Genomic DNA, 72,089 nt, shown 5'->3' with positions numbered 1-72,089 from the left:
CTAACAACTTAGATTGCGCATCGACTAATATAAGAAACATGATCCATGAACTGTCCAGCAAAGTCGATATGATTCTTACCCAGGGTCTACCTGGCCGCTCCCAAGGATGCATGCTCGCCGGTGGTGGCAAGGCCTGTTAAGCTTCACAATTGGGGCACTGACTGACCATTCTTTCAATTTCTTTCTCAATGCCCAGCCACCAAACGTGATTCACAGCTCGGGCCTTCATTCTGCTTTGCCTGGGATGGGAGTCATGCAATTCCTGTAATAAAAGTGGTCTCCCCCGGGATTATAACTCTAGCCCCCACACAATAACACCCCGTTTTCACAGGTTATCTCCGTCCTTCTGTGCTGGTAAGATTTCAGCAACTCTGACTTCTCACATCGCCACCCTTGCATTACCATCTTCTTAACTTTTGATAATACAGTTTCTCTTTCTGTCCACATCTTTATTTGTTTAGCTGAGACTGGCAAGGTCGCTGCCAGATTCAGTGTCAATACAACCTCTTGAGGCACCGATGATGATGGGTGGCAAAGGCAACCAGTTGAGTGCAACTGCATTTGATATCCATGTCCAGGGTGATGCTGAAACGTATAACTGTGATGCACCATCAATCGAGCAAAGACTAGTTTGAACGGAAGAACAAATAGGCTTTTATTAGCAAAAGACTTGGAGCACACCCATGCCGATGAACTGGTCCAGACTGAGGCGGGGGGGGGGGGGTGGGGGGGTGGGGGTGGGGAGCAATCACCTTTATATCTGGACCGGGGGGGGAGGAGTCTCGGGCAGGGCCGGCAGGGGATGTGTCCAGGCATGTCACATATACAGGTAATAAGCTAACAGTGGTTTACCACAAACTGTACACTGATAATGAAAGAGCCATCTCTGCACCCTTACAGAGGCGATTTGGCAGCATGGACTTATCTTTTCTCAATAGACCGAACAATGGCTTGTGGTCTGAAACTATTGTGAAGTGCCAACTGTAAATATATTGATGAATGAACGGATGAATGAACACCGCTCGACAATCACCAGGCAGGAGTGTTCTCTTCCTGTCGGGGAACACTTCAGCAGTCACGGGCATTCAGCCTCTGATCTTCGGGTAAGTGTTCTCCAAGGCGGCCTTCATGACACACGACAACGCAGAATCGCCGAGCAAAAACTGATAGCCAAGTTCCGCACACATGAGGACGGCCTCAACCGGGATATTGGGTTCATGTCACACTATCTGTAACCCCCATGACTTAGCTGGGCTTGCAAAATCTCACTAACTGTCCTGGCTTGACACAATTTACACCTCTTTAACCTGTGCTTAACCCTCTCTCCACTCGCATTGTCTGTATCTTTAAAGACTTACATTCCAACCATTATCTTGTAAATTGAGTCTGTATCTATGTGTGCCCTGTCTGTGAACACAACTCTTCACACACCTGATGAAGGAGCAACGCTCCGAAAGCTTGTGCTACCAAATAAACCTGGTGGACTTTAATCTGGTGTTGTGAGACTTCTTACATTGCCAGCGATAGCCGCACCTCATGAATGAATAAACAGAGGATTGTAATCCACCTGAAGTGGATTACAATCCTCTGTCCTTTTTGGGACTATTGTGGATCAGGGATACTCCTCAGATGATCAGTCTCACTCATGATTGAGAAAGATGGGCCCCACAGATACTTCAGTGGGTCTGAAGAACTGATCCAACTCTCCCTGAAGGAAAGGAACCAGCAGAAAATAGCAGTGTCCTCCAGATAGCCTTTCTAACACAAACACAAATGAAGAATTCTGGAAAGACTCTGCAGCTTTGGCCCACAGGTAGTGCCAGACCAACTGGGTTTTACCAGAATCCTCTGGTTTTGTTTCAGACGCCAACCCCCTTTGACAAGGTACCGCATGGTAGGTTGTTGCATAAGGTTAGATCTCACGGGATCCAGGGTGAGGTAGCCAATTGGAAACAAAATTGGCTTGATGACAGGAGACAGAGGGTGGTTGTTTTTCAAACTGGGGGCCTGTGATCAGCGGTGTGCCTCAGGGATCGGTGCTGGGTCCACCGTTATTTGTCATTTATATTAATGATTTGGATGAGAATTTAGGAGGCATGGTTGGTAAGTTTGCAGATGGCACCAAGATTGGTGGTATAATGGACAGTGAAGAAAGTTATCGAGGATTGCAGCAGGATCTTGATCAATTGGGCCAGTGGGCCGACGAATGGCAGATGGTGCTTAATTTAGATAAATGCGAGGTGATGCATTTTGGTAGGTTGAACCAGGGCAGGACTTACTCAGTTAATGGTAGGGCGTTGCGGAGAGTTGCAGAACAAAGAGATTTAGGGGTACTGATGCGCTATCAATAAGGCGAAAGACTACCGATATGCCAATATAAGTGTAGGCTTTTATTCACAACAGAATCAGGAGCAGATCCCAACAAATAACCGACCTGGACTGAACAAGGGGGAGGAGACAGCCACCTTTATACTAGGTGCCGAGGGGAGGAACCAAACTGGAAGGGGATGTGTCCAGGTAGGACAAACACACACAACGGTGGTCCATATAGGACAAAGGCACAACTGAGGTCCACCACATTCACCCCTTCCTTTTAAAAAAACAACACGGGGTGAAGCGGAAACAATATTACAAGTTCAGACGAACCGGTGGCTTGATCTGCCGTCGCGATCGTCGTAGTACAGGTCGCAGAGTCGTCGGAGCAGGGTGCGATGTCGGCCCAGGCTCCGTACAGTGAGCGCGAGAGAAGGCGCCAGGTGGTGTGAAGCGGACCGATCTGTCGTCCCGTCCAGTCGTCGGGTACTGCGTGGCGACGGCTCCGGCGACTCAAGCGAGCTGTACACAGGGGCGAGAGGAGTGAGCAGTGGCCCTGGTGGCGTATGGGGAACAGTGGGAACCGGAGCTGGGGGGTAGGGGGCCGCAACAGGCTCTGGGCGCACTACATTGGGAACAGGGACTGAGGGAGGAAGAGGCGTAGCAGTCTCCGAATGGACGACACCAGGGACCGTGGGGCGGAAGGACGTGGTGACCTCAGGGGCACCCGCGGGTGCCAAGTCACAGACAGAAACCGTGTCCTCCCGCCCATCAGGGTACGCTACGTAAGCATATTGAGGATTAGCGTGGAGCAGTTGGACCTCCTCGACCAAGGGATCTGCCTTATGGGTCCGGACATGCTTCCGAAGCAGGACGGGTCCCGGGGACATCAGCCAATCCGGGAGCGAAGTACCCGAGGAGGACTTCCTGGGAAACGAAAACATCCGCTCATGAGGGGTCGTATTGGTCGCTGTGCACAAGAGTGACCTAATGGAATGTAGTGCGTCCGGAAGGACGTCTTGCCAACGGCTGACTGGAAGGCCCCTAGACCGTAAAGCTAATAGAACGGCCTTCCAGATGGTTGCGTTCTCCCGCTCTACTTGACCATTGCCCCTGGGGTTATAGCTAGTGGTGCGGCTGGAGGCAACGCCTTTGGCAAGCAGGTACTGCCTCAGCTCGTCACTCATGAAAGAGGACCCACGATCGCTATGGACATAGGCTGGGAAGCCGAACAGGGTGAAGAGCTTGTTCAGGGTCCGAATCACTGTAGCCATGGTCATGTCCGAGCAGGGGAAGGCAAAAGGGAAACGTGAGTATTCGTCAATGATATTCAGGAAATAAACATTGCGGTTAGAGGAGGGGAGGGGGCCTTTAAAATCAATGCTAAGGCGCTCGAACGCGCGAGTGGCCTTTACAAGGTGCGCCCTACCTGGCCGGTAGAACTGCGGTTTGCACTCAGCGCAGACCCTGCATTGCCTGGTAATCGTCCGGACTTCCTCAAGGGAGAAGGGCAGGTTACGGGACTTGACAAAATGGAAAAATCTGGTGACACCCGGGTGACAGAGGTCGTTATGGAGGGACTGTAGCTGGTCTAGTTGGGCGCTGGCACATGATCCACGGGACAGGGCATCTGGGGGCTCATTGAGCTTTCCGGGCCGGTACATGATGTCATATCTGTAGGTGGAGAGCTCAATCCTCCACCGCAAGATCTTGTCATTCTTAATCTTGCCCTTTTGCCTGGTGTTAAACAGGAAGGCAACTGACCGCTGGTCTGTAATTAAGGTGAATCGTTGGCCCGCGAGATAATGGCGCCAGTGCCGGACGGCTTCCACGATGGCCTGGGCCTCCTTCTCGACCGAGGAGTGTCGAATCTCAGGGCCTTGTAAGGTCCGGGAAAAGAAGGCCACCGGACGGCCCCTCTGGTTAAGGGTGGCAGCTAGGGCAAAGTCAGACGCATCACTTTCCACTTGGAATGGGATGGATTCGTCCACAGCGTGCATCGCGGCCTTCGCGATGTCCGCTTTGATGTCGTCGAAGACCCGACGGGCCTCCTCCGCCAGGGGAAAAGAGGTCGATTTTAGGAGCGGACGGGCTTTATCTGCGTAACGGGGACCCACTGGGCATAATAGGAGAAGAAGCCCAGGCATCTCCTCAGTGCTTTGAGGGTAGTAGGGAGGGGAAGCTGCATAAGGGGACGCATACGGGCTGGGTCGGGGCCAAGGACACCATTTTCGATCACGTACCCAAGGATGGCGAGGCGGCGTGTCCGAAAAACACACTTCGCCTCATTATATGTGAGGTTCAGGAAAGTGGCCGTACGAAGGAATTTTTGTAGGTTGGCATCATGATCCTGCAGGTCATGGCCGCAGATGGTGACGTTATCCAGATACGGGAAAGTGGCCCGTAGCCCGTGCTGGTCTACCATTTGATCCATGGCCCGTTGGAAGACTGAGACCCCATTGGTGACACCAAAGGGGACTCGGAGGAACTGGTAGAGGCGGCCATCCGCCTCAAAGACAGTATATGGGCGATCCTCCGAGCGGATAGGGAGCTGGTGGTAAGCCAATTTCAAATCGATCGTCGGGAAAACCCTATAGTGCGCGATGCGGTTGACTATGTCCGCGATACGGGGAAGAGGATACGCATCCAGTTGAGTATACCTATTTATGGTCTGGCTGTAGTCAATCACCATGCGGTGTTTCTCCCCCGATTTAACTACGACCACTTGCGCCCTCCAGGGGCTGGTGCTGGCCTGGATAATCCCTTCCCGGAGCAGCCGTTGTACCTCGGACAGAATGAAGGCCTGGTCATCCGCACTATAGCGCCTACTCTTGGTGGCTATAGGCCTACAATCCGGGGTGAGGTTATCAAATAACGGGGGGGGGGCGGTGATCTTGAGGATCGAGAGACTGCAGGTGGTGCGCGAGGGGCGCTGCCGTGACGGCGCCTGGCAGACGGAGAGCGGGGGATAAGGGCCATCATACTGCAGGGTGACGCTCCTATGATGGCTGAGGAAATCTAACCCCAGCAGTACAGCTGCGCAGAGTCGCGGCAGCACGAGGAGCCGAAAACGCTCGTAGACTGTGCCCTGTACCGTCAGGGTCACCAAACAGCACCCGAGGACCTCCACTGAGTGGGAATTCGAGGCCATGGAGATGGTCTGGCTCCAGGGTCGCAAGGGAAGGGCATATTGACGCACTGTGCGAGGGTGTATAAAACTTTCTGTGCTCCCGCAGTCGAACAGGCAGTTTGCTGCATGGTCATTTACCTTGATCTCCATTATGGACTTGGAGAGTTGATGAGGCTGCGACTGGTCCAGGCAAATCGATGCCACTGTTGAATTAAAGAAGAATCGATCTTCGTCGCCGTCTGATGACGTCACGGATGAAGCTTCCTGCTCAGCTCGCCTTGATGCCAGTCTCAAAGATGGTGACTCCCGCACTTCCGGTGACCGCATCAAAGATGGCGATTCCCGCACTTCCGGTGACCGCATCAAAGATGGCGATTCGCGTGCAGCCGCCGCCTGCATCAAAGATGGCTGCACCCTCGGAGCACACATGGCTCCACGAGGCTTCGGAAGCGGCTTTGCTCGGCAGACTTTAACGAAGTGGCCTAGCTTACCGCATCCGGAGCAAATCGCGTCCTTTGCCGGGCAGCAACGCCCAGGGTGCTTAGGTAGGCCACAAAAGTAACATTTGGGCCCCGCCGGAACAGCCGTCGCGGTGGAGCCGTCGGTGGAACGGGATGCAAGGTAAGACCTGAGATTATGGGAGGCCGCTTCTAACGTTTCAGCCATTGTGGCTGTTCTTCGGAGATCTAGGTCATCTTGTTCCAGCAGACGCTGCTGGATGTATGTAGACTCAATGCCCGCAACGTAGGCGTCGCGGATCAGGTCCTCCATGTTCTGAGCTGCTGTAACAGCCTTACAGTCATAAGCTCGAGCTAGGACCCGCAGGGCGCGCAGAAATTGGGCGTACGATTCTCCTGGCTGCTGCTTGCGGGTAGTTAGGAGGTGTCTGGCGTAAACTACGTTAGGGTTCTTTCGGAACTGCCCTTTTAGGAGTTCGATAGCGTCCGCGTAAGTAGCAGCGTCCCGGAAGATTCCATAGACAGCTTCGCTTACCCGGGCGCGGAGCACGTGGAGTTTAGCGGCGTCGGTGTCGATAGAACATAGAACATAGAACATTACAGCGCAGAACAGGCCCTTCGGCCCACGATGTTGCACCGACCAGTTAAAAAAAAAAACTGTGACCCTCCAACCTAAACCAATTTCTTTTCGTCCATGAACCTATCTACGGATCTCTTAAACGCCCCCAAACTAGGCGCATTTACTACTGATGCTGGCAGGGCATTCCAATCCCTCACCACCCTCTGGGTAAAGAACCTACCCCTGACATCGGTTCTATAACTACCCCCCCTCAATTTAAAGCCATGCCCCCTCGTGCTGGATTTCTCCATCAGAGGAAAAAGGCTATCACTATCCACCCTATCTAAACCTCTAATCATCTTATATGTTTCAATAAGATCCCCTCTTAGCCGCCGCCTTTCCAGCGAAAACAATCCCAAATCCCTCAGCCTCTCCTCATAGGACCTCCCCTCCATACCAGGCAACATCCTGGTAAACCTCCTCTGCACCCTCTCCAAAGCCTCCACATCCTTCCTGTAATGTGGGGACCAGAACTGCACACAGTACTCCAAGTGCGGCCGCACCAGAGTTGTGTACAGTTGCAACATAACGCTACGACTCCTAAATTCAATCCCCCTACCAATAAACGCCAAGACACCATATGCCTTCTTAACAACCTTATCTACTTGATTCCCAACTTTCAGGGATCTATGCACACATACACCTAGATCCCTCTGCTCCTCCACACTATTCAAAGTCCTCCCGTTAGCCCTATACTCAACACATCTGTTATTCCTACCAAAGTGAATGGCCGTAGCGGTGTCGACGAATGCTTCGAAGCAGTCCAACCAATGATCAAATTTATCAGAGGTTCCAACCTCTTGAGGGTCTAATGCTAACTTGTCGGGTTTTAGAAACTGCTCCATACTGGTAACTGTTGTGAATAAAATTGATGCGCTATCAATAAGGCGAAAGACTACCGATATGCCAATATAAGTGTAGGCTTTTATTCACAACAGAATCAGGAGCAGATCCCAACAAATAACCAACCTGGACTGAACAAGGGGGAGGAGACAGCCACCTTTATACTAGGTGCCGAGGGGAGGAACCAAACTGGAAGGGGATGTGTCCAGGTATAACAAACACACACAACGGTGGTCCATATAGGACAAAGGCACAACTGAGGTCCACCACAGGTACAGGTTCATAGCTCCTTGAAAGTGGAGTCACAGGTGGACAGAGTGGTGAAGAAGATATTCGGCATGCTTGGTTTCATTGGTCAGAACATTGAATACAGGAGTTGGGACGTCTTGTTGAAGTTGTCCAAGACATTGGTAAGGTCACACTTGGAATACTCTGTACAGTTCTGGTCACCCTATTATAGAAAGGATATTATTAAACTAGACAAAAAAATTTACGAGGATGCTACCGGGACTTGATAGTTTGAGTTATAAGGAAAGGTTGGAGAGACTGGGACTTTTTTCCTGGAGCATAAGTGGCTTAGGGGTGATCTTATGGAGGTTTATAAAATAATGAGGGACATAGATAAGGTAGATAGTCAACATCTTTCCCAACAGTAGGGGAGTCTAAAACTACAGGGCATAGGTTTAAGGTGAGAGGGGAGAGATGCAAAAGGGTCCAGAGGGGCATTTTTTCCACACAGAGGGCGATTAGAGTCTGGAACAAGCTGCCAGAGGTAGTAGTAGAGGCGGGTACAATTTTGTCTTTTAATAAGCATTTAGACAGTTCATGGATAAGATGGGTATAGAGGGATACGGGCCAAAAGCTGGCAATTGGGACTAGCTTAATGGTAAAAGCTGGGCGGTATGGACAAGTTGGGCCAAAGGGCCTGTTTCCTTGCTGTAAACCTCTATGACTCTATCTATCCCCAGCGTTTTGCTTTTATTTTAGCCTTTTTAACATGTTTTTGCCAGATTTTAACAAGCCGGATGTTATGAGGGTCCGGGCACCTTTCCTCAACAATGCTCCTCTCCACTGAAGAGTGTACAGAGATGGGTTCATGAGATTGGGTATAACAGGTTATATGAGGCAATATACTTTCTAAATTATATAAAAGTTTATTCAAGAATCTAACGTGTAATTCACTTTTGATGATAAGTATAACATTGATGGATCTCGGAAGAATAAATTTAATTTTATTCCTATTGGAGAATCTCGTCCTATCAACGTTACAGACAATAGTTAAGATATCTATCAATATTTAAAGTAATATTCATCCTAAATCCCCAAGTAGAAAGCTATCGAGTCAGGCAAAGTGCCTCTATTCCAATTAAGGGAATAACTACCATCGCCACACTACAGTAGTTATGCCTTTACCTTTTGAGACATTGAAATGAATGTAATAAGTCCTACTGTGTGGTTCTGATATTCCTACTATAAAAGAACAGAACCAGCATGTTGGCCACATGTGCTGGAAAACAGTCTTTGCTTTTGTCAACATCTTTCAGTTTAGTCAACATCCTTGAAGCAAACGATACCGTGCAGATAGTGTTCAATACACGCAGTTTCGAGGATTCAATTGACAAGTTATTTAGGGTCATCCATTAGGTTATCCATTGGCAGATGAAGCTTAGTCTGGACAAATGTGAGGTAATGCATTTTGGAAGGTCTAATACAGATGGGAAATATACAGTGAATGGCAGAATCTTAAGAGTATTGGTAGACAGAGGGATCTGGGTGTACAGGTACACAAGTCACTGAAAGTGGCAACGCAGGTGGATAAGGTAGTCAAGAAGGCCTACTGCATGCTTGCCTTCATCGGCTGGGGTATTGAGTTTAAAAATTGGCAAGTCATGTTGCTGCTGTACAGAACCTTAGTTAGGCCACACTTGGAATATAGTGTTCAATTCTGGTCACCGCACTACCAGAAGGATGTAGAGGCTTTGGAGAAGGGACGGAAAAGATTTACCAGGATGTTGCCTGGTATGGAGGGCATTAGCTATGAGGAGAGGTTGGAGAAACTTGGTTTGTTCTCACTGGAACGATGGAGGTTGAGGGGGGTGACCTGATAGAAGTCTACAAGATTACGAGGGGCATGGGACAGAGTAAATAGTCAGAAGCTTTTTCCCAAGGTGGAAGAATCAATTACGAGGGGGCATAGGTTTAAGGTGCGAGAGACAAGGTTTAAAGGAGATAGATGAGGCAAGTTGTTACACAGAGGGTGGTGGGTTCCTGGAACTCGTTGCCAGGAGAGGTAGTGGAAGCAGATACAATAGTGACTTTTAAGGGGCGCCTTGACAAATACATGAATAGGATGGGAATAGAGGGATATGGTCCCCGGAAGGGGAGGGGGTTTTAGTTCAGTCGGGCAGCATGGTCGGTGCAGGCCTGGAGGGACGAAGGGCCTGTCCTTTTGCTGTAATTTTCTTTGTTCTTTGACTGCATAGACCACCTCCAAACTTCCCTTGCCTATCTGCGAATACTCGTTTTCTGCATCTGGCAGGGTTCTAGAAGCAAAGGCAAGGGGTCTCTCTGCCCCGTGGGATAAATCAGCTCCCACTCTGTATGGTGATGAGGCCTTGCATGGGATTGTTAGAGTCAAAGTATTGAAAAGAGTTAAAAAAATAATTTGCAAAGATGAGTCAGGAACATTTGACACGTTCAGCAATATTGATAATTGAAAGTGCGTTGTCACAAGATTTTACCTACGATGATGTAATTGATAATTATTTGAAGAAAGAGTGAAGAAAAGCTATCTAAATTGCCATGCCAACAAGGGATGAAGCAAGAAAATCTTAAAAATCAGTCCCGCTTCCATATTCTCCTGTTTAAATTCTGTTTTTCAAAGCGGGGAATATTGCTGCTCTGATACAGTGGCTGCAGCTGGTCACATGTTGATAGCTCTAACCATCATCACTCTCAAGACTTCCTCTTCAGAAAGTCTCTACAGGACAAGGAACGGAATCCTCCTGCAGACGGAGCCGCTGATATGGATTCACCAGACATTTCACTCACATGAATTTATGGCAATAACTTCTTTGATTTTGTAAGAGGAAGTGGGGAAGTTAACTTCTGAACCTGAATGATACTCTGGAATGTACGGAATGATGGCGTATTGGAGTATTTGCTCTGGATTGGCTCATGACCATCTGCACTGGCCTGTGCTGCAGTGATGTCATTGGTTGCAATTTACAGGGCCGTGGTGAGGCCACACCGAGAGTATTGTGCACAGTTTTGGTCTCCTTTTCTGAGGAAGGATGTTCTTGCTCTCCAGGGAGTGCAGCAAAAGTTTACCAGGCTGATTCCGGGGATAGCGGGACTGATGTGTGAGGAGAGATTGACTAGGTTAGGATTGTTTTCGCTGGAGTTCAGACGAATGAGGGGGGATCTCATAGAGACTTATAAAATTCTAACAGGACTCGACAGGGTAGATGCAGGGAGGATGTTCCCGATGGTGGGGGGAGTCCAGAACCAGGGGTCACAGTCTGAGGATTCTGGGTAGACCGTTTAGGACGGAGGTGAGGAGACATTTCCTCACCAAAAGAGTGGTGAGCCTGTGGAATTCATTACCACAGGAAGTAGTTGATCGCAAAACATTGAATGTATCCAAGAGGCGGCTGGATATAGCACTTGGGGTGAATGGGATCAAAGGTTATGGGGAGAAAGCAGCATTGGGCTATTGAGTTGGATGATCAGCCATGATCGTAATGAATGGCAGAGCAGGTTCGAAGGGCCGAATGGCCTCCTGACCTATTTCTAGATCTATGTTGATTTATCCATCTCGTTGCTCATCAGCAAGTTCCACATCTGCTCGTCTCAAAACTCACATCGCATTCTTGACCATCTTTACCGTCATCCTGACAAGACGGAAGCTTGGATTTCAGAGTCATCGGCTGGAATTCTCCAGACCTTCACGCCGGTGGGATTCTCCGGTCCTGCTGACAGCGCACCCCCTGCCCGTGGGATTGCCGCCGGTCTGGGGTGACGTCGATGGGAATTCCCATTGACAGCGGCAGGACCACGGAATCCCGCTGCTCGCAAGCAACACGCCGCCTCCTGCAGGCGGGAAGCATGCGGCTGGGAGGCCAAACAATCCTGTCCATAGAGCCAAACAGCACAGAAAAGGCCCTTCCGTCCATCGAGTCTGCACTGACAATTACTACCACTAAAGTTGCGCGAATCGCATTTTCCAGCATGTGTCCCATATCCTTGAATGTTCTGATATTTCAAGTGCTCATCCAAATATTTTTTAAAGGTTGTAAGGTTTCCGGTCTCCACTACCTTCCCAGGCAGCGCATCCCAGATTCCCATCACCCTCTGAGTGAGAAAAAGTTTTCGCAAATCCCCTCTGAATCTTCTGCACCTCACCCTAAAACTGTGCCCCCTTGTGACTGACCCCTCAACCAAGGGGAACATCTGCTCCCTATTCACCCTGTCCACACCCCTCATAATCGTAGACACCTCAATCATGTCCCCCCTCAGCCTTCTCTGCTCCAGAGAAAACAATCCAAGCCTATCCAGTCTCTCCTTATCGCTCAAACGCTCTGTCCCAGGCAGCATCCTGGTGAATCTCCTCTGTACCCCCTCGAGTGCTATCACATCCTTCCTATAGTGAGGTGACCAGAACTGCACACAGTGCTCCAGCTGTGGCCTCACCAACGCTCTGTACAGCTCCAACATCACCTCCTCGCTCTTATACTCTATACCACGATTGATAAAAGCAAAAGTACCATATTCAGCAATTATTCACATACACATGTTTTCACAAGTGAAAAAGCAGTGATCGATGTGTGTATTTATGTGGCTTCCTTTCAGTTCTGTGGGGCGAGGGTGGGTCGGGAGGGACACGAAGTTGTGCCCTGACTGTAAGTGCGGTGGAGGCAGGTTCAACTGAGGCATTCGGGGGGGCATTGAACAAACAAAGAACAAAGAACAATACAGCACAGGAACAGGCCCTTCGGCCCTCCAAGCCCACGCCGCTCCCTGGTCCAAACTAGACCATTCTTTTGTATCCCTCCATTCCCACTCCATTCATGTGGCTACCTAGATAAGTCTTAAACATTCCCAGTGTGCCCGCCTCCACCACCTTGCCTGGCAGCGCATTCCAGGCCCCCACCACCCTCTGTGTAAAATATGTCCTTCTGATATCCATGTTAAACCTCCCCCCCCTCACCTTGAACCTATGACCCCTCGTGAACGTCACCACTGACCTGGGAAAAAGCTTCCCACCGTTCACCCTATCTATGCCTTTCATAATTTTATACACCTCTATTAGGTCTCCACTCATCCTCCGTCTTTCCAGTGAGAACAACCCCAGTTTACCCAATCTCTCCTCATAACTAAGCCCCTCCATACCAGGCAACATCCTGGTAAACCTCTTCTGCACTCTCTCTAAAGCCTCCACGTCCTTCTGGTAGTGTGGCGACTAGAACTGGACGCAGTATTCCAAATGCAGCCGGGCCAACGTTCTATACATCAGACCCCAACTTTTATACTCTATGCCCCGTCCTATAAAGGCAAGCATGCCATATGCCTTCTTCACCACCTTCTCCACCTGTGACGTCACCCTCAAGGATCTGTGGACTTGCAAACCCAGGTCCCTCTGCGTATCTACACCCTTTATGGTTCTGCCATTTATCGTATAGCTCCCCCCTACATTAGCTCTACCAAAATGCATCACTTCGCATTTATCTGGATTGAATTCCATCTGCCATTTCTTTGCCCAAATTTCCAGCCTATCTATATCCATCTGTAGCCTCTGACAATGTTCCTCACTATCTGCAAGACCAGCCAATTTTGTGTCGTCCGCAAACTTGCTGATCACCCCAGTTACACCTTCTTCCAGATCGTTTATATAAATCACAAACAGCAGAGGTCCCAATACAGAGCCCTGCGGAACACCACTAGTCACAGGCCTCCAGCTGGAAAAAGACCCTTCCACTACCACCCTCTGTCTTCTGTGACCAAGCCAGTTCTCCACTCATCTAGCCACCTCCCCCTTTATCCCATGAAATCCAACCTTTTGCACCAACCTCCAACCTTTTGCACCAACCATGGATGATTATTTGAATAGAAACATTGTGTAAGGGTACGGGGAAAAGCCAGGGAAATGGCACAAAGTCATGAAGCAGACATGGTGGGCCAAATGGTCTCCTTCTGTGCTGTGATTGTGAACGTCACTCCGACTTCCCGCTCCCATCAATGGACTTTTGTCCAGAGTGGAAAATTCTGCTCAGATGTGGGCGTAACCGTACCCACACAGTGAATGGCCAATCAGGTGAGGTAGCTAGCTGCTGATCGGGGAGATATTTAGTACCACATGCGAGAGCCTTGAGGAGAGGAAGAGAGAAAAACGGGCTGGAGGGGAGGTGCTTCACTGCAACATATCACCATGGATGAAGCCTTCATGCTCCGCTTCAATGGAGCTGTTAACAGAGTCTTGGAGCAAAGTCAAACGACACTTTGAATCATCATTAATCAGCTGGAGGTCTCTCTATTCTCCTTTATGGTCTATTAATCACTGCAGAAAATTACACAAATGCACTTTGATCCTTCCTTCCCTTTCTGCTTCTGGATCTCAATGTTTTACAATCGCTTCATCAAAGGCCATGCTGTTTCAAAGAAACCTGGGCGTTCTCAGTGGCCCGTTCTCTGAGACTCCTGTTCCCAGTGTTCACCCTGCGGGCCTGTTCGATGAGGTTTGACCCCCATTAACCCCGACAGGAATGAAGATTGTGGGAGGGTAATCACCGCCTGCCCCCGCACTAACTCACCCGCAATACCACTCTTCCTTAAGGAGCAGGGCTACTTAGCTCCTGGAGGACCCAATTCCCTTCCTATCCACCATCCTCAGGGAAACACGGGCTGGCGATGTGGGGGGTGGGGAGAGGCAATGGGGGGAGGGGACGGTGGGGGGAGGGGGGACAGGGCTGGACCCAGACAGATTTTCCTTCTCTCAGTCAGGAACAGTAGTCTTGTTAGAATCATAGAATCCTACAGTGCAGAAGGAGCCATTGAGCCCATCGAATCTGCACCGACCACAATCCTAACGACGCCCTATCCCCATAACCCCCATTTATTTACCCAGCTAATCCACCTGACACTAGGGGGAAATTTAGCATGGCCAATCCACCGAACCCGCACATCTTTGGACTGTGGGAGGAAACCGGAGCACCCGGAGGAAACCCACGCAGACACGGGGAGAACGTGCAAACTCCACACAGGCAGTGACCCAAGCCGGGAATCGAACCCGGGTCCCTGGCGCTGTGTAGCAGCAGTGTTAACCACTGTGTCACCGTGCCACCTGCTGCTGATGTTGGCTGACTCCTGCAGAGCTGAAGGATTGGGCCTGGATCCCCTGGACTGTGTCAGCCGTGTCTCAGAGACTAAAACAATCGTCACAGGGCTGTGGAGAGAGAATAGAGCCAATGATTCGAGTCAGGAGAGGGTCATCCAGACACGAAACATTGGCTCTATCCTCTCTCCACAGATGCTGTCAGACCTGTTGAGATCTTCCAGCATTTTCTGTTTTTGTTTCAGATTCCAGCATCCGCAGTATATTGCGTTTGCCACAGGGCTCTGGTGGTCTAATCCAAGAAGAGAGTCTTGGTGCTGCCTTTTGGATGAAACATTAAACCGAGGCCCCGTTCGCCCTCAGATAATCGCTAAAGATCCCTTTTCAAGGAGGAACAGTCGAGCTGTCCTCATGTCTGGTTAATAGTTATCCCTCAATAAACATCTCTAAAACAGATGAACAAGTCACTGATGGTGGGAGCTTGCTGTGTACAAATTGGCTGCTGTGATTCCTACTTCACAACTCTTCGAAAGAGAATTGGATAATTATCTGAAGAGAAATAATTTTGCAGGACTACAGGGTCAAGGGGGAGGGGAAGGGGAGTAGAGAGTTTGCTCTTGCATATTTGACACCTCGACAATGATTGAGAGCTTCAAGTTTTTAGGTGTCCAGATCACCAACAACCTGTCCTGGTCCCTTCACACCGACGCTATAGTTAAGAAAGCCCACCAACGCCTCTACTTTCTCAGAAGACTAGGGAAATTTGGCATGTCCACTATTCATCAACTTCTATAGATGCACCATAGAAAGCACTCTTTCTGGTTGTATCACAGCTTGGTATGGCTCCTACTCTGTCCAAGACCGCAAGAAACTACAAATGGTCGTGAATGAAGCCCAGTCCATCACTCAAACCAGCCTCTCATCCACTGACTCTGTCTACACTTCTGGCTGCCTCGGAAATGCAGCCAGCATAATCAAGGACCCCACACACCCAGGACATTCTCTCTTCCACCTTCCTCCATCGGGAAAAAGATACAAACCAACTCAAGAACAGCTTCTTCCCTGCTGCCATCAGACTTTTGAATGGACCTACCTTATATTAAGTTAATCTTTCTCTACACCCCAGCTATGACTGTAACACTACATTCTGCACTCTCTCCTTTCCTTCTCTATGTACGGTATGCTTTGTCTGTATAGCACGAAGTGTAGACTGAGTCAGCAGGAAGTGTAGACAGAGTCAGCGGGAAGTGTAGACAGAGTCAATGGATGGGAGGCTGGTTTGCGTGATGGACTGGGCTACGTTCATGACCTTTTGGAGTTTCTTGTGGTCTTGGGCAGAGCAGGAGCCATACCAAGTTGTGATACAACCAGAAAGAATGCTTTCTATGGTGTATCTGTAAAAGTTGGTGAGAGTCGTAATCAAGCGGCACTTACTCAGCAGGAACCTGCTCAGTGACGCCCAGTTTGGGTTCCACTCAGCTCCTGACCTTATTACAGTCTTGGTTCAAACATGGACAAAAGAGCTGAATTCCAGAGGGTGAGGTGAGAGTTATTGCCCTTGGCATCAAGGGTGCACTTGACTGAGTGTGGCATCAAGGAGCCCCCGCAAAGCTGGAATCAATGGGAATCAGGAGGGAATTCTACGTTGGTTAGAGTCATAGCTGGCACAAAGGAAAATGGTGGTGGTGATTGAAGAGCAATCATTTCAATCCAGGGACATCTCTGCAGGAGTCCCTCAAGGTAGTGTCCTCGGCCCAACAATCTTCAGCTACTTCATCAATGACCTTCCCTCCATCATAAGGTCAGAAGTGGGGATGTTCGCCGATGATTGCACAATGTTCAGCACCATTCACAACTCCTCAGATACTGAAGCAGTCCATGTTCAAATGCAGCAAGATCTGGACAATATCCAGGCTTGGAATGACAAGTGGCAAGTAATATTCATATAATCATAGAATCCCTACAGTGCAGAAGGAGGCATTTCGGCCCATCGAATCTGCACCGACTCTTACCCATGCCCTATCCCCTCAATCCTATCCTGGTAATCACACGTATTTTACCCCGTTAATCCCCCTAACCTATCTTTGGATGCTAAGAAGCAATTTAGCAAGACCAGTCCACCTAACTGGCATATCGTTGGACTGTGGGTTGAAACCGGAGCACCCAGAGGAAACCCACGCAGACACAGGGAGAACGTGCAAACTCCACACAGACAATGACCTAAGGCCAGAATTGAACCCGGGTCCCTGGCGCTTTGAGGCAGCAGTGCTAACCACTGTGCCACCGCGTTGCCCAAGAGCCAGACAATGACCATCTCCAACAAGAGAGGATCTAACCATCGCCACTTGACAGGTCCAAGACTAAGCCAGTTTCTGATCCATCTCACCAAGTTTCCCTGAATTCCATGTGCTTCAACCTTCTCAATCAGTCTCTCATGTGGGACCTTGTCAAAGGCTTTGCTAAAATCCATATAAACTACATCAACTGCACTTCCCTCATCCACACACTCGATCACATTTTTAAATAATTCTATCAAAGGTGGGAGGCTCTTTGCCAGAAACTGGCTGAAGGAGAGAGTGGTAAACAGGACAGGCCACCACTGATGTTGTTGAGGTTGGATTCAGATGAAGAGCTTCAAAATTTATTCTATGGAGGCAACGTGTTCCAGTCACTCAGGGGATGAAATTCTCCCAACAGCCTCCACCCCCCCACCCCCCCCGCCACAGGAATCGTAGCGGGCGGGACATGGATCATGCAAAGATCTATTGACCTCGGGCAGGGTTTTCCAGCCTTGGGGAGAGCACGGCCAGAAAATCCCACTCAGGGAGTGCAAGTCACTGCACTTTTACATACATTTTGTCAGCGAGATCTATGGTAGAAGCTGCAAAGTTCTAACATGAGGGAAAGGTGGGCTGTCTAATGAGGTTAGGCTGGTATCTGCCGGAGTTTAAAAGAATAAAAGGTGACTTGATCAGAACATTTATGATCCTGAGGGGTATTGACAGGGTGGATGTGGAGAGGATGTTTCCTCTTCTGGGAGAATCTAGAATGAGGGGTCACTGTTTAAAAATAAGGGGTCGCTCATTTAAGACAGAGATGAAGTGAATTATTCTCTTCTCAGGGAGTGCTCTCTTCTTCAAAAGGCAGTGGAAGCAGAGTCTTTCAATGTTTTTAAGGCAGAGCTGGATAGATTCTTGATTAATAAGGGGGTGAAAGGTTATCGGGGGTCGGCAGGAATGTGGGGTTGAGGTTACAATCAGATCCGTCAGGGTCTTATTGAATGGTGGAGCAGGCTCGAGGCATCTTTTGTTATGATTGGTGTTACTACTGAACAGGGAGATCCCAGAATGGAAGCCCAGCTCAATAGACCCTAACTCTCACTTTTGTTTTAGAATATGTAGTAATAACGAATCTCAGGACAACTTTGAAAATTTGATAATAATGCAATATTTCTTCACTCCCCTCTTATTTTCACAAATGTACTCAGATTTCAAGAATAGCACAGGTCACACAACATAACTCATACTACAATGCTCTCAATAACCACACAGTCCCTGTAACTCAAGAGGCTAACTGTGGTCAGACAACACCCCTCTCTGAATCCCAGTGGCAGATGCCACTCAATCGATCTTCCATCTATTTCGCCTCAAATTCCCCCTCCTCAGATGATTGTCACATGAATGATTCTGAATTCCACTCTCAAAAAAAATGCTTTAAAATCTTCTTTCAACCAATTATTTCCATCAGGTGTTTTCATCAAGGATCCACCTCCAGGTTTTCCAATTATCCTTTCAAACAAGGCTTTCTCTCAGCTGTTTTAGCAAGGACCCACATCCAGGTTTTCCAACTCTCCTTTCAGTATTCCTTTGTTTTTAATTGCAACATGCATCCAAACCTCTACACAAAAACTCCCGGGTACTGAGTCCCCAACAGAATACTATTGTTTCAAAAGGCTGGAAGTAAGGCTACCAAGCTTATGATTGCTTCAGATGTCTGGCTTTTCCCTCACTGACTTCACACAGGTCTGCACTTCCAGCTTTTCAGGGGCCAGTGTCTTGTTCCAATGGCATTCCTCTTTCATCCTTTCACTTCAGTCTTCCGGGAAACTTGGGAGTTTCCAGAATTAACCGCCCTTGAGCTTCTTGGGAGCTTGCTTTCATGCCTATTACTCCAATGTACAGCTTTCCAGTTTCTAGCAGAGCTGGGAGCTGTCCCCTCTCTAGCATCCTATCTCCAACTACCTGGATTCAGTGAATCATTAAGACGCAAAAGGTTTTCTCCCGAAAAGTGCCCCTTTAGCTGCTAAGCAACATCTCATTCTTTCCACCAGCTTGTGTTTACTTTCCTCATCGTAAACTCACTCAGCACAACGCAGAAAACAGTTTCCCCCACATATACAAACAACTTTGTTTAACATGAATCTAACCTGGGTTGTGCCCTTTCCGGGACAAACACTAAATTAATCCGACCTAAATCTGTACCATGTTTCTAATATTTAACAAAAAATGTATAGATCACTTAAACTACCTCTGTTTCCTGACACTTCTCCTGTTTCTAATTGCTACGTGCCAAAAAAATGCCTAACCAGGTATCTCTCCCACTCTTACCGCCTGCCGCTGGCATGTTTGGAAGGATTTGCAGGTTGATGGTTAACCTGTTTGACCACGTTTAGAATGTGTCGTCCTTGGCCGTCAAGTCCTGGATTGGGATTACGAACCTGGACCTTCTGGCTCAGGGGCAGGGACACTAACCCACCGCGCCACAAGTAAACAGGGTTCGTTTAATATCTTCTCCACCCAAAATCAAAAGCATATTGGAATTCGAGTGAGACTCACCAAGGACTTCCTGGGGGAGAGTGAGTTTGGGGTGGGGGGGAGTGGGGGGGTGTGATCAGAGTTTGAACAGTGTGGGTTTACAGTGGGATAAGGCATCCTGAGCTGGAAAACGAGTTTCATTTTATTTGTGGCAATGTTAGGCCATGAATCATTCATCTGATCTCAGACATTTCAGTCCAGTAAAGAACAAGAGGTGGCAATGATAACCTTTTGAAAGAAAGCAAAGTTAAAATAAGGAGCCTCTCTGAACTAATACATCCGACCAAAATTATTCATCTATTCTTTTCTAAAACAAAGTCCTGGAACAAAGTTTGCTGATGAAATCAGCAGCAGTTTGAGAAGCTGGGAGGAATGACTGTACAACTCCGTCAGAGATTGTGAAGTAACAATCCTGTCACAAGAAATGTGATGTTTCATTAATTTGACTTCATTATGAGGACAGGCACAGTTAGATCTGCCGTGTTCATTATGCACTGGGTTTATTATTCACGTACAGTCTCCCACTCTCTGCCCAAAGCAATAATCCCACCAACGTGAGTGCTTATAGGTAATCCAACCATGAAAGCCATCACAACTGAGTGTTCGAGACAACGGCCACAGCTTCAAGGCACAACTAAATGCCTCCTTCTCAGCACAAAGTACTCTTCCGCGCAGGAAGTGAGGGATCTGCTGTGGTTTCGACAAGAAGCTGTCAGCTCAGAGTCACTCCAGCAGCACTGTCTTACTCTCTCTCAAAGCTGTCCCTGTCCCCAGTTTCGTTTCATCCTCCGCATCATTCGGTGTCTTAACAAAAAACTTTTCCTGTTTCTTGCAGATGTTAAGGAACACAGGCTTCAACAACTCATCAACACCACTGCCCATCCTCGGCTCTCCGCCAGTCCCAAATCCCTCAAACTCCATCTCTTCTAGCGCCAGCCCTTGCCGTGTGTTCACCATATCCTCCGACCCTCCCCTCTCTGAGGCTGAGCGTGCTGTTCTCAGCAAAGCACTCAGCTTTGTACCCTTACGTCCCCACCTCAATGAATTCCGGGCTCAACATGATGTGAACTCTTCTTCTGCCGCCTTCGACTCCGTGCCCACTTCTTTGGGCAAGAGCCCTCCCCCTGTTCCACAGATCCTTTCATGTGCCTCCAACATTCTGCCTCCAATTGGACACACCCACCGAGACAATTACCCCTGCCCTCAATCTTTTCACTGGGAACAGTCAACAGGACATTGGTCATCTTAATTTTTCTGCCTCCCCCTCACCCATTCCAACCTCTCTCCTTCTGAACTTTCCGCTCTTCACTCCCTCAGGTCCAACCCCGACTTTGTCATCAAACCTGTCGACAAAGGGGCGCTGTTGCCGTCTGGTGTACTGACCGCTACCTCGCAGAGGCTGAGTGCCAGCTCTCAGGTACTCTCAGATGTCACAAGTAGGCTTACATTAACACTGCAATGAAGTTAGTGTGAAAATCCCCTGTTCGCCACACTCCGGCGCCTGTTCGGGTACACTGAGGGAGAATTTAGCACGGGCAATGCACCTAACCAGCACGTTTTTTGGACTGTGGGAGGAAACTGGAACACCCGGAGGAAACCCACGCAGACACGGGGAGAACATGCAAACTCCACACAGACAGTGACCCAAGCTGGGAATCGAATCGAGGTCCCTGGCGCGGTGAGGCAATAGTGCTAACCACTGTGCCACCATGCCGCCTGTGGTGAACCATAGATGGTTACCACTATGGGTACTGAACCATAGATGGTTAGCACTATGGGTACTTGTACATATGTTACTGTTGTCACTGTTGGGGTTAGGGTTGGGGTGTTCTACCTGTTGGTATTGTTCTGTGGTACACTCCGGTTGGCTCCGCCTACCTGTAGGAGTATAAAGGTCACTGCACTGCCTGGTGACCCTTTAGTCTGGGATTGTATTGTTATATAGTATGCTCCATTCTTGTTACTAATAAAAGCCTTTATTTCCCGGGTACGATCCAGCCTCCCGAGTGATTTAATCGCGCATCACCGCCCTAATCAGGACCACATCAACCATTCAACCCCTCCAATTCTCCAAGTTGCTGCACTTTCCCACGCGTGTTGTAGTCTGGAGCTATGGTCAGTGATGGTCGAGGCTCCAACATTCTTTCCATCACATGTCTGACCAGGAATCTTTCCCACTCTCACCGTCTGACATTGGCTTGTGTTTGGAAGGATTTTACAGGCTGATTCTCAACCTGTTTGGCCGCGTTATGAACTTCCTTGGGCATCAAGTCCTGGGGTGGGACTCGAACCCAGAGCTCCTGGCTCAGAGGCAGGGACAATAACCCACTGCGCCACAAGATCGCCAAATCACAGCGATCAATCTCTTATCAATTTGTCTCCAACAGCCTCAGACATGAGGTGAGGAAAACCCCCAGCGAGGGTAATCCTTGGGAACCAGAGATCGAAAAAACACCTGTTTCTTCCATACACTACACACACCAGACATCAAATCCAAAATTATTCATAGAGTATTCAAAAATATTATTTTCTGAAATCAATCCAATTTTGATTTGAATTAATTAATGCTCACCGCTCTCACCACCTCAAGAAGGTGGGGCGCTGCTCTATAAATCAACCAATCATCTCCTTGGAATATTGAGCTAAATTTGTGTCAAACTCCCTGGGCCAGGTTGGAAGGCAAGGTGCTGTTAAAATGGGGAGGGTAGTCAGGGGCTGGAGAATGGGGTGCTCGATTCTTTCTGACCATTTTACCAGCGGCAGAGAATGGAGTAGAAAGACCTCCTCCATCCAGAGGCTAATTAAACCACATACAGAGCCAATCAATCGTCTCTTCCCACATCTCACTGTGGGGGGCGGTGGGGGTCTGCCACCCTGTGGGGAGACCACTCAGTACCAATAGGCTCAGGCAGGTATGTAATCTCCTACCGAAAGAGGAAACGCTGGAAAATCTCAGCAGGTCCGGCAGCATCTGTAAGGAGAGAAAAGAGCTGATGTTTCGAGTCCAGACGACCCTTCGTCATGTGTGGTCTCCTATTTTGTCACTCTTTACTCAATGGGAGGGGGGCTCCCGGGAGCATTATCCAATTCCGTGACTAAAGATACAGCCTGCTGACACCATTCCCCCACCCCAGCCCAAGCATTGGAGCCTCTGTGACTGCCCCTGCCACCAATAGATTCCTCTCATCCACCTTCTGTGCCATCCTCTTCTTCCAGGTGCAGTCCCAGCAGTGGCCAGCACAGCCGATGAAGAAATCATAGAATCCCTACAGTGCAGAAGGAGGCCATTCGGCCCATCGTGTCTGCACCGACCACAATCCCACCGAGGCCCTATCTCCGTAACCCTACATATTTACCTTGCTAATCCCCCTTGAGCAAGGTAATTTAGCATGGCCAAGCGACCTAACCCGCACATCTTTGGAGTGTGGGAGAAAATTGGAGCATCTGGAGGAAACCCACGCAGACAAGGGGAGAATGTGCAGACTCCACACAGACAGTGATCCAAGCCGGGAATCGAACCCAAGTCTCTGTGAGGCAGAAGTGCTAACCACTGTGTCACCGTGGCGCCCATACGAGAGTGTCTTGAATGATGATTTAGGCAAAATAAAAGGCCTGCAAGTGAAGGTCTACGTGGACCCAGAGGTGGACCCAGGGTCTGACTCGTACCATATGCTTTACAAGAGAATTTAGATACTGAATTGCAGTGATTGGAAGGACTGAGCATTATCCAGCCAGTTCAGTTCACGGAATGAGCAACACCTACAGTCTCCGTATTGAAACCGGAGAAGACTGTCCACACTTATGGTGATTACAAGTTAACAGCTCATTGTGCTGCCAAGTTGGATAAATATCCAATCCCAAAGATTGAAGACCTGTCTGCAAAGCTGGCTGGAGGTCAGTCTTATACAAAGCTGGATATGACTCATGGATATCAGCAACTCGAATTAGATGATGCTTCCCGAGGTTATGTCACGGTGAACACACACGTGTTCCAGTACACACGCCTGCCTTTTGGTATGCCTTCAGCATGTGCGATTTTCCAGAGGACAATGGAGAGTCTGCTGCAGGGGCTGTCACGAGTTGTGTAGACCTTGATGATGTTCTCATAACTGGATCGACCGAAGCCGAGCATTTAGCAAACTTAGAGGAGGCGCTAGAGAGATTTCAAGAGGCTGGAATCCACCTCAAGAAGGAGAAATGTACTTTTCAAGTCACTGAGGTCGCCTATCTGGGGTATTGTGTAGATGTCCAAGGATTACACCTCATGGAAGACAAGGTCAGAGCCATAAAGGAGGCACCTGCCCCCAGAAACACATCCGAGCTCGAGTCACTCTTAGGAATGGTGAATTACTGTGGGCATTTTTACTGAATTTGTTGACATTATTTTGCCCCCTTGTATATTCCGCTAAAGAAACACCAGCGTTGGTTTTGGAAGATTCCCCAGGAAGAAGCTTTCAACAGAGTAAAGCAATTGCTGCATTCTTCAATCCGACTAGAGAGGGGGCTATACTGGACCTAGTTCTGGGAAATGAGCCCGGTCAGGTCGTCAAAGTTTCGGTAGGGGAACATGTGGCAAATAGTGACCACAACTCTGTTAGCTTGAGGATAGTAATGGACAAGGATGAGTGCTGTCCTACGGGCAGGGTGCTAAATTGGGGGAAGGCTAACCATAACCGGATTAGGCAGGAATTGGTGGATGTTGATTGGGAGAGGATGTTCGAGGGTACGTCCGCGTCTGGCATGTGGGAGTCTTTTAAGGAATTATTGATAAGGCTGCAGGATAGGCATGTGCCTGTAAAAAGGAAAGATAGGAAAGGTAGGATTCGAGAGCCGTGGATAACCAGGGAAATTGAGGATCTGAATAAAATGAAAAGGGAGGCGTACGTTAAGTCCAGGCAACTGGAAACAGATGGAGCTCTGGAGGAATACAGAGATAGTAGGAAAGAACTCAAACGGGGAGTTAGAAGGGCAAAAAGAGGTCACGAGATGTTCTTGGCAGGCAGGATTAAGGAGAATCCTAAGGCATTCTATTCATACGTTAGGAACAAAAGAGTTGTCAGGGAGAAAATCGGACCTCTCAGGGACAAAGGAGGGGAATTATGCTTAGAACCCAAGGGAATAGGGGAGATCCTAAATGAATACTTTGCATCGGTATTCACGAAGGAGAGGGGCGTGTTAACCGGGAGTGTCTCGGAGGGAGGTGTTGACCCGTTAGAGAAAATCTCCATTACAACAGAGGAAGTGTTAGGTTTTTTAGGGAACATTAAAACTGACAAAGCCCCAGGGCCTGATGGCATCTATCCTCGACTGCTCAGGGAGACGAGAGATGAAATTGCTGGGCCTCTGATGGAAATCTTTGTCGCTTCTTTGGACACGGGTGAGGTCCCTGAGGATTGGAGGATAGCGAATGGGGTCCCGTTGTTTAAGAAGGGTCGCAGGGATAACCCAGGAAATTATAGGCCGGTGAGCTTGACGTCCGTGGTAGGGAAGTTGTTGGAGAGGATTCTTAGAGACAGGATGTATGTGCATTTAGAACGGAACAATCTCATTAGTGACAGACAGCATGGTTTTGTAAGAGGGAGGTCGTGCCTTACAAATTTGGTGGAGTGTTTTGAGGAAGTGACAAAAACGGTTAATGAAGGAAGGGCCGTGGATGTCGTCTATATGGATTTCAGTAAGGCATTTGACAAAGTCCCACATGGCAGGTTGGTTCAGAAGGTTAAGGCTCATGGGATACAAGGAGAAGTGGCTAGATGGGTGGAGAACTGGCTTGGCCATAGGAGACAGAGGGTAGTGGTCGAAGGGTCTTTTTCTGGCTGGAGGTCTGTGACCAGTGGTGTTCCGCAGGGCTCTGTACTGGGACCTCTGCTATTTGTGATATATATAAATGATTTGGAAGAAGGTGTAACTGGTGTAATCAGCAAGTTTGCGGATGACACGAAGATGGCTGGACTTGCAGATAGCGAAGAGCATTGTCGGGCAATACAGCAGGATATAGATAAGCTGGAAAATTGGGCGGAGAGGTGGCAGATGGAGTTTAAATGCGAAGTGATGCATTTTGGAAGAAATAATGTAGGGAGGAGTTATACAATAAATGGCAGAGTCATCAGGAGTATAGAAACACAGAGGGACCTAGGTGTGCAAGTCCACAAATCCTTGAAGGTGGCAACACAGGTGGAGAAGGTGGTGAAGAAGGCATATGGTATGCTTGCCTTTATAGGATGGGGTATAGAGTATAAAAGCTGGAGTCTGATGATGCAGCTGTATAGAACGCTGGTTAGGCCACATTTGGAGTACTGCGTCCAGTTTTGGTCGCCGCACTACCAGAAGGACGTGGAGGCGTTAGAGAGAGTGCAGAGAAGGTTTACCAGGATGTTGCCTGGTATGGAGGGTCTTAGCTATGAGGAGAGATTGAGTAAACTGGGGTTGTTCTCCCTGGAAAGACGGAGAATGAGGGGAGATTTAATAGAGGTGTACAAGATTATGAAGGGGATAGATAGGGTGAACGGTGGGAAGCTTTTTCCCAGATCAGAAGTGACGTTCACGAGGGGTCACGGGCTCAAGGTGAGAGGGGCGAAGTATAACTCAGATATTAGAGGGATGTTTTTTACACAGAGGGTGGTGGGGGCCTGGAATGCGCTGCCAAGTAGGGTGGTGGAGGCAGGCACGCTGACATCGTTTAAGACTTACCTGGATCGTCACATGAGCAGCCTGGGAATGGAGGGATACAAACGATTGGTCTAGTTGGACCAAGGAGCGGCACAGGCTTGGAGGGCCGAAGGGCCTGTTTCCTGTGCTGTACTGTTCTTTGTTCGTTGATAAACTGCGGTGTTGAGTTAATAGTGCTTGCTTTGTTTAACTCTAAAATACAATAAAGTTTGTTTTTATTTGAAAAAGTTGAAATCTAGTGACGTAGTTCTGTCAGGTAATTATGGTCAGTTAATTCTCTATAAATGTTCCTAACAGGGTTGTAATAAATTACAGCGGCCACTGCACTTCACTGACTGTAGTGTTTTACAATGTCCTGAGGAAAGGCGCGAAAAAAATGCAATTCTTTGTTTCTTTTGGCGACCAGCTGGTTCAGTTCTGAGAGAATTGAGCAGAGATTTCCGTGTCCGTGTGGCTCACTTGTATCCCACGCGGAGCATTTACTGACACAACGTTTAATTTGCTCCCCTTGCCGCAGTACTCACTGAGCTTCCTCTTCTGTTGGCTCTTTGCACCTGGGTTATAGCCCGGGGGATAAACCAGCTCCAGGAACTCCTATGCCAGCTGTCCGATTCTCCTGTCCATAACATCATTCTTTGGCACTGTGTGGGGAAAAGACGATTTCCCCTATTACGCTCTCTATCAAAGTCATTTATTTGCACCTCTCCAGCTTCCTCTCTCCCCCCGCCCCAGCTTCTCCCCCCACGCTCCCTCCAGCCCCCGCGCCCCCACCCCCACCCGCCACGGCTCTCCCTCTCCAAGCCCCCTTCTCCACCTCTCTACCTTTCCTCCTCCCCCCCAGCACCCCATCTCCCCTCTGGCTCCCCCTCTCTCCCCCAGCTCCCCCTCTGCCCCCCAGCTCCCCCTCTCTGCCCCCAGCTCCCCCTCTCTGCCCCCAGCTCAGAATCACAGAATCCTCCAGTGCAGAAGAGGCCCTTCGGCCCACCAAATCTGCACTGATGCATGAAATGCCCTGACCTGCCCACCTAATCCCATTTACCAGCACTTGGCCCATAGCCCTGAATGTTATGACGTGCCAAGTGCTCATCCAGGTACTTTTTAAAGGATGTGAGGCATCCCGCCTCCACCACCCTCCCAGGCAGCGCATTCCAGACCCTCACCACCCTCTGGGTAAAAACCTTTTTCCTCAAATCCCCCCGAAACCTCCCACCCCTCACTTTTAACTTGTGTCCCCTCGTAACTGACCCGTCAACTCAGGGCAACAGCTGCTCCCCATCCATCCTGTCCATATCCCTCATAATCTTGAACACCTCGATCAGGTCGCCCCTCAGTCTTCTCCGCTCCAGAGAAAACAACGCAAGCCTATCCAATCTCTCTTCATAACTTAAATGTTCCGTCCCAGGCAGCATCCTGGTGAATCTCCTCTCCACCCCCTCCAGTGTGTTCACATCCTTCCTATAATGTGGCGACCAGAACCGCACACAGTGCTCCAGCTGCGGCCTCACCAAAGTTCTATACAACTCCATCATGACCTCTCTGCTTTGTAATCTATACCCCGATTGATAAAGGCGAGTGTGCCATATGCCTTTTTCACCACCCTATTAACCTGCCTTTCCACCTTCAGAGATCTATGGACAAACACGCCAACGTCCTTTTCTTCTTCGGAACTTCCCAGTGTCAGACATTTCACAGTATACCTCCACCCTCTCCCCACCCCCACTCCCCATCTCCACCCCCACCTCTCCACCCCAATTCTCCCTCCCCCCAGCTCCCCCTCTCCAACCCTAGGTCCCCCCCTCTCCCCCCCCTTCCCCACCCCCAGCTCCCCCTCTCTCCCCCCCCAGCTCCCCCTCTTCCCCCCCAAGCTCCCCCTCTTCCCCCCCCCCAGCTCCCCCTCTTCCCCCCCCAGCTCCCCCTCTCCCCCCCCCAGCTCTCCCCGCCCCAGCTCCCCCTCTCCCCCCCGCCAAGCTCCCCCTCTACCCCCCCCAGCTCCCCCTCTCCTCTCCCCCCAAGCTAACCCTCTCTTCCCCAGCACCCCCTCTCTCTTCCCTAGCACCCACTCTCTCTTCCCCAGCACCCCCTCTCTCTTCCCCAGTACCCCCTCTCTCTCTTCCCCAGCACCCCCTCTCTCTACCCCATCACCCCCTCTCTCTTCCCCAGCACCCTCTCTCTCTCTTCCCCAGCACCCCCTCTCTCTTCCCCAGCACCCCCTCTCTCTTCCCCAGCACCCCCTCTCTCTTCCCCAGCACCCCCTCTCTCTTCCCCAGCACCCCCTATCTCTTCCCCAGCACCCCCTCTCTCTTCCCCAGCACCCACTCTCTCTCTTCCCCAGCACCCCCTCTCTCTCTTCCCCAGCACCCACTCTCTCTCTACCCCAGCACCCCCTCTCTCTCTTCCCCAGCATCCACCCTCTCTCTTCCCCAGCACCCCCTCTCTCTTCCCCAGCACCCCCTCTCTCTTCCCCCAGCACCCCCTCTCTCTCTTCCCCAGCACCCCCTCTCTCTCGCCCCCACTCCCCTCAGCTGCCCTTCTCCAACACGGTAAGAAGTTTAACAACACCAGGTTAAAGTCCAACAAGTTTATTTGGTAGCAAATGCCACTCGCTTTCGGAGCGCTGCCCCTTTGTCAGCTGGAGCTCAACACCCCCAGCTCCCCCTCCCCGCCAGCTCCCCCTTTCCCTGCCAGCTCCCCCTCTCCCCCCAGCTCCCCCTCTCTCCCCCCTATCTGCTCCTCCCCCCACCTCTGCCCCCACCTCCCCTGAGCTCTGCACCGCCCCCCCCCCCCCCCCCCGCCCCGAGCTCCCTCTTATTAACAGTGGAGGAATAATACAGCAGCTGGTCTTTTTCCTTCAGCAAGTTTATTCTACATACAGCTCAGTACAGATACAAGCTCCTCTGATTCCCCCACAGTATCTGTTCCTGCTGTGTCCATTTATACTCTTTCAGAGGTTGAGTCAATAACCATCGCCTGTCTTCAATAAGGCAATTACTGTAATTGCCACAGTATGCATTTGCTGATACACTGACTCTCCTCTCCGCATCCCCCAGTTCCCCCACCCTAACCCCCCCCACTTTGCCATATGTCTCCCCTCTTCATGCCCCCAGCAACCCCTCTCTGCCCCCCAGGGAGCATTACAACTGGATTCAACAATTACCCAATATTCATACCTGCCCCGGGGCCCTGAATCCAATGGGAAATATTCCCGATATACTGCTCTGTTACAGACTACGTGTGAAAGCTGGGCTTTTTTAGTCTTTACAATCACTATCTTATCATAATCACTATCATTCCTTATCATCATCAAGGACTCCACGCACCTCGGACATTCTCTCTTCCACCTTCTTCTGTCGGGAAAAGGTCTGAGGTCACGTACCAACCGACTCAAGAACAGCTTCTTCCCTGCTGCTGTCAGACTTTTGAATGGACCGACCTCGCATTAAGTTGATCTTTCTCTACACCCTAGCTATGACTGTAACACTACATTCTGCACTCTCTCCTTTCCTTCTCTATGAACGGTATGCTTTGTCTGTATAGTGCGCAAGAAACAATACTTTTCACTGTGTGTTAATACATGTGACAATAATAAATCAAATCAAATTAATTCCTTTTGCTGCTGGGCAGTGGGTACGAGCTGTACAGCAGGATACTCACGTGTCAAATCTTCAACTTCTTCCGGTTCCTTCAAATCGAGGGCCAGTGCCTCCAGATTACGGAAATGCCGCTGAATAACCGGATTCTCAAAGCTCTCAGGCCTAATCCAGAGGGATAGAAATGGTCACCATTTTATTTTAAGGAGAATTTGCAGAAATTTCCTGTTCATCTGCACAGGGGAAATCATAGAAATCCTACAGTGCAGGAGGAGGCCATTCAGCCCATCGAGTCTGCACCGACAACAATCCCACCCCAGGTCCTATCCCCGTAACCCAATCTATTTACCCCGCTAGTCCCTCTAATCTACACATCTGGGTCACTGAGGGGCAATTTAGCACGGCCAATCCCGCACAACTTTCAGACTGTGGGAGGAACCCGGAGGAAACCCATGCAGACACGGGGAGAACGTGCAGACTCTCCGCACAGACAGTGATCCTCTAATGGCGCAGAAAGTATCGCTGGAACCTCCGACTGACCTGTATTTAAACCGGAGCTTCTGCACCACTGATTTCATCTTCTCGATCTGATCCTCGCTGGCCACTCGCTTCTCCGTAAAGCCGATCTTCCTGACACCGTCGGCGTAAGGCAAAAAAATCAGGTGGAATCCTGATGGGAAAACGACGGAAAGGTTTTGTTTGTACCAGGAATCGGTGAGCATTTCACACGCCCACTCTGCCCGACTCAGGAGTTGCGTTTGATGGGATGACCTGGGATGAACATTCGCGTTTTTGCAGAAATCAGGTCAAAGCTACGACTAGTAAAGTTTTAAAGTTTCAAAGTTTATTTTATTAGTGTCACAAGTAGGTTTACATTAACACTGCAATGAAGTTACTGTGAAAATCCCCCAGTCGCCACACTCCTGTTCGGGTACACTGAGGGAGAATTTAGCACGGCCAATCCACCCTAACCCGCACAGACTGTGGGACGAAACCGGAGCACCCAGAGGAGACCCACGCAGACACGGGGAGAACGTGCAGACTCCACACAGACAGTGACCCAAGCTGGGAATTGACCCAGGTCCCTGGGTGAGTGCGTGAGTGGTGATTGCAGCTCCGTGGGGTGTTTGGATTCTTCGCGTACTTTAATGCTTTTCAGACGTGACAGAAAACTGCGATCCCCACATCCCTCGGAGGTGGATGTTAACGACCCTGTTTTGAAGAGCAGCAGGGGAGTTTTCCCTGGTGTCTTGGCCAGTATTCATCCCTCAATCAACATCGCTTAAAAAACTCTGCCTATCGTCAGGTTACTGTTCCCAGGGAGGAAACCACAAGTGAAGACCCACGTCTAAAATCACTGCACTGCCAATGTAATGCAGGACTACAGCGATGGTAAATGATTCATTGAATGACACTGCATAGAAGCCATTCAGCCCATTATGGCTATACTGGCTCTTTGAAAGAGCTTATCCAATGCGTCTCAAGAGCCTTCTCTTTCCCCCAGCCCTGCAATCTTTTCCCCTTTATAGATTGGATCAATTTCCTCTCAGCAGTTATTATGTAATCTTCAATTTTCATCCATCCACTGTAACATGTATCCGCTGTAACTCTGAACTATAGAAATCTGAAGTTAGTTCATCTGAGTCCAAGCCCAGGCTGTGGTGCTATCTTTCTCTTACGTTGATCTTTCTCTACACCCCGAGCTGTGACTGTAACACTACATTCTGCTCTCTCTCCTTTCCTTCTCTATGAACGGTATGCTTTGTCTGCATAGCGGGCAAGAAACAATACTTTTTACCGTATACTAATAAACGTGACAATAATAAATCAAATCAAATATCTGGTTTCAGTTCCTCTCTGCATTGGAGCTGCACACAATCAGCCAGGCTCCACTGTGTGTATATATGTGTGTGTACGTGTGGCGCGCGCATACGTGTGGTGCGTTTGTACGTGTGGTGTGCGCTTGTACGTGTGGTGTGCGCTTGTACGTGTGGTGTGCGCTTGTACGTGTGGTGCGCGCTTGTACGTGTGGTGTGCGCGCGTACGTGTGGTGTGCGTGCATATGTGTGGTGCGTGCGCGTACGTGTGGTGCGTGCGTGTGGTGCATGCGTACACGTGTGGTGCGTGCGTGCACGTGTGGTGCGTGCGTGTACGTGTGGTGCGTGTGCGTGTGGTGCGTGCGTACGTATGGTGCGCGCATACGTGTGGTGTGTGCGTATATGTGTGGTGCGTTTGTACGTGTGGTGTGTGCGTGTATGTGTGGTGCGCGTGTAAGTGTGGTGTTTGTGTACGTGTGGTGCGCTTGTACGTGTGGTGCGCGCTTGTACGTGTGGTGCGCGCTTGTACGTGTGGTGTGCGCACGTACGTGTGGTGTGCGCACGTACGTGTGGTGTGCGCGCGTACGTGTGGTGCGCGCGTACGTGTGGTGCGCGTGCATACGTGTGGTGCGTGCGTGCATGCGTGTGGTGCGTGCGTCTACGTGTGGTGCGTACATGTATGTGTGGTGTGTCTGTGTACATGTGGTGCGTGTGTGTATCTGAGATGTGTGTAAATGTGTGCTATGTGTGTCCGTGTGGTGTGTGTACGTGTGGTGTGTGTACGTGTGGTATGTGTACGTGTGGTGTGTGTACGTGTGGTGTGTGTACGTGCGGTGTGTGTACATGAGATGTGTGTACGTGTGATGTGCATACGTGTGGTGTGTATACGTGTGGTGTGTATACGTGTGGTGTGTATACGTGTGGTGTGTATATGTGTGCTTTTTGGTGTGTGTGTGTGTGAGTGGGGGTAGGATAGGCAACAGCTACGATGCCCTCCATAGACAAATAGTGTGTGAATAATTATCATATGTGGCCAGGCAGAAAAGGTGCCGGAGATTCTGTGGCACTGGTGTGACCATAACTCAGTCAGAAAGGAGAGACAAATCAAGTGTACTCACCCAGTCAGTGAGCGATCCGAGAGAGACAGTGTCACTGACCTGGAGGGATGGTCTGCACTTTCTGATCATCCAGCGCCTCCTCCTGTGGGACCAACGCCACAAATCGGGGTGGGGTGTTCCTCCGGGGAGTGTAGCGGCAAACAGCATACACGTCCTTCTCCAGGCACTTGGTGAGCAGTGCGCTGAATAAAGTGGTGCTTCCTGTTGGGAATGTGAAGCATAAACACAGCTCAGAACAATAAGCACCTGGCACCAGGGCTGGCCCAAAGGCTGCTGGAAAGGACCAGGGGGGCTGACCTCTCTGAGCTGCTTAGCAAGTGGCGACGATAAAGTCAAATTGTTACTTCATCCCCTATAACACGATAGAATTCTTCATCAAGGTGGACAGTGAGGGAGTTGATTTTGAGACTAGGGTCCTGAATCTTAATAAAGGAAACTACGATGAATATGAGGCACAAGTTGGCTTTGATAGATTGGGAAATGTTATTTAAGGGGACGATGGTGGATCGGCAACGGCAAACATTGAAAGAATGATTATTTAATCCAGTCTGGCACAAAAATAAAACTGGAAAGGTGGCCAAACCAAGGCTTACAAGGGAAATTAGAGATAGTTAAAGGTCCAAGGGAGAGGCATACAAATGATCCAGAAAAACTGTAGACCTGAGGATTGGGACAGTTTATAATTCAGCAAAGGGACTAATTAATAAGGGGAAAATAGAGTACGAGAGTAAGCTTGCGGGGAACATAAACATTGACCGTAAAAGTTTAGAAACATAGAATCCTACAGTACAGAAAGAGGCCATTAGGCCCATCGAGTCTGCACCGACCACAATCCCACCCAGGCCCTACCCCCATATCCCTACATATATACCCACTAATCCCTCTAACCTACACATCTCAGGACACTAAGGGGCAATTTTTAGTCTGGCCAATCAACCTAACCCGCACATCTTTGGACTGTGGGAGGAAACCGGAGCATCCGGAGGAAACCCACGCAGACACGAGGAGAATGTGCAAACTCCACACAGACAGTGACCCAAGCCGGGAATCGAATCCAGGCCCCTGGAGCTGTGAAGCAGCAGTGTTAACCACTGTGCTACCCTGCCATCCAACTTCTATTAGGTGTGTGAGGTGAAAAAGATTGTTAACGACAAACTAGGTCCTTTACAGTCAGAAACAGGGGAATTTATATTGGGGAACAAAGAAATGGCTGACCAACTAAATACATACTCTAGTTCTGTCTTCACAAAGGAGGACGCGAATAACGTACCAGAAAAGTTGGGGAACACAGGGTCTAGGGAGAGGGAGGAACTGAAGGAAATTAATATTAGTAGAGAAATGGTGTTGGGGAAAGTGAGATTGAAGGCTGATAAATCCCCAGGGCCCAATAATCTACACCCCGGAGTACTTAAGGAAATGGCCTGAGAAATAGTGGGTACATTGGTATTCATCTTCCAAGGTTCTATAGCCTTTGGGACAGTTCCTATGGATTGGAGGGTAGCTAATGTAACCCCACTATTTAAAAAGGGAGGCAGAGAGAGAACAGGGAATTATAGACCAGTCAGCCTGACGTCGGTAGTGGGGGAGGATTTAATAGCAGAGCACTTGGTAAACAGCGGCTGGACAGGACAGAGTCAGATGGATTTACACGAGGGCAATCATGCTTGACAAATCTACTGGAATTCTTCAAGGATGTAACTAGTAGAGTTGATGAGGGGCAGCCAGTGGATGTGGTTTATTTGGACTTTCAGATAAGGTCCCACTTAAGAGATCAGTGTGTGAAATTAAAGTGCATGGGATTGGGTAGTGTATTGAGATGGATAGAAAACTGGTTGGCCGCAGGAAACAAAGAGTAGGAATAAACAAGGTCTTTTTCCAAATGGCAGGCAGTGATTAGTGGGGTACCGCTGGGATCAGTGCTGGGGCCCCAGCTATTCACTACAGATAAATTAATGATTTAGACGAGGGAACTAAATGTAATATCTCCAAATCTGCAGATGACACAAAGCTGGGTGAGCTGTGAGGAAGATGGAGAGATGCTTCAGTGTGATGTGGACAAGTTGAGTGAGTGGGCAAATGAACAGCAGATGCAGTATAATTTGGAGAAATGTGAGGTTATCCACTTTGGTAGCAAAAACGGAAGGCAGATTACTATCTGAAAGGCCATAAATTAGGAGAAAGGAATGTGAAATGAGACCTGGGTGTCCTCATGCACCAGTCGCTGAAGTTAAGCATGCAGGTGCAGCAGGCGGTGAAAAAGGCAAATGGAATGTTGGCCTTCATAGCGAGAGGATTTGAGTACGGGGCAGGGGTGTCTGGTTGCATATATATGGGGCCTTGGTGGGACCACACCTGGAATATTGTGTGCAGCTTTTGTCTCCTTATCTGAGGAAGGACGTTCTTGCTGTAGAGCGGAGGTTTACCAGGCTGATTCCTTGGATGGCGGGACTGATTCCCAAGGTGAGATTGAGTCGGTTAGGATTATATTCACCAGAGTTCAGAAGAATGAGGGGGGGGGTGGAATCTCATAGAAACCCGTGTCTGCGTGGGTTTCCTCCCATAATCTGAAAGACGTGCTGGTTAGGTGCATTGGCCATGCTAAATTCTCCCTCGGTGTACCCAAACAGGCGCCAGAGTGTGGCAACTCAGGGATTTTCACAGTAACTTCATTGCAGTGTTAATGTAATTGTGACACAAATAAATAAACTTGAAATTCTAACAAGACGAGACAATGTAGATGCAGGAAGGATGTTCCCCAATGGCGGGGGGTTGGGGCGGCGTACAGAACCAGGGATCACAATTTAAGAATACAGGCTAAACCATTTAGGACAGAGATGAGGAAAAATGTCTTCACCCAGAGAGTGGCGAATATGTGGAATTCGCTACCACAGAAAGTAATCGAGGCCAAAATATTGAATGTTTTCAAGAAGCAGTTAGATATAGCACTTGGTTGGGGCGAAGAGGATCAAAAGATATGGGGGGGAAGATGGGAACAGAATATTGAGTTGGATGATCAGCCATGATCATAATGAATGATGGAGCAGACTCGAAGGGCTGAATGGCCTCCTCCTGCTCCTATTTTCTATGTTTCTAACCAGGGTAATAGGATTCATAGAATAGAATAGAAACCCTACAGTACAGAAAGAGGCCATTCGGCCCATCGAGTCTGCACCGACCACAATCCCACCCAGGCCCTACCCCCATATCCCTACATATTTACCCACTAATCCCTCAAACCTACACATCTCAGGACAGTAAGGGAAATTTTAGCATGGCCAATCAAACTAACCCGCACATCTTTGGACTGTGGGAGGAAACCGGAGCACCCGGAGGAAACCCACGCAGACACGAGGAGAATGTGCAAACTCCACACAGACAGTGACCCAAGCCGGGAATCGAACCCAGTTCCCTGGAGCTGTGAAGCAGCAGTGCTAACCACTGTGCTACCGTGCTGCCCACGATTCAGCATCTGACTCCTCGATTCAAAGTGTGAGAAATCTTTGGCGTGATCTATGATCCAGAGCAGTGGAGAGAACACATTAACGCCATTCAGTATGTAACCGCATGCTGTAATGAGAGGAAGTGGACCAGGTACAATGAGCTCAAATTCATCTTCTCATCTCTGAAGATATAATAATGCTCAGGTTGCATCAAACAATCAGTGATACAGCTCCCAAGGATAGGGGTATACTCTTCAGGGTATTCTAGGCCAGTGGTATTCTATGCAGGGTTTTCTGGCGTAGTTATATTCTATACAGGGTATTCTACGGTAGAGGTATTCTATTCAGGGTATTCTAGGGCAGGGGTCTTCTATACAGGGTATTCTAGGGTAGCGGCATTCTATACAGGGTATTCTAGGGTAATGGTATTCTCTACGGGGTATTCTAGGGTAGAGGGATTCTATTCAGGGTATTTTAGGATAGAGGTATTCTATTGTAGCAGTATTCTATACAGGGTATTCTAGGGTAGAGGTATTCTAAATGGGGTATTCTAGGGTAGAGGTATTCTATATGGGGTATTTTAGGATAGAGGTATTTTATATGGGGAATTCTCGGGTAGAGGGATTCTACACGGGGTATTCTAGTGTAGAGGTATTCTATACAGGGTATTCTAGGGTAGAGGTATTCTCTACGAGGTATTCTGGGGTAGAGGAATTCTATTCAGTGTATTTTAGGATAGAGGTATTCTATAAATGGTATTCTAGGATAGAGGTATTCTATTCAGGGTATTTTAGGACAGAAGTATTCTATACAGGATATTCTAGGGTAGAGGGATTCTAGAGTAGGGGTATTCTAAACAGGGTATTTTAGGATAGTGGTATTCTATACAGGGTATTCTAGGGGAGGGGGATTCTAGAGGAGGGGTATTCTATCTGATAACATATTCTCTACGGGGTATTCTAGGATAGAGGGATTCTATTCAGGGTATTCTAGGGTAGAGGGATTCTCTATGGGGTATTCTAGGATAGAGATATTCTAGACAGGGTATTCTAGGATAGAGGGATTCTATTCAGGGTATTCTCGGGTAGAGGGATTCTAGAGTAGGGGTATTCTAAACAGGGTATTTTAGGATAGTGGTATTCTATACAGGGTATTCTAGGGGAGGGGGATTCTAGAGGAGGGGTATTCTATCTGATAACATATTTGCATCTGCTCTGTATTACGGCTGCATTGTAAATATATAAAATGTCACTCTCTCTCTCTCCAGTAGGATTCCTTCATGCTGGAACATTAGCTCCTAACGTTTTAACACTTCTCGCTGCCACTGCAGGGTTTCCCATCATTATCTGCATGAATCTGTCTTGTGAACCATCAGCTAACTGAGGAGAAGGGGGATGAAGTTTGGACCCTGTGCTCTCTAAATACCCTGGGTAGAGCCATGCCCACTTGGCCAAAGGGCAGCAGTGACAGCGGCTGAGGGTTACCTGTTATCAGCGTCTCATCTGGGTAAATGAACTGTGGGGATCTGATGTGGTGGTGCTTCATTAAGAGTGACAATGGCTTGAAACCAATGAGAACCAAGCCTGGGCCATCAAATCTCTTCAATTCCTCGGTTTCCTCTTTCTCCAGAACAATCTGCCTCTGTCCATAAACCTGGGAACCAAAAAGAACAAGAACAGGCTTAAATTATATGAAAGAGCAACATCTTTCGAGGTACTCACCCGCTGACCCTCCCAAAGCCTGTCCACCATCGACAAGGCACAAGTCAGGAGTGATGGAGTACTCTCCACTTGCAGCTCCAGCAACACTCATGAAGCTTGACACCATCCAGGACAAAACAGCCGCTTGACTGGCACTCCTTCTACAAGCATTCACTTCCTCCACCACGGACACATTGGCAGCCGTGTGTACCATCGATAAGATGCACTGCAGGAACTGACCAAGGTTCCTTCAATAGCTCCTTCCAAACCCACAAATACTTCCATCTAGAAGGGCCAGGGCAGCAGATACCTGGGAACACCATCACCTACAAGTTCCCCTCCAAGCCACTCACTATCCTGACTTGGAAATATATTGGCTGTTCCTTCACTGTCGCTGGGTCAAAATCCCTGAACTCCCTCCCTAACAGCACAGTGGGTGTACCTACACCACATGCACTGTAGCATTTCAAGAAGGAAGCTCACCACCACCTTCTCAAGGGCAACTGGGGATGGGCAATCATAGAATCCCTGCAGTGCAGAAGGAGACCATTCAGCCCATTGAGTTTGTACCGACCACAATCCCACCCAGCCCCTATCCCTGTAGCCCCATGTATCTATCCTGATAGTGCCCCTGACAATAAGGAGCAATTTATCATGGCCAATCAACCTAACCCGCACATCTTTGGAATGTGGGAGGAAACCGGAGCACCCGGAGGAAACCCACGCAGACACGGGGAGAACGTGCAGACTCCACACAGACAGTGACCCAAGCCGGGAATCGAACCCGGGTCCCTGGCGCTGTGAGGCGCCAGTGCTAACCGCCGTGCCGCCCTAACGGTCCTCTTCTGGATGAGGTCACACTGTGTGATATGAGTGATCACCGTCATCAGTAACTCAGCCTCTGTGTTATTTTGTTAAAGAACACAGAGGCTCAAGCACGCTCTGTTCATTAGGCTGGGCATATTTTGTGGAATAATCCATCAATATAGATGGTCATGTAACCACATCAAGCAGATAAACTCAATGAAGTGAAAGCAAAATACTATGGACGCTGGAAATCTGAAATAAAAACAGAGAATGCTGGAAAAGCTCAGCAGGTGCACGGTGAGAGAAGCAGAGTTAACATTTCGGGTCCGTATGCCTCTTCTTCAAAGAGCTAATCCAGTGAAGGTCTGACTGAAAAATGGAAAGTTAATCTTGGTATAAAAAGAGCAAAGGGATGGAAGCCTCTTCCCACTGGCTGTCTGGATTACGATGGTACAAAATATTCAGGACATTGGAAGAAGGGTGATGTGTATCCCAGAAACGGGGCGGCACGGTGACACAGTGGTTAGCACTGCTGCTTCACAGCGCCAGGGACCCGAGTTCGATTCCCGGCTTGGGTCACTGTCTGTGTGGAGTCAGCACGTTCTCCCCGTGTCTGCGTGGGTTTCCTCCGGTTGCTCCAGTTTCCTTCCACAGTCCGAATGACGTGCTGGTTAGGGTGCATTGGCCGTGCTAAATTCTCCCTCAGTGTTACCCGAACAGGTGCCGGAGTGTGGCGACTAGGGGATTTTCACAGTAACTTCACTGCAGTGTTAATGTAAGCCTTACTTGTGACACTAATAAATAAACTTTTAACTTTAAACAGGTAACCAGTTAAAGACAGAGCAGAAAATAAAAATGATACCTCGTACTGATCCTTATTTTAAAATAAAAAAGCAAGTTACAGGGAGGGAATCAATTTGTGAAAGGGATGCAGAGAGTCAAATGTAAGTAGTAAGATTCCTACATTACAGCAGTGGCTAAACTTCGAAACCAATGCTGAACAAGGAGACAGGTTGTCGAAGTTTTTTGTCTTGCACTCATCAGGACAAACCCCAGAAGGTCAAATTTCAAACAATTGTGACAATTTATACCACAGGAGAAAAGGGTGTTGATTGGTTGACAAGTCGACTCTGATTGGCCGAGGTCTTGCCATGGAGAAAGCAATGGGGAGCTATAGGCTCCTCAAGCTGCCAGATAATTCAAAACAGGTGCAAGGCTTGGGCATATTCCTTTTGTCTGCAGGAAAGTTCAGAAGTACTTCATTGGCTGTGAAGTGCTTTGGGCCATCTTGAAGTTGTGGAAGGCGCTATTTTAATTAATACAAGTTATTTTTCTCTTTATTTACTCATCTCATTACCATTCTATCTTTGCCTTGCACCATTGTCTCTTCTGTTATTTAATCTCTGCTGCCTCCCCTTTCACTCTTTCCAGCCCTCCGTGCATACCTTCCTTCTGTACCTGTTTGAACCCTGTGGCATGTCTAACGTGGGCTAGTTGTAAAGAAAAGTAATCGACCTGAAACATTAACTCTTGTTTCTCTCTGTACAGTACGCACAAGGGATACAATAACAGGGGAGTTATATTCCTGGATGAGTAATTCAGAGGTTTTGACTAATGATAGAATCAGAGAATCCCTACAGTGCAGAAGGAGGCCGTTCAGCCCATCAAGTCTGCACCGACCACAATCCCACCCAGGCCCTATCCCCATAACCCTATGCATTTACTCTAGCTAGTCCCCCTGATACTAAAGGGGCAATTTAGCAAGGCCAATCCACCGAACCCGCACATCTTTGGACTGTGGGAGGAAACCAGAGCACCCGGAGGAAACCCATTCAGACACGGGGAGAACGTGCAAACTCCAGATAGACAGTGACCCAAACCAGGAATCGAACTCGGGTCCCTGGCACTGTGAGGCAGCAGTGCTAACCACTGTGCCACCGTGCCGCCCGATTGAATATCTCAGTGGGGAAGAATGGTGGGTCATCAATATCTTTAGAACATCCTCACCTCGCTTCTCCCTGACCCAAGACAGGGTTGGAATAACACTGTAAGGTGTCTCTTTACACAACACCTTTCATAACATCAGGACACCCACCATCAGCAACGTACTTTTGAAGTGTCGCCACTATTATAATGTAAGGAAGACAGTCACTCATTTGGGCATGGCAAGATCCCACAAAACAGCCAGCAGATGACCAGGTTTTAGCGATGTTGGTTCAGGGCTTGGCTAGAAGTCCCCCGGATGACTCTTCCAAAGAGAATGCCACCTGAGAGGGCAGATACATGGCCTCCCTTTACTGTCTCGTCCAAGATGCAGCAGCTCCAATCTCGCCTTTTGCACCCAAGCCTCTGGAGTGGGACTGAAACCACAGCCGACCGAAATGGAGTTAAGAGTGTGAGCCCCCTGAAGCACCCCCAAATCGAGTGAGTGAGATTGCCCCTCCATTCCCCCCAGTCAGTACTCTGGGTATTTGAAACGGGGAAAGTTTCCCATTTCCCCAGCACCAATAATTACAAGCATACTGAGTGTTAATCACCACAGTTAGCAACTGCACTCAAAACTATCTGGAGCAGAATGAACAAATGGAAACAGGATTTAACGCAACAAAATGCACATTCTTAATTACACTGCAAAGGATTCCAGGAAATGGTACATGTGTTTATTGAGAATGAAAGACAAGCTGTATTGAAGCTGCCATTCAAATAAGATTAACACACTCCCAACCTCACCGTACCGTGGGTGGCACGGTGGCACAGTGGTTAGCACTGCTGCCTCATAGTTCCAGAGACCTGGGTTCAATTCTGGCCTTGGGTCACTGTCTGTGTGGAGTTTGTACGTTCTCCCCATGTCGGCATGGGTTTCCTCCGGGTGCTCCGGTTTCCTCCCACAGCCCAAAGATGTGCGAGTAAGGTGGATTAAGCATGCTAAATTGCCCCTTAGTGTCAGGGGGATTAGCTAGGGTAAATACATGGGGTTACGGGGATAGGGCCTGGGTGGGATTGTTGTCAGTGCAGACTCGATGGGTTGAATGGCCGCCTTCTGCACTGTAGGGATTCTATGATTCAAAGTGGGTTAGAGAGAGATTATGTCAGAAATGGAGAGTTGTTTAAGTGAGCAAATATGTTAATACTTAAAAGGTCCTCTTTCTTTCTTCAGTTCCGCTGAAGCATTTTACTGTCAGGATTGTGTCTCCCCCCAGCTCCTGGCCTTGCAATTTCATCCTCAAACTAGCCTTGTCCGCCTCTGCCATCTCCTGGTATTCAGTTGCATTGCCGCCCGCAGTCTCACTCTCAGCTCAACATAACTCCTGATTACTGAGGACCTCAGGCCGTCCCTACCAACCTCACAGCCAGGGAAGGCATGCTCACTGTTCTGAAACAGGGAGGAACGTGTCATGTGCACAGCAAGCTCCCATAAATGGCAATGAGATAAACGAACCAACAATCTGTGACGCTGGTGGCGGGATAAGCGATGATCCATACCATCACTAATAGGATCTTTAAAATTATGAAAAGTTTTTGATAGTGGGAGAATGTTTCCTCTTGTTTATTTATTTAAGGAAGGATGTAAATGCATTGGAAACAGTTCGGAGAATGTCTACTGGACTAATACCAGGAATGGGTGGGTGGTGTTTTGAGCAAGGTTTGGAGAGGTGAACCTTGTATCCGCTGGAGTTTCGAAGAATAAGAGGCGACTTGATTGAAACAGATAAGATCCTGAGGGGGTGTTGACAGGGTGGATGTGGAGAGGATGTTTCCTCTTGTGGGAGAACGTAGAACTAGAGACTCACTGTTAAAAAGTAAGTGGTTACCCGTTTAAAATGGAGAAAAGGTGAAACATTTTCTCTCTGGGGGTTCAGTGTCTTTGGAAGTCTCTCTTGAAATGCTGGTGGAAGCAGAGTTTTTGAATTAATGCTATTTTAAACCCCTAAGCTAATCCCAATTGCCCACGTTTATTAATGACAAATAACAGTGGACCCAACACCGATCCCTGAGGCACACCGCTGGTCACAGGTCTCCAGTTTGAAAAACAACCCTCTACAACCACCCTCTCGCTTCTGTCATCAAGCCAATTTTGTATCCATTTAGCTACCTCACCCTGGATCCCGTGAGATTTAACCTGATGCAACAACCTACCGTGCGATACCTTGTCAAAGGCCTTGCTAAAGTCCATGTAGACAACATCAACTGCACTGCCCTCATCTACCTTCTTGTTTACCCGTTCAAAAACACTCAATCAAATCTGTGAGACATGATTTTCCACTCACAATGCCATGCTGACTGTCCCTAATCAGTCCTTGCCTCTCTTAAATAATTTAGCAGTAAAATTGGACTCTTTGTTTGACTGAATCTCCCTGGGAAATCCATAACGGGTAAAGAAAGCAAGCAAATCCCCCACAACCTTTTTTGCCTTGACATTCCATAATGGAATTGCGTCTGGAAACCTGGTAGACACATTCATTACGGTTAAAAAAATACTGGTTCCCACTTCTGGTTTTAGAGAGGGGACCTAAACAATCAATGATAACCCGTGTAAAAGGTTCTTCAAATGCGAGAAGTGGCATCAAAGGTGCTGGTTTTATCACTGCCTGTGGTTTTCCTACCATCTGATACGTATGACAGGTACGGCAAGATTCAATCACATCTTTATGTGGTCCAGGCCAATAGAAATGCTTCTGTATCTTAGCCTGAGTCTTCCTCACCCCGAGATGACCTCCTACAGGTAACTCTTGTGCTACCCACAATACTTCCTGTCTGTATTCTACCAGCAACACAATCTGATGAACTTCTGCCTATTTCTCATCTGCACTAACTTGCCAAGGTCTCTATTTTCACCTTAAGATTTTACTATTAAGGTAATAGGATTCTGGAATACACTCTGATTCCTTTTCCGAGTCGGCTTTATGATATAAATCCTTTATCACCTCATTTTTTTGTTATAACTCCATTAATCTTTTAGAGCTAGACACCTCTGCCTGATCCTCTACCTGCTTAGGTCTTTCCTTTACCATCTCATCAGAGTGTCAGCTAGCTGGACCTCAATTCCTTCATCTTTCTCTTTTGTTCTCCCACTCCTGTTTTAACTAATGGCTGTGGGATCTTGTCACCACACGATCTGGAAAAATTCCAGGGTATTTTTCTTTTAACTCCTCAGTTCCCTGGTTTTCTTTTGGCTTTTCCACTACAATGAGCATCAGTCCCTCCTGTGAACCAGCGATATCATTTCCAAGGATAAACTGTATTCCTGGAATAGCCAAGTTTTCCATCACTCCCACTATCACTTACCCAGTCTTGATTGGACTTTCTAGCCTTATCTTACACAGGGGACATACTCCTCTCTCCATTTATTCCACAGATTACCACTCTCTCGGGCAATATTTCAGGAGTGCAAATATTTTCATCTCTTACTATTGGAGACAGACTAGCTCCCATATCTCTCAATATTTTAATTTCTTTACCTGAGGGAGAATTTAGCACGGCCAATGCACCCTAACCAGTACATCTTTTGGACTGTGGGAGGAAACCAGAGCACCCGGAGGAAACCCACACAGTCACGGGGAGAACGTGCAGACTCCACACAGATAGTGACCCAAGCTGGGAATTGAACACGGGTCCCTGGCACTGTGAGGTGGCAGGGCTAACCACTGTGCCACCTCGCTGCCCCGAGATACTAATACCTTTACAAATATGGTGCCCTGCATTCTTCCCATTGCATGTGTACACATGTCACTGACACCATCTTGGGAGTTTAAGAGGCCTCGTAAAGGCTGAATAATGGGCAGCACAGAGATCAGTTTTAACCACCCTCCCCAGAGCCACCCCACTCGTGTTTATAGTTTAACAACACAACACGTGGTGCATTCAGCAACTGCACCAGGAGCAGAACCCAATTGGTCATTTCAAAATGTATCAAAGTGCAGTTTTGGGAAGAGAAATGATTACCGTAAGTTTCCGCCGACAGCCTCGCTAGCACGACTCAGCTTGAAGGCACTGACTCCTGTCAAAGGATTTAATTCTTCAGTCAATCATACAGCCTAATGTTTAGCAGGAGCAGTAACTGAACCATGGTGAGGTGTGTATCCGCAGTTGTCAGGGTCAAGTTCATGGATTTGGAGTGCACCATCCGGGGCACGGAATTACGACAGCGCTCACACAGAACGCTGGCCACACCTCATGGAGTTCAGTTCCAGGCACCCTCCCACAGACAGAACACCAGGTTATGATGTTAGTCCAGGGCAATTCCCCAGGATGATACAGACCATGAGGGGATTGACTTTTGAAATTTGGCTTATTTTTGAGGGTGGCATGGTGGCACAGTGGTTAGCACTGCTACCTCACAGCACCCGGGACCCGGGTTCGATTCCCGGCTTGGGCCACTGTCTGTGTGGAGTTTGCACATTCTCCCCGTGTCTGTGTGGGTTTCCTCTGGGTGCTCCGGTTTCCTCCCACAGACCGAAAGACATGCTGGTTAGGGTGCATTGGCTGTGCTAAATTCTCCCTCAGTGTACCCGAACAGGCACCGGAGTGTGGCGACGAGGGGATTTTCACAGTAACTCCATTGCAGTATTAATGTAAGCCTACTTGTGACAATAATAAAGGAATGGAAGGAGCCCTTTTCAACCCTGACACTGGGGCTTATTTGGGGCCTTTGTACCAACACATCACAACAAAATAAATCACACAAGGTTGTGCTTTTTTTTTCATTAATTTGTGGGACCCGGGTGTCACTGAGTGCCAGCATTTATTGCCCATCCCCAGCTGCCCTTTGGAGGGCAGTTGAGAGTCAACCACATTGCTGCGGCTCTGGAGTCACATGTAGGCCAGACCGGGTAAGGGCGACAGATTTCCTTCCCTAAAGGGACATTAGTGAACCAGATGGGTTTTTCCAACAATTGACGAGTTATAAGGAGAGGCTGGATAGACTGGGACTTTTTTCTCTGGAGCGTAGGAGGCTGACGGGTGATCTTATAGAGGTCTGTAAAATAATGAGGGGCACAGATCAGCTAGATAGTCAATATCTTTTCCCAAAGGTAGGGGGGTCTAAAACTATAGGGCATAGGTTTAAGGCAGTGGTTCCCAAAGGGTGCGGCGCGCCACACTGGTGCGGCGAGAGAGGATGGCAAGAGTGGTGGGAAGATTCAAGGACAATCAAAGAAACATTTAAACATGGTTTAAACAAGCATTGTTTTATACTTTCTGGATGCCCCATGATCATATTATAAAGTAGTTGTGTTCTATGTTATGAATCAAGCACTGCTCGGAGTTGTTTTTATTTTGGATGTATTTCTTATCAATAAAAAATTTGGTGTGGCACGAGCAAATTTTTATTCCGAAAGTGCGGCCCAGTGAAAAACGTTTGGGAACCACTGGTTTAAGGTGAGAGGGGACAGATACAAAAGTGTCCAGAGGGGCAGTTTTTTCACAAGAGGGTGGTGAGTGTCTGGAACAAGCTGCCAGAGGTAGTAGTAGAGGCGGGTACAATTTTGTCTTTTAAAAAGCATTTAGACAGTTACATGGGAAAGATGGGTCTAGAGGGATATGGGCCAAATGCAAGCAATTGGGACTCGAGTCATAGAGGTTTACAGCATGGAAACAGGCCCTTCGGCCCAATTTGTCCATGCTGCCCTTTTTTTAAAAAAAACCCTCAACTAATCCCAATTGCCTGCATTTGGCCCATATCCCTCTATACCCATCGTACCTATGTTACTGTCTAAATGCTTTTTAAAAGATAAAATTGTACCTGCCTCTACTACTACCTCTGGCAGCTAGCTCCAGACACTCACCACCCTCTGTGTGAAAAAATTGCCCCTCTGGGCACTTTTGTATCTCTCCCCTCTCACCTTAAACCTATGTCCTCTAGTTTTAGACTCCCCTACCTTTGGGAAAAGATATTGACTAACTAGCTGATCTATGCTCCTCATTATTTTACAGACCTCTAATAAGATCACCTCTCAGCCTCCTTCGCCCCAGCGAAAAAAGTCCCAGTCTATGCAGCCTCTCCTTATAACTCAATCCATCAAGGCCCGGTAGCATCCTAGTCAATCTTTTCTGCACTCTTTCTAGTTTAATAATATCCTTTCTATAATAGGGTGACCAGAATTGCACACAGTATTCCAAGTGTGGCTCGGCATGGACAAGTTGGGCCGAAGGGCCTGTTTCCATGCTGTAAACCTCTATGACTCTAGTTTCATGGTCATCAGTAGATTCTTAATTCCAGATTTTTTTTATTGAACTTATCTTGATAGACACATTAACAAACGGGGAATAGAGGGATATAAGCGGTTGGTTAGACAGGTAAAAGTGATTGGCGAAGGCTTGGAGGGCTGAAGGGCCTGTTCCTTTGCTGTACTGTTCTTTGTTGTTCAGTCCGATAAGGGAGTGATGAGGTAGACTTGGATGTCATCAGCATATTGTGGAGCCTGGCATCATGTCTTCAGATGGTGTCACTGAGGGGCACCAAGTAATGGACAAGACTGGAAAAGGGACATGGAGGCAAATCTAACAGTAACACTTGCATCACCAGCACCAGTGACCATTCCCAATGAGAGAGAATCTCAGCTGCTTCCCTTGACATTCAAATATTACCATTGCTGAATGCTCCATTATTATCATGAGGGGGTCACTAATGACTAGAAACCTAACTGGACCAGCCACGTTCTGCATCTACAAAAGCAGGTCAGTCGCTGTGGCGATGAACTCAGCTCCCGATTCCTCAAAGCCTGTCACCATTCAGGACTCAAAGCAAGCCGCTTGACTGACACTCCATTGACTGGATCCACTACAGTTTGCCTATCGCTGCAACAGGTCCACAGCAGACGCCATCTCCCTGGCCCTGCACTCAACCCTGAAACACCTAGATAACAAGGACACCTATGTCAGACTCCTATTTATCGACTACAGCTCAGCCTCCAACACCATTATTCCCACAAAACTCATCTCCAAACTCCGTGGTCTGGGCCTCAGCTTCTCCCTCTGTGACTGGATCCTGAACTTCCTACAGCCCACAATCAGTAAGGATAGGCAATAACACCTCCTCCACGATCATCCTCAACACTGGTGCCCCACTAGACTGTGTTCTCAGCCCCCTACTATACTCCTTATGCACCTCTGACTGTGCGGACAAATTGTCCTCCAACTCGATTTTCAAATTTGCTGATGAAACCACCATAATGGGTCGGATCTCAAACAATGACGAGACAGAGTACAGGAATGAGATAGAGAATCTGGTGAACTGGTGCGGCAACAATAATCTCTCCCTCAAAGTCAACAAAACGAAGGAGATTGTCATCGACTTCAGGAAGCATAAAGGAGAACATGCCCCTGTCTACATCAATGGGGATGAAGTAGAAAGGGTTGAGAGCTTCAAGTTTTTAGGTGTCCAGATCACCAACAACCTGTCCTGGTCCCCCCATGTCGACACTATAGTTAAGAAAGCCCCACCAACGCCTCTACTTTCTCAGGAAACTAAGGAAATTTGGCATGTCAGCTACGACTCTCACCAACTTTTACAGATGCACCATAGAAAGCATTCTTTCTGGTTGTATCACAGCTTGGTATGGCTCCTGCTCTGTCCAAGACCGCAAGAAACTACAAAGGGTTGTGAATGTAGCCCAGTCCATCATGCAAACCAGCCTCCCATCCATTGACTCCGTCTACATTTCCCGCTGCCTTGGAAAAGCAGCCAGCATAATTAAGGACTCCAGACGCCCCAGACATTCTCTCTTCCACCTTTTTCCTTCGGGAAAATGATACAAAAGTCTGAGGTCAAGTTCCAACCGACTCAAGAACAGCTGCTTCCCTGCTGCCTTCTTCCCTGGTTTCAAGATGCCCTCGACATAGCCGGAGAGGTTCTCGCACAGGGTTCCGTTTCCTGAAACGATGGGACGGCCGGGTGTATTTGCCTTGTGTATTTTTGGGAGGCAGTAGAGATCTCCAACGTGTGGAGTACGTGGGATGAGAGCACGGAGGGTGCTCTGAAGGTCCAGATCAAAGGTTTTGATCAGAGTGTTGAGTTGACGGGTGTGTTCTTTGGTCGGATCTGTGGGTAACTGTCTGTAGTGTTCCTCGTTGTTCAGTTGTCGGTACACTTCTTTGCAGTAATCCGTTCTGTTCAGCATGACGATGGCCCCTTTGTCTGCTGGTTTGATGACAATGTTGCGGTTGGTCTTGAGAGCGTGGATGGCGTTGCGTTGTGCTTGGGTGATGTTCGGTGCTGTCTTGTGAGTGCGGCTGATGAATTTGGTGTTGACGCACCTCCTGATGGCTTGGGCATACATGTCAAGTCGACGGCAGCGGCCTTCCGGAGGAGTCCAATTCGACTCTTTCCTCTTCGGTTGCACTGCGGGTCTCTCTGTCTGCTGTTCCGGTTCATTAGCTGTCTCATTGTGTTCGCTGTTGGCCTCTTGGGGTTTGTGGAAGAACTCCCGCAGCCTCATTCGCCTGATGAATTCCACTGTGTCCGCTGCGAGACTGATGGCGTCTATTTTGGTAGTGGGGCAAAAGTTGAGCCTTCGGCTGAGAACTTCGATTTCATCTGGCTGAAGTGTGTAGTCCGATAAGTTGACAATGGACTTCCCTGCAGTGGTGCTGTTTTCTACTGTGGTATCGGGGGGGGGCTTGGTTGCTGCTGCTGGTGATGCCGAGTTTCTCAAGTTTCCTGTTCTTGGTGTGCATGTAGATGGTGTAGTTCCTTTGTCTCGTCTGCTTGGCAGAGTTTCGCAGCTGGTCTGCATCCTGAGCGCAAGTTGAGACTATGGATTCGATCTTGGTTTCCAGGCTGCGGCGTTTGCTGTAAAGTTGGTGTATGAGGTGTTTGAGGAGGGTGAGAGAGGTGCGATGGCAAAGTCTCTCAGCATAGCCCGTGTTATAGGTTGACCTGAGTGGGTTCGTGATCCGTAGTCCTTTCGGTATCTTGTCTGCTTTCTTGCATGTTTGTAGAAACTTGATGTCTGTGTCGATATGCGCGATCTTCTTGGAGATCCTCTCCACTTGGAACCGGCAGTTTGCTGCATCAATGGTAGTCATGATGTGGAGATGCCGGCGTTGGACTGGGGTAAGCACAGTAAGAAGAGAAAAGAGACCACGTTTCGAGTCTGGATGACCCTTCGCCAGAGCTGTATAATAAAGGGGAAATTAGTCTGTGATCATGAAATTACCCGATTGTTGTAAAAACCCATCTGGTTCATTAATGCTCTTTAGAGAAGGAAATCTGCCGTCCTTACCCGGTCTGGCCTGTCTGAGGATCCAGAACTGCATGGCTGACTCCCAACTACCCTCTGATTGACTTAGAAAGCCACTCAGTTGTGTCAAAAGTCATGATGAAACTGCACTGTGGATGTGCCTTCACATCGCAGAGTGCAGCAGGTTTAGACAAAGCCTCATCATCGCCTTTTCGAGGGCAATTAGGGATGCACAATAACTCACATCTCGTTCATGAATTAAGAAAGAGCATTTTCTGTTTGTATTTCAGATTACCAGCATCCGCAGTGTTTTGCCTTTGGTCAGGCAGGAGTTGACGTTTTAATTCAGCACGGTATAGGTTCACCGTCCTTTACCTGGGCCTTCTTGGTGTCGCTGGGCAGGAGCAGACTGCCTGTCTCCCCGTTAAACCAGCAGGTTTTGGTTTTGACGGGCTCGTTGCTTTCTCGGTACAGGCGGACGGCACTGGGTTTCCTGGCACTCCGCACGAGATTGTAAACTCCGATTGAAAGTTCCACGCCTTCTCCCAGCTTCAGGTTCAGCCTGGCCAAAACAAAACACAAAAAAAACAGGACATCAAATACAAGCGGCACCGGAACAGAGAGTTTAACAGGGGCTGAAACTCAAAGACATTCTGATGCACATTAAGCGGTTGAAGAAGGCGGCAGTTTAGGGATGGGGGGCGGTGGGGTTTAAGCCAAGGTCCTGACGACTTGGTCAGTTGGATGTAAAAGATCCCACAGCATCACATGGAGGATGGCACGGTGGCACAGTGGTTAGCACTGCTGCTTCACAGCGCCAGGGACCCGGGTTCGATTCCCGGCTCGGGTCACTGTCTGTGTAGAGTTTACACATTCTCCCTGTGTCTGCGTGGGTTTCCCCCGGGTGCTCCGGTTTCCTCCCACGTTCTGAAAGATGTGCTGGTTAGGTGCATTGACCCAAACAGGCTGTGGCAACTAGGGGAATTTCACAGTAACTTCATTGCAGTGTGAATGTAAGCCTTACTTGTGACTAATAAATAAACTTTACTTTGGAGAGCAGGGAAGCTCTGTCCTGTCAAATTAACCTCCAAAAAACAGATCTGGTCATTCAACTCACTGTTCAAGTGTGTGTGGAAAATAGTTGCTATGTTTACCAATGTTTGTGAGGAGGATTGTCAGAGGATGCAGCAGGATATAGATAGTCTGGATAGACTTGGGCGGAGAAATGGCAGATGGAATTTAATAAGAGTTTTAACAACACCAGGTTAAAGTCCAACAGGTTTATTTGGTAGTAAACACCATTAGCTTTCGGAGCACTGCTCCTTCATCAGATGGAGTGGAAATGTGCTCTCAAACAGGGCACAGAGACACAAAAATCAAGTTACAGAATACTGATTAGAATGCGAATCCCTACAACCAACCAGATCTTAAAGATACAGACAATGTGGGTGGAGGGAGCATTAAGCACAGGTTAAAGAGATATGTATTGTCTCCAGACAGTCTCCAGGTACACGGTACCTACTCTTGCAACTCGGCCAACGTTGTCTACCTGATACGCTGCAGGAAAGGATGTCCCGAGGCATGGTACATTGGGAAAGCCTTGCACACGCTACGACAACGGATGAATGAACACCGCTCGACAATCACCAGGCAAGACTGTTCTCTTCCTGTGGGGGAGCACTTCAGCAGTCACGGGCATTCAGCCTCTGATCTTCAGGTAAGCGTTCCCCAAGGCGGCCTTCAAGACACACGACAGCGCAGAGTCGCTGAGCAGAAACTGATAGCCAAGTTCCGCACACATGAGGACGGCCTAAACCGGGATGTTGGATTTATGTCACATTATCAGTAACCCCCACAGCTTGCCTCCTGGACTTGCAGAATCTCACTGGCTGTCCTGTCTGGAGACAATACACATCTCTTTAACCTGTGCTTAATGCTCCCTCCACTCACATTGTCTGTATCTTTAAGATCTGGTTGGCTGTAGAGATTCGCATTCTAATCAGTATTCTGTAACTTGATTTTTGTGTCTGTGTGCCCTGTTTGAGAGCACATTTCCACTCCATCTGACGAAGGAGCAGCGCTCCGAAAGCTAATGGTGTTTGCTACCAAATAAACCTGTTGGACTTTAACCTGGTGTTGTTAAAACTCTTACTGTGTTCACCCCAGTCCAACACCGGCACCTCCACATCATGACTAAGATGGAATTTAATCCAGACGAATGCGCCTCTGTTTTCTCAGAAGACTAAGGAAATTTGCTATGTCCACTACGACTCTCACCAACTTATCGCTTCTCGGCCTTTTGGCTAAGATCAAGTGTAGTATGGTCGGCAGCCCATGGTCGGCCGCACTTGGGTGAGGTCATTAGGTTACACTGAAGCTTCAGATGTTTCATATGAAGCAATTTTTTAAAGTGGCATCTTGGCCTTTTGGCTAAGATGCAAATGAGCTCAAGTCTTGGAGGAGGAACCTCCCCCTTCTCCAATCAGCTTGGCTCATGTAGATCAGGCCCAGGACAGGGTGGTTTGGTCGCTCGCCCTGCCTTGTCAGCCTGGATCTGAAATGTCTCAACTTGTTGAGACTCTGAATTGGATTTGATTTGATTGAATTGGAAAAGTATTTTAAAAAACTTTTACAGATACATCAGAGAAAGCATTCTTTCTGGTTGTATCACAGCTTGGTATGGATCCTGCTCTGCCCAAGACCGCAAGAAACTACAAAAGGTTGTGAATGGAGCCCAATCCATCACGAAAACCAGCCTCCCATCCATTGACTCTGTCTACACTTCCCACTGCCTCGGCAAAGCAGTCATCATAATCAAGGACCCCACACACCCCGGACATTCTCTCTTCCACCAAAAGATACGGTCACGTACCAACTGACTCAAGAACAGCTTCTTCCCTGCTGCCATCAGACTTTCGAATGGACCTACCTTGCATTAAGTTGATATTTCTCTACACCATTGCTATGACTGTAACATTCTTCACTCTCTCCTTTCCTTCTCTATGAATGGTATACTTTGTCGGTATAGTGCGCAAGAAACAATACTTTTCACTGTATACCAATACATGTGACAATAATAAATCAAATCAAATCAAATCAAAGATGATGCATTTTGAAAGGTCCAATGCAGTAGAGAAATACACAGTAAATGGCAGGACCCTTAGAAGCATTAACATGCAGAGGGATCTGGGCGTACAGGTCCACAGTTCCCTGAAAGTGGCAACACAAGTGGATAAGGTGGTCAAGATGGCGTATGGCATGCTTGCCTTCATCGGTTGGGCCATAGGGTGCAAAAATTGGCAGGTCAAGTTGCAGCTGTATAGAGCTTTAGTTAGGGCATGTTTGGAATATTGCATACAGTTCTGGTCGCCACATTAAAAGTTTACCAGGATGTTGCCTGGTTTGGAGGGTATCAGCTATGAGGAGAGATTGGACAAACTTGATTTGTTTTCATTTGAACGTCAGAGGCTGAGGGGCGACCTGATAGAAGTCTACAAGATTATGAGAGGCGTGGATAGAATGGATAGTCAGAGTCTTTTTCCCAGGGTAGAAATGTCAATTACTAGGGGACAGAGGTTTAAGGCAAAAGGGGGAAAGTTTAAAGGAGATGTGAGAGGCAAGTTTTTTTACACAGAGGGTGGTAAGTGCCTGGAACTCGCTGCCAGAGGAGGTGGTAGAAGCAGATACAATAGCAACGTTTAAGAGGCATCTTAACAGATACATGAATAGGCCGGGAATGGAGGGATATGGACCGCGTAGAGACAAAAGGTCTTTAGTTTAGAAAGGCATCCTGTGTCCAGACGCAGACTTGGAGGGCTGAAGGGCCTGTTCCTGTGCTGTACTAAATTCTTTGTATGGCCGATTCCTGTCAAAGTAACATGATGCACTTTATGATGTTTCAACATAAGAGATGCAGCAGAGAAACAGGCCATTCAGCCCAACAGCTGCATGCCAGTATTTCCGCTTCCCATGAACTTTCTCCCTCCCCTCTCCCTTTAGCGTTATCAGCGTAACCAGCCAATGATCTTCTCCCTCATGCTCATCCTGCTTCTCCCTAAACGCAGCTACACCATTCATTACAACCCTGTGGTAGCCATGTTCCACATTCCCCTCACTCTCTGGGTAAAGAAATTTCTCCTGCATTCCTGGCCTGGTCACTACCTGGTGTTGACGGCTTCTGGTTTCGCTCTTCCCTGCGAGTGGAAACATGCCCTGAGTGCCTAATCTATGAAGATCGTCCGCACATTTGAGCAGATTGTGTGCATGAACACGGACGTTCTGTCTGCCAAGGTCCGCAGGGAGTACATTAGAAACTCTCCGAGGACCCAGGAGACGCGGTGCTACTCTGAGTGACTGCTGACCTGGTGACGGTCCTCTTCTTGTCGTCCTTGGCCCACACTTTCCGAAGCAGATCGTCCAACCTGGCTGACCCCTCGCCTTGCACAGCTGCATCCCCATCCTCTGATACACTGACAATGTCGCAGTAAAAGAGAGACATGTCAAACCCACCAGGCTTCTTCAGATGCATCAGGTCAAGGATGATACCTGAACACAGACAAGGGCAGAGACAAAGACACGCCATTCACAGCATAGCAGCAAAAGGCAAAGCTTCTGTTATTATTGCTCGCGAGATGATGGGCGGGATTTTCCAGCCACGCTCACCCCCAAGGGTCCATGTCCCGCTCGCTACGATTCCCGTGGTGGGTGGGACGGGAAAATTCCGCCCAGTCTTTTGACAAAAAATGATCGGCAATTTTCCTTGCAACGTTTCTCAGATTCTTTAAGTTGGAGCTGGACCCAGTTCTTGACGAGGATAAAGATTGTGAAGTACAGAAAATCAGATTTGATCTGTGATCTCCTAGACTGGTTTTGGTTGCCTGACGGGTTTGACTTTGGGCCTGTTTATTTGCCTTGATTAGCAGACTATGTCGGTGACTGTGGGGGAAGCGGGGAGTTGAGGGATAGAATGAGGAAAGAGAGGAAGAAGTGTTTAGTTCCGGTCTTCGTACTATCACGTCACAGGGCAGGCTGGCGTGGACTGCAGGTCTTACCCTTCCTTTAGTTTTGGATGCTGGCTGGCAGGACACCAACCCATGTTGGGAAACAGCCTTCTGGCCATCCCTACAGAACCACGCTTCAGGTGACAATCAGGACAGTGGAAGCAGTGAAGGGGTTGTTCGATGAAGCTCCAATGCACAGTACAACACTGGTCTGGCCACTACACTGTCTAACCCTGCTTCAACACGACTGAATAGTTTGAAAGGGAAAAAAGTGGGTCTAAGGCTAGTATTTTAAACTTAAATAAAGGCAACTATGTGGGCATGAAAGTTGCGCTAGCTAAGTGAACTGGAAGATTAGGCTAGGGGAAAGATCAATAGACAAGCAGTGGCAGACATTTAAGGGGCTATTTCAGAATATTCTGAATAAGTAAATTTCTACTATTAAAAATATTTGGAGGGGGAGGACCCACTTCCGTGGTTAACTAAAGAAGTTAAGGAAACTGTCAAACTTAAGGAAAAAGCATATAACTGCAGGCCAGATGATTGGTTAGAATGTGAAGAACAGCAGAGAATGACCAAAGGTTAATCAGGAGAAAGAAATTAGAGTATGAGAGGAAGATGGCTAGAAATGTGAAAACTTATAGCATGTGTTTCTACAGGCGTTTAAACAGGAAATTAGCAAGTTAAGTGAGTCCTCGGGAGAGTGAGAATGAACCATAGATTCCCTACAGTGCAGAAGGAGACCATTTTCTATCATGCATCTGTAAAGGTTGGTGAGAGTCGTAGCGGACATACGACTCTCACCAACTTCTGCAGATGCATCATCGAAAGCATTCTTCCAGTTGTATTTCCTTAGTCTCCTCAGAAAATAGAGGCGTTGGTGGGTTTCTTAATGATAGCGTTTTACTCATCTAATAAAATCAAATAACTGGGGATGCTGGAAATCGGAAATAAAAATGGAAAATGCTGGAAAAATTCAGCAGGTCTGGCAGTGTCTGTGGAGAGAGAAAGGATTCAGATCTTTCTGAAGTTGTGGCTGAGTCACATGGGAGGAATACCTTCACTGTGCCACCTGTCATGAAGCTGGAAATGTGTTTGCAAAAATTGAATTAAGAAAGACTTGGAAGGACTGTGAACTGTCAGGGAGATAGTGTTAAACTTGAAGAGGACAAAGACGGGGCTGATGGAATGGACAAGTATCAGATTAAATGTAATGCTGAGAAACGCAAAATGATTCGGCACGGTAGCACAGTTGTTAGCACTGCTGCTTCACAGCTCCAGGGACCTGGGTTCGATTCCCGGCTTGGGTCACTGTCTGTGTGGAGTTTGCACATTCTCCTCGTATCTGCGTGGGTTTCCTCCGGGTGCTCCGGTTTCCTCCCACAGTCCAAAGATGTGCGGGTTAGGTTGATTGGCCATGCTAAAAATTGCCCTTAGTGTCCTGAGATGCGTAGGTTAGAGGGAGTCGTGGGTAAATATGTAGGGATATGGGGGTAGGGCCTGGGTGGGATTGTGGTCGGTGCAGACTCGATGGGCCGAATAGCCTCTTTCTGATTCATTTTGGTAGGAAGAATGCATAGGACACAATATAAAATAAAACAAACAATTCTAAAGTGGGTGCTGGAGCAGAGAGACCTGGGTGTATATGTGCATAAATCACTGAAGGTGGCAGGACAAGTTGAGAAAGTGGATAAAAAGGCACATGGGATCTTGGTCTTTATAAATAACAGCACAGAGTACAACAGCAAGGGAGTGAAAATGAATTTTTACAAAACACTGGTCCAGCATCAACTGGAGTATTGCGTCCAATTCTGGAGATTGCAATTTAGGAAAGATATGACGGCTTCAGAAAAGGTCCAGGTGGTTCCAGGGATGAGGGACTTCAGTTATGTGGATAGATTGGAGAAGTTGGAACTGTTTTCCTTGGAAAAGTTCAAAATCACGAGGGATCTGGACAGAGTCAAGAGGGAGAAACTGTTCCCATTGGTGGAAGGATCAAGAACCAGAGGACCAATGCACCTAACCAGCACATCTTTCCAGAGGAAACTGGAGCACCTGGAGGAAACCCACACAGACACGGGGAGAATGTGCAGACTCCGCACAGTCACCCAAGCCGAGAGTCAAACACGGATCCCTGGCGCTGTGAGGCAGTAGTGCTAACCACTGTGCCACTCTATATAACATCTGCGTGAAGCACTGGCGAGGCTATGGTTTCAGGTCAGGATTAGAATTATCAAAACGTGCGCAGTGTGTTGTACTTAAACATAATAAATAGGAACAGGAATGCTCCACCATTCAATGAGATCACGGCTGATTTGATTGTGGCCTTAACTCCACTTCCCTGCCTGTTTCTCTCTCCTATCAAAAACCCGTCTCATCAGCCTCGAACGTTCTTATTATCGAGAGGTGTACAGCATGTTAGAATCGTACAATCCTACAGTGCAGAAGGAGGCCATTTGGCCCATCAGGTCAAAGGTAGGGTTCTGAAGACTGTGGAGGAAAAGAGAGATCTTGGGGTCCATATCCACAGATCTCTGAAGGTTGCCTTTCAAGTGGATAGAGCTGTGAAGAAGGCCTATAGTGTGTTAGCGTTTATTAACAGGGGGTTGGAGTTTAAGAGCCGTGGGGTTATGCTGCAACTGTACAGGACCTTGGTGAGACCACATTTGGAATATTGTGTGCAGTTCTGGTCACCTCACTATAAGAAGGATGTGGAAGCGCTGGAAAGAGTGCAAAGGAGATTTACCAGGATGCTGCCTGGTTTGGGGGGTAGGTCTTATGAGGAAAGGTTGAGGGAGCTAGGGTTGTTCTCTCTGGAGTGGAGGAGGTTGAGGGGAGACTTAATAGAGGTTTATAAAATGATGAAGGGGATAGATAGAGTGAACGTTCAAAGACTATTTCCTCGGGTGGATGGAGCTAATACAAAGGGGCATAACTATAGGGTTCATGGTGGGAGATATAGGAAGGATGTCCGAGGTAGGTTCTTTACGCAGAGAGTGGTTGGGGTGTGGAATGGACTGCCTGCAGTGATAGTGGAGTCAGACACTTTAGGAACATTTAAACAGTTATTGGATAGGCACATGGAGCACACCAGGATGATAGGGAGTGGGATAGCTTGATCTTGGTTTCAGATAAAGCTCGGCACAACATCATGGGCCGAAGGGCCTGTTCTGTGCTGTACTGTTCTATGTTCTATCAAGTCTGCTCTGACCACAATCCCACCAGGCCCTATCCCCATGCATTTACCCTAGCTAGCCCCCCTGACACTGAGGTGCAATTTAGCATGGACAATACATCTAACTCGCACATCTTTGGACTGTGGGAGGAAACCAGAGGACCCAGAGGAAACCGACACAGACACGGGGGGAATGTGCAAACTCTACACAGACAGTGACCAAAGCCGGGAATTGAACCCAGGTCCCTGGCGCTGTGAGGCAGCAGTGCTAACCACTGTGCCACCGTGCCGTTGTAAACCTCGGGTTCACATTTGACCTACCTTCGTTTTCCTCTGCTTCCTCTGGATCCTCCTCATCTTCATTCCGAAAGTGTGACTGCCAATCCGCCATATCTGCTGTGGAGGAAGTGCCAACTCCCCTGTCAGGTAGAAGTACAAGGGACACCTCCCTGCATTATCCCCATCTCCTTTGGCACCCAAAGTCCTATTGATTTCTGCCTGGACTATGCTCATCGAGTGGGCATCCACAGTCCACAGTGGGGTGGAGCATTCCAAAGGGAGATGTACGGCTCCCAGCCTCATCCAGTGCTGGCCTCACTGTGGTTGATTAATTTTCTCCAGGCAAAGGGTATTAACAGATTCAAGGTAGGTGACCCAGATCAGTCATGAATTAGCTGAATGATGGAACAGACTCGAGGGACCGAATGGCCTCCTCCTAGGTGGAAAGTGAGACTTGGTGTTGGGAAATGTGCCCAATATAAGTCTCTTTTAAATTACACATCTGGATTTTAAATGTTTGGAATGATATACAACAGAGAAGAGCAATGGGAGAAGAAATATAAGTTAGTATTAAAGCAGCAGTTATTGAAATGTGTTCCCCTGGAGGGAGCTGTCCCTTTAAGAGGAGAATATGGCGCTTTAAGAGTGCAGTAAGAAGTCTCACAACACCAGGTTAAAGTCCAACAGGTTTATTTGGTAGCAAAAGCCACTAGCTTTCGGAGCGCTGCTCCTTCATCAGGTGAGTGGGAGTTCTGTTCACAAACAGGGTATATAAAGACACAAACTCAATTTACAAAATAATGGTTGGAATGCGAGTCTTTACAGGTAATCAAGTCTCAAAGATACAGACAATGTGAGTGGAGGGAGGGTTAAGCACAGGTTAATGAGATGTATATTGTCTCCAGACAGGACAGTTAGTGAGATTTTGCAAGCCCAGGCAAGTCGTGGATTACAGATAGTGTGACATGAACCCAAGATCCTGGTTGAGGCCGTCCTCATGTGTGCGGAACTTGGCTATCAGTCTCTGCTCAGAGACTCTGCGCTGTCGCATGTCGTGAAGGCTGTCTTGGAGAACGCTTACTCGAAGAACAGAGGCCGAATGCCCGTGACTGCTGAAGTGTTCCCCAACAGGAAGAGAACACTCTTGCCTGGTGATTGTCGAGCGGTGTTCATTCATCTGTTGTCGTCGCGTCTGCATGGTCTCCCCAATGTACCATGTCTCGGGGCATCCTTTCCTGCAGTGTATGGAGGTAGACAACGTTGGTCGGGTTGCAAGTGTATGTACCGTGTACCTGGTGGATGGTGCTCTCACGTGAGATGATGGCATCCATGTCAATGATCCGGCACGTCTTGCAGAGGTTGCTGTGGCAGGGTTGTGTGGTGTCGTGGTCACTGTTCTCCTGAAAGGCTGGGTAGTTTGCTGCGGACAATGGTCTGTTTGTGGTTGTGCGGTTGTTTGAAGGCAAGAAGTAGGGGTGTGGGGATGGCCTTGGTGAGATGTTTGTCTTCATCAATGACATGTTGAAGGCTCTGGAGAAGATGCCATAGCTTCTCCGCTCCGGGGAAGTACTGGACGATGAAGGGTACTTTGTCTGCCGTGTCCCGTGTTTGTCTTCTGAGGAGGTTGGTGCGATTTTTCGCTGTGGTGCGTTGGAACTATCGATCGATGAGTCGAGCGCCATATCCTGTTCTTATGAGGGCATCTTTCAGCGTCTGGAGGTGTCTGTTGCGATCCTCCTCATCTGAGCAGATCCTGTGTATACGGAGGGCTTGTCCATAGGGGATGGCTTCGTTAACGTGTTTAGGGTGGAAGCTGGAGAAGTGGAGCATCGTGAGGTTATCTGTGGGCTTGCGGTACAGTGAAGTGCTGAGGTGACCGTCCTTGATGGAGATGCGTATGTCCAAGAATGCAACCGATTCTGGAGAGTAGTCCATGGTGAGTCTGATGGTGGGATGGAACTTGTTGATGTCATCATATAGTTGTTTCAGTGATTGTTCACCATGAGTCTAAAGGAAGAAAATGTCATCGATGTATCTAGTGTATAGCATCAGTTGAAGGTCCTGTGCGGTGAAGAGGTCCACTTCACCAGGCAAGAGTGTTCTCTTCCTGTTGGGGAACACTTCAGCGGTCACGGGCATTCAGCCTCTGATCTTCGGGTAAGCGCTCTCCAAGATGGCCTTCACGACAACGCAGAGTCGCTGAGCAGAGAGTGATCGCCATGTTCCACACACATGCGGACGGCCTCAACCGGGATCTTGGGTTCATGTCACACTACCTGTAACCCCCATGACTTGGAAAATCTCACTAACTGTCCTGTCTGGAGACAATACACATCTCTTTAACCTGTGCTTAACGCTCTCTCCACTCACAATGTCTGTACCTTTAAGATTACCTGTAAAGACTCACATTCCAACCATTATTCTGTAAATTGAGTTTGAGTCTTTATATGCCCTGTTTGTGAGGAGATCTCCCACTCACCTGACGAAGGAGCAGCGCTCCGAAAGCTAGTGGCGTTTGCTACCAAATAAACCTGTTGGACTTTAACCTGGTGTTGTTAGACTCCTTACTGTGTTTACCCTAGTCCAACGCCGGCATCTCCACATCATCAATAACCAGGGCATAGATTTAAGTTAAGGGGCAGGTTGTTTAAAAGAGATGTGAGGAAAAGCTTTTTCACCCAGAGGCTGGTGGGAATTTAGAGCTGACTGCCTGAAAGGGTGGTAAAGGCAGGAACCCTCAGAAGAAGCATTTAGATGAGCACACGAAACACCATAGAATGCAAGGCTACAAATCAAGTGCTGGAAAATAGGATTAGAATAGATAAGTGTTTGATGGCCAGCGTGGAAACAATGAGCCAAAGGGCCTCTTTCTGTGCTGTAAAACTCTATGTCTCTATGACTGTATGTATGTAAAGTGATCACTGAGTGTGTGGGTGAGGGCACTCAAGGTGGTGCAGGGTGGTGAGAGGGGTGAGGGGGGGGGCTGCTTTACAATGGTCTTCAGAACTGGGCTAATGTCTCTGTGAATGCCACCTTAGCATCCACTACCTCCATTTCTGTCTCAGGCAGATGGATATCCCGCGGAGGGGCACTCCAGGGATGGAGGGAAAATACTCAACTCCCAATTCTCGCCTGCACGATGAATTTCCGGCCCAATGTTCCATAAATTCATTTAAAACAGGGAAGCTGGATAAACCACCTGAGAGAGAAAGGGTACGTTGAGAAGCGGAGAGGAAGCAGAGTGGGCAGTAACTTGTGTGGAACTTACAAACTAGCACAACCTCGTTTGGCTGAATGGCTGTAGACTTCATGTTACAGTTCACTCAGAGAGTCCGAGTTGCCTTGGTAACCTGCACTTTTCCATGCGTGTTGTAGTCTGGAGCTATGGTCAGTGACGGTCGAGGCTCCAACATTCTTTCCATCACATGTCTGACCAGGAATCTCTCCCACTCTCACCGCCTGACATTGGCGTCTGTTTGGAAGGATTTTACAGGCTGATGTTCAACCTGTTTGGCCGCATTATGAACTCACCTTCCTTGGACATCAAGTCCTGGGGTGGGACTCGAACCCGGAGTTTCTGGATCAGAGGCAGGGACACCAACCCACTGTGCCACAGGATCTCGTACATTTGATGTAATTCTATATAATAGAACAAGAAGTTGTTGATGATGAACTGTTTTTAAGCACGTACAGAACCAGGGAGGAAGGTGGAAGGAACAAATAGAAGTTGTATTGGAAAGAAGAGATTTTTTGGATATTCCTTAATGGCAGAAATCCGGAGAGTGAGCAGGGACAGAGACACTTGTGGGTTCATGTGCATCTTTCAAGGTGGCTGGACAGATTGAGAGCGGTTCGCAAAGCATCTTGGGCTTCATTATTAGAGGCACTGAGGACAAAAGTAGGGAAGTTATGCTGAACCTGTATAAAGCTTGGGTTAAGCACCAATTAGAAGACTGCACTGAGTTCTGGTCGCTTTAGGAAGGGTGTGAGGGTCCTTGTGACAGTGAAGAGGGAGATTTATCAGAATGGTGCCAAGGATGGGCAGGATTTTAGCTACAGGGTTAGGTTGGAGAAGTTGGGGTTGTTCTCCTTGGAGTGAAGGAGATTGAGAGGAGATTTGCCAAGGGTGTACAAGGTTTAGATCAAGTGGACAAAGAAAAGCTATTGCAGTTAGCTGAGGGTACAAGGACTGAAGGAGACAGAGATGAGGTTTCGGGCAAGGTGTGCAGGGGGGAAAATGAGGAAGGGGGTGAAATCAGATATAATGAAAGATTTCAAAAGGAAATTGGATGGGCACTTGGGGGAAGATAAACTTGTGGGGAGACGGGGATAGAGCGGGGGAGTGGGACTGACTGGATTGTTCGACAGAGAGCTGGCACTAACTCAATGGTCCCTTTCTGTGTCGTGACGATTCTGACTCGCTCAGTTACACACATCTACCCTCAGGAACCTCTGGCTCAGGGAGCAGTAAATAAAATCAGCCAGCAGTCTCTAACTAACAGCGAGAGTGTGTGTTGGGTATGCACAGGGCCAGACTGCGATACCTCTCACAGTCAAATTGCCTGTCAATACATGCTGGGCCCGATTCTACCATCGCGTTGCGCCCGTTTTCGCCCGTTGCGAAAACTTGGTAAAGTCAGGCATGAGGCGAGTAGCGCAAACCACGCCTGCCTTTGTGCCGGTTCCCCCTTTACCAAGGCCCGGCAATGGCCACGATTAGGACCGCCAGGGCAGGCATTACCCGGCCCGGGAGGGATGTGGTGGGGAGGGGCATTCTATCAGGTTTCTTTTACTGCGCATGCGCAGTTGGAAGCACTGATCGGAGTTGCAGGGTTTCAGGCGCATTAAGCCCCACCCACAGACTTCTTCAGCGCAATTTGGAATCGCTGATATTTTTGCAGGCAGAGTGTGTATGGAGGCGCCTGAGAATGGGTCTAAAAGTCGGATCTGAAACACTCCCAGTTTCAAGTCCCCCCCGTCCAGCACTGAGAATCAAAATGGTAAAATAGGGCCCGCTGTCTGACCTCACTCATAAAAACCACACTTTCAGCAAGGAACCAATTGTTGCCAACACTTGTGACCGGAGCACAGGTCAGCACCTCTAAGAGGAGAGAAAGAGCATCGGTCTGTTGTCCTAAAATCTGTTTAATGTTTATTTATTAGTGTCACAAGCGTGCTTACATTAACACTGCAATGAAGTTACTGTGAAAATCCCCGAGTCGCCACACTCTGGCACCCGTTCGGGTACACTGAGGGAGAATTTAGCACGGCCAATGCACCGAAGCAGCACGTCTTTCAGACTATGGGAGGAAACCAGAGCACCCGGAGGAAACCCACGCAGACACGGGGAGAACATGTAGACTCCACACAGACAGTCACCCAAGCCGAGAATCGAACTCGGGTCCCTGGCACTGTGAGGCAGCAGTGCTAACCACTGTGCCACCGTGCCGCCCGATTGAATATCTCAGTGGGGAAGAATGGTGGGTCATCAATATCTTTAGAACATCCTCACCTCGCTTCTCCCTGACCCAAGACAGGGTTGGAATAACACTGTAAGGTGTCTCTTTACACAACACCTTTCATAACATCAGGACACCCACCATCACCAACGTACTTTTGAAGTGTCGCCACTATTATAATGTAAGGAAGACAGTCACTCATTTGGGCATGGCAAGATCCCACAAAACAGCCAGCAGATGACCAGGTTTTAGCAATGTTGGTTCAGGGCTTGGCTAGAAGTCCCCCGGATGACTCTTCCAAAGAGAATGCCACCTGAGAGGGCAGATACATGGCCTCCCTTTACTGTCTCGTCCAAGATGCAGCAGCTCCAATCTCGCCTTTTGCACCCAAGCCTCTGGAGTGGGACTGAAACCACAGCCGACCGAAATGGAGTTAAGAGTGTGAGCCCCCTGAAGCACCCCCAAATCGAGTGAGTGAGATTGCCCCTCCATTCCCCCCAGTCAATACTCTGGGTATTTGAAACGGGGAAAGTTTCCCATTTCCCCAGCACCAATAATTGCAAGCTTACTGAGTGTTAATCACCACAGTTAGCAACTGCACTCAAAACTATCTGGAGCAGAATGAACAAATGGAAACAGGATTTAACGCAACAAAATGCACATTCTTAATTACACTGCAAAGGATTCCAGGAAATGGTACATGTGTTTATTGAGAATGAAAGACAAGCTGTATTGAAGCTGCCATTCAAATAAGATTAACACACTCCCAACCTCACCGTACCGTGGGTGGCACGGTGGCACAGTGGTTAGCACTGCTGCCTCATAGTTCCAGAGACCTGGGTTCAATTCTGGCCTTGGGTCACTGTCTGTGTGGAGTTTGTACGTTCTCCCCATGTCGGCATGGGTTTCCTCCGGGTGCTCCGGTTTCCTCCCACAGCCCAAAGATGTGCGAGTAAGGTGGATTAAGCATGCTAAATTGCCCCTTAGTGTCAGGGGGAATAGCTAGGGTAAATACATGGGGTTACGGGGATAGGGCCTGGGTGGGATTGTTGTCAGTGCAGACTCGATGGGTTGAATGGCCGCCTTCTGCACTGTAGGGATTCTATGATTCAAAGTGGGTTAGAGAGAGATTATGTCAGAAATGGAGAGTTGTTTAAGTGAGCAAATATGTTAATACTTAAAAGGTCCTCTTTCTTTCTTCAGTTCCGCTGAAGCATTTTACTGTCAGGATTGTGTCTCCCCCCAGCTCCTTACCTTGCAATTCCATCCTCAAACTAGCCTTGTCCGCCTCTGCCATCTCCTGGTATTCAGTTGCATTGCTGCCTGCAGTCTCACTCTCGGCTCAACATAACTCCTGATTACTGAGGACCTCAGGCCGTCCCTACCAACCTCACAGCCAGGGAAGGCATGCTCACTGTTCTGAAACAGGGAGGAACGTGTCATGTGCACAGCAAGCTCCCATAAATGGCAATGAGATAAACGAACCAACAATCTGTGACGCTGGTGGCGGGATAAGCGATGATCCATACCATCACTAATAGGATCTTTAAAATTATGAAAAGTTTTTGATAGTGGGAGAATGTTTCCTCTTGTTTATTTATTTCAGGAAGGGTGTAAATGCATTGGAAACAGTTCGGAGAATGTTTACTGGACTAATACCAGGAATGGGTGGGTGGTGTTTTGAGCAAGGTTTGGAGAGGTGAACCTTGTATCCGCTGGAGTTTCGAAGAATAAGAGGCGACTTGATTGAAACAGATAAGATCCTGAGGGGGTGTTGACAGGGTGGATGTGGAGTGGATGTTTCCTCTTGTGGGAGAACGTAGAACTAGAGACTCACTGTTAAAAAGTAAGTGGTCACCCGTTTAAAATGGAGATAAGGTGAAACATTTTCTCTCTGGGGGTTCAGTGTCTTTGGAAGTCTCTCTTGAAATGGTGGTGGAAGCAGAGTTTTTGAATTCATGCTATTTTAAACCCCTAAGCTAATCCCAATTGCCCACGTTTGGCCCATATCCCTCTATACCCATCTTACCCATGTAGCTTACTAAATGCTTTTTAAAAGACAAAATTGTACCCGCCTCTATTACTACCTCTGGCAACTTGTTCCAGACACTGACCACCTCCTGTGTGAAAAAATTGCCCCTCTGGACCCTTATGTATCTCTCCCCTTAGACCTATTCCCTCTAGTTTTAGACTCCCCTATCTTTGGGAAAAGATACTGACTTTCTGATGCACTATCAATCGAGTCAAGACTAGTTGTGAGCAAGTCAAATAGGCTTTTATTAGCAAGAACTTGGAGCCATCCCTGTTGGTGATCTGGTCTGTACTGAAGGCTAGGGGGAGGAGCCACCGCCTTTATACCCGGACCAGGGGGAGGAGTCTTGGGCGGAACCAACAGGGATGTGCCACATACGCAGGTAATAATAATTACTAACAGTGGTTAACCACCACAGATAACAATGGTTTACCACACTATCTAGCTGATCTATGCCCCTCATTATTTTATAGACCTCTATAAGATCATCCCTCAGCCTTCTACGCTCCAGAGAAAAAAGTCCCAGTCTATCCAGCCTCTCCTTATAACTCAAACCATCAAGTCCCGGTAGCATCCTAGTAAATCTCTCCTGCACTCTTTCTAGTCTAATAATATCCTTTCTATAATAGGGTGACCAGAACTGTACACAGTATTCCAAGTATGGCCTTACAAATGTCTTGTACAACTTCAACAAGACATCCCAACTCCTATATTCAATGTTCTGACCAATGAAACCAAGCATGCTGAATGCCTTCTTCACCACTCTGTCCACCTGTGACTCCACTTTCAAGGACGTAGATCTTTGTTCTGTAACTCTCCCCAACGCCCTACCATTAACTGAGTAAGTCCTGCCCTGGTTCGATCTACCAAAATGCATTACCTCGCATTTATCAAAATTAAACTCCATCTGCCATTCGTCAGCCCATTGGCCCAATTGATCAAGATTCCATTGCAATCCGAGATTACCTTCTTCACTGTCCACTATGCCACCAATCTTGGTGTCATCTGCAAACTTACTAACCATGCCTCCTATATTCTCATCCAAACCATTAATATAAATGACAAATAACAGTGGACCCAGCACTGATCCCTGAGGCACACCGCTGGCCACAGGTCTCCAGTTTGAAAAACAACCACAACCTCTACAACCACCCGTTGTCTTCTGTCATCAAGCCAATTTTGTATCCATTTAGCTACCTCACCCCGGATCCTGTGAGATTTAACTTTATGCAACAACCTACCGTGCGATACCTTGTCAAAGTCCTTGCTAAAGTACATGTAGACAACATCATCTGCACTGCCCTCATCTACCTTCTTGGTTACCCCTTCAAAAACACTCAATCAAATTTGTGAGACATGATTTTCCACTCACAAAGCCATGCTGACTGTCCCTAATCAGTCCTTGCCTCTCTTAAATAATTTAGCAGTAAAATTGGACCCTTCGTTTGACTGAATCTCCCTGGGAAATCCATAACGGGTAAAGAAAGCAAGCAAATCCCCCACAACCTTTTTTGCCTTGACATTCCATAATGGAATTGCGTCTGGAAAACTGGTAGACACTTTCATTATGGTTAAAAAAATACTGGTTCTCACTTCTGGTTTTAGAGAGGGGACCTACACAATCAATGATAACCCGTGTAAAAGGTTCTTCAAATGCGAGAAGTGGCATCAAAGGGGCTGGTTTTATCACTGCCTGTGGCTTTCCTACCATCTGATACATATGACAGGTACGGCAAGATTCAATCACATCTTTATGTAGTCCAGGCCAATAGAAATGCTTCTGTATCTTAGCCTGAATCTTCCTCACCCCGAGATGACCTCCGACAGGTAACTCTTGTGCTACCCACAATACTTCCTGTCTGTATTCTACCAGCAACACAGTCTGATGAACTTCTGCCTATTTCTCATCTGCACTAACTTGCCAAGGTCTCTATTTTCACCTTAAGATTTTACTATTAAGGTAATAGCATTCTGGAATACACTCTGATTCCTTTTCCGAGTCGGCTTTATGATATAAATCCTTTATCACCTCATTTTTTTGTTATAACTCCATTAATCTTTTAGAGCTAGACACCTCTGCTTGATCCTCTACCTGCTTAGGTCTTTCCTTTACCATCTCATCAGAGTGTCAGCTAGCTGGACCTCAATTCCTTCATCTTTCTCTTTTGTTCTCCCACTCCTGTTTTAACTAATGGCTGTGGGATCTTGTCACCACACGATCTGGAAAAATTCCAGGGTATTTTTCTTTTAACTCCTCAGTTCCCTAGTTTTCTTTTGGCTTTTCCACTACAATGAGCATCAGTCCCTCCTGTGAACCAGCGATATCATTTCCAAGGATAAACTGTATTCCTGGAATAGCCAAGTTTTCCATCACTCCCACTATCACTTACCCAGTCTTGATTGGACTTTCTAGCCTTATCTTACACAGGGGACATACTCCTCTCTCAATTTATTCCACAGATTACCACTCTCTCGGGCAATATTTCAGGAGTGCAAATATTTTCACCTCTTACTATTGGAGACAGACTAGCTCCCATATCTCTCAATATTTTAACTTCTTTACCTACTCCTCCTGTTCTACCTGAGTAAATCTTACCCACACAGGTAAAGTCTTTGAAAAGATCAGACGCTATCTTACTATCCAGCCTGTGCCGAGGCTGTGCACTCTCCTTTAGCTCCTCGACCTCTCTGGAATTTCCCTCACTGCCTTAGCTAATCCCACTGGTTGAGCCTCTTTTACCACATCCTTTTTCCCAGTGCCTTTCTTAAGCCATCAGCACTGTGACTTAGTGTGTCCGACCTTATTACAATGAAAACACCCGAGGTCTTTCACCTCTTTTCCACCTTCTTGGGTTTCTTTTATCACAGGTGGTAAACTGTTCCCAATGTGATCTACATTTTTGTTTTTCATTGAAGGATCTCCCTCTTTCCCAATTTCTATCCCTCATGGAATGAAATTGCTGTTGGAAGCTAGATGTCAATTTATGCAGTAATGTGTATTCATCTGCCATCTCTGCAGCTCTTCTCACTGTTTTAACTTTCTGTTCCTCAACATGTGTTCTTATCACTTCTGGAAATGAGTTTCTAAACCCCTCCAGCAGAATAATATCTCTAATAACCTCATATATCTTTTCTATCTTTAATGCTCCCACCCATCTATTGAAGTTGCTCTGTTTAATTCTTTCAAACTCGATATAAGTCTGACCTGGTTCCTTTCTTACATTTCTGAACCGTTGTCTCTATGCTAATTCATAGGCACTCAAAACAACCTTCTTTACTTCTTCATATTTTCCTGACACCTCCTCTGACAGCGCTGCAAACACCTCAGTAGCCCTGCTTACCAACTTTGGTCTGAATTAACGTTACCCACACCTCTTCTGGCCATTTCATCTGTGTAGCCAATTCCTCAAAGGAAATGAAAAAGACTTCTGCATCTTTTTCATCAAATTTTGCTAATGTTTGGACATATTTGTATGTATCCCCACCAGGCGGTTGGCCACGATGAGTTTGCCCATCATCACTTCTATCTTGCACTTTTACTTCAGTTATTTGAAGTCTTTTTGCTTCAAGTTCCAACGTCATCTTTTCCAACTCGAACAATCTTTCTCTTTCTTCTTTCTCTGACTCCAGCCTTTTAAGTTCACTTTCTAGCTCCAATTGTCTCATTTGCAATTTATTTTTTTTCTAACTCCACTGCACTTGACTGTTTCTCTGATATGCCTAAATGATTGGATAACTCAAAGAACAAAGAACAAAGAACAATACAGCACAGGAACAGGCCCTTCGGCCCTCCAAGCCCGCGCCGCTCCCCGGTCCAGGATTGAATCCTGAATCCAGGATCCCCGCCCAATTTTCCAGCCTATCTACATACCAATATCCTATCCACCGAGCTGTCCCTCACAGCTACGATGCTTTGTTCATCACAACCTATTAACTCACCCCCACCCCCCCATTCCAGACCATGTGATCTCCAGGGAGAGGCGAAAACCCAGAGTGAAAACCCCAGGGCCAATATGGGGAAAAAAAATCTGGGAAATTCCTCTCCGACCCCCTGAGGCAATCGAAACGAGTCCAGGAGATCACACTGGCCCTGATCGGAAAATGCTTCCCAACCCTATTCATTTCCACTTCCACGAACACCATATGAATTCCCTGTCCCCGAGACAGGTTCCCAACTATCCGCAGTCTCGCTCTGTACTGGCACCAGCAAGATGATCATAGAATGAAGCCTTGAAACGAGAAACAAGGAACAATTAGCCCGCGCCGCTCCCTGGTCCAAACTAGACCACTCTTTTGTATCCCTCCATTCCCATTCCGTTCATATAGCTGTCTAGATAAGTCTTAAACGTTCCCAGTGTGTCCGCCTCCACCACCTTGCCCGGCAACACATTCCAGGCCCCCACCACCCTCTGTGTAAAATATGTCCTTCTGATATCTGTGTTAAACCTCCCCCCCTTCACCTTGAACCTATGACCCCTCGTGAACGTCACCACCGACCCGGGGAAAAGCTTCCCACCGTTCACCCTATCTATGCCTTTCATAATTTTATACACCTCTATTAAGTCTCCCCTCATCCTCCGTCTTTCCAAGGAGAACAACCCCAGTTTCCCCAATCTCTCCTCATAACCAAGCCCCTCCATACCAGGCAACATCCTGGTAAACCTCCTCTGTACTCTCTCCAAAGCCTCCACGTCCTTCTGGTAGTGTGGCGACCAGAACTGGACGCAGTATTCCAAATGTGGCCGAACCAACGTTCTATACATCTGCAACATCAGACCCCAACTCTTATACTCTATGCCCCGTCCTATAAAGGCAAGCATGCCATATGCCTTCTTCACCACCTTCTCCACCTGTGACGTCACCTTCAAAGATCTGTGGACTTGCACACCCAGGTCCCTCTGCGTCTCTACACCCTTTATGGTTCTTCCATTTATCGTGTAGCTCCTCCCTACATTATTCCCACCAAAATGCATCACTTCGCATTTATCAGGATTGAACTCCATCTGCCATTTCCTTGCCCAAATTTCCAGCCTATCTATATCCTTCTGTAGCCTCTGACAATGTTCCTCACTATCTGCAAGTCCTGCCAGTTTTGTGTCGTCCGCAAACTTACTGATCACCCCAGTTACTCCTTCTTCCAGATCATTTATATAAATCACAAACAGCAGAGGTCCCAATACAGAGCCCTGCGGTACACCACTAGTCACAGGCCTCCAGCCGGAAAAAGACCCTTCCACTACCACCCTCTGTCTTCTATGACCAAGCCAGTTCTCCACCCATCTAGCCACCTCCCCCTTTATCCCATGGGATCCAACCTTTTTCACTAGCCTACCATGAGGGACTTTGTCAAACGCTTTACTAAAGTCCATATAGACAACATCCACGGCCCTTCCTTCGTCAACCATTTTGGTCACTTCTTCAAAAAACACCACCAGGTTAGTGAGGCATGACCTCCCTCTCACAAAACCATGCTGACTATCGTTAATGAGTTTATTCCTTTCTAAATGCGCATACATCCTATCTCTAAGAATCTTCTCCAACAACTTCCCCACCACGGACGTCAAGCTCACCGGCCTATAATTACCTGGGTTATCCTTCCTACCCTTCTTAAATAACGGGACCACATTGGCTATCCTCCAATCCTCTGGGACCTCACCTGTGTCCAGTGACGAGACAAAGATTTGCGTCAGAGGCCCAACGATTTCACCTCTCGTCTCCCTGAGCAGCCTTGGATAGATTCCATCAGGCCCTGGGGATTTGTCAGTCTTTATATTCTCTAACAAATCTAACACTTCCTCCTTTGTAATGGAGATTTTCTCCAACGGTTCAACACTCCCCTCAGAGACACTCCCATTCAACACAACACAATGTAACTCCATTACAATTTCAGCTTTCTTATTATCCCTGGTTAAACCCACTTTTAGCCTGTTTGCTAATTCTACAAGTGTCGTCTTTTTCTGTCTTTCTAAGCTTCCTTGGCAAATTTGGGAAGCATCTTCGACCCCCAGAATCTCTTTAGCAATTTTAAGAACCATTTCCCCACTTTTGATTTAAGCGACAACAAGCCACCGAAATTAAACAGATTTTCCACTTCTCACTGAAGGTTTATTTAAAGATCGAGGACTAGTCATAGCCCGGACCCGAGCCCCCAATCTGTTATAAAGCAGAGGTTGATGCCCCCCTCTGAGAACTAACACCTAACCACTCAAAGAGGAATACCTCACCTTATAATCTGTAAAAAGTGTGTGTGAAGTGGTGCGACCCGCTCTTCGGCAACTCCTAGTGGTTAAATACAAAATAAATCCCTGACACTCACTCT

The 72,089-nt window shown here is 48.0% G+C and overlaps 2 pseudogenes; one reads left to right on the top strand and one right to left on the bottom strand.

Moving 5' to 3' along the window:
• Positions 1-26,587: 26,587 nt before the first annotated feature.
• On the bottom strand, positions 26,588-54,367 carry LOC144482158 (X-ray repair cross-complementing protein 5-like; annotated as a pseudogene).
• LOC144482159 (U2 spliceosomal RNA) lies at positions 52,109-52,314 on the top strand (annotated as a pseudogene).
• Positions 54,368-72,089: the final 17,722 nt, after the last annotated feature.

This window comes from Mustelus asterias (genome assembly GCF_964213995.1).
Source record: "Mustelus asterias chromosome 26 unlocalized genomic scaffold, sMusAst1.hap1.1 SUPER_26_unloc_40, whole genome shotgun sequence".
Classification (NCBI taxonomy): domain Eukaryota; kingdom Metazoa; phylum Chordata; class Chondrichthyes; order Carcharhiniformes; family Triakidae; genus Mustelus; species Mustelus asterias.
This window is presented reverse-complemented; position numbering and strand designations above follow the sequence as displayed.